Raw genomic sequence first — 71,318 nt, 5'->3', positions numbered from 1 at the left:
AGGAGGGTCTGGAGCTGCTGAGGAGCCAAAGGGGCCACTTGGAGCTGCTTGGTGCCCAGGTAAAGCCCCCACTGCCAGCCAAGGCTCCCCTGTGTCTGCCCCTCATCTCTGGGACCCTGCCCCTGTGCACAGTCCCCCTCACCAGAGCCTACCTGCCCCTGTGCACAGCCCCCCTGCCCAGCCCTCCCCTCACCAGAGCCCCCCGCCCCTGTACACAGCCCCCCTGCCCGGCCCCCCCTCACCAGAGTCCCCCCCGCCCCTGTGCACAGCCCCCCTGCCCCTGTGCACAGTCCCCCTCACCAGAGCCCCCCGCCCCTGTACACAGCCCCCCTGCCCGGCCCCCCCTCACCAGAGTCCCCCGCGCCCCTGTGCACAGTCCCCCTCACCAGAGCCTACCCGCCCCTGTGCACAGCCCCCCTGCCCAGCCCTCCCCTCACCAGAGTCCCCCCCGCCCCTGTGCACAGCCCCCCTGCCCAGCCCTCCCCTCACCAGAGTCCCCCTCACCACAGCCCCCCTGCCCAGCCCTCCCTCACCAGAGTCCCCCCTGCCCCTGTGCACAGCCCCCCCTCACCAGCCCTCCCCTCACCAGAGTCCCCCCCGCCCCTGTATACACACCTCCGCCCCCACAGCTCCCCCCCCAGTCCCTCTGTCCTGGTATGGCCCCTTTACCAGAGCCCTCTGCCCCTGCACACAGCCCCTCCACCAGAGCCCCCTGCCCCTGCACACAGCCCCCCTACCAGAGCCCCCTGCCCCTGTACACACACCTCCTTCCTCCACAGCTCCCACCCCCAGTTCCCCTGCCCTGGTACGCACAGCTCCCCGCCACCAGAACCCCCTGCCCCTGTACAGCCCCCCCCCACCAGTGCCCCCTGCCCCTGTTACACACACCTCCCCTACCAGTCTCCTTTCCGTGTACAGTTCCCTCACCGAGCCCCCTGCTCCTGTATATGACCCTCCATCATGGGAGCTCCCCTGCACATGGACTTGCCCCTGTACACATGCATCCCTCCAGGGCCCCCCCTTCCCATGTACACATCACCAGAGCCCCCCGGGACCTGTACATATGCACCCTATCACTGGAGACTCCCTGCACCTGTGTATGCGCGCACTCTCTCTCTGTACATGGACTGCCCCCGCCGCCCCTCTACACACCCACAAACCCTACCAGAGTGCCCCTGCCCTGGTACGCACACACAAACATACAGTTTGAAAGACAATCATACTAATGGCTGCTTCACTGGGTTTCTTTTTGATGTGCTGTCTAAAAACCTGCTGTGTTTAAAAATGTGCTTTATAATCGACGTCTTAGGTTTTCTTGGGTATTTATATTACTATAGCATCTGGCAATCCCTACATCAAGCCTATTAAGGCCTAAAATAAACGTGCACAAAAAGGAGACATTTGTATTGTGGTACATCAAACATTTTTGTAAGAAGGTGTTATGTGAACCAATAAAGTTTGGAAACCACAGGTGTAATGGATCAGGCTGGGATTCAGGACACCTGGGTTCAAATCCTGCCTCAGCCACAGACTTTCAGTGAGACCTAGGCCAAGTCACTTAATCTGCACTGTCATAGTCCTCATCTGTGAAGTGGGGGTTATACTTTCCCAGCTCACAGGTGTGCTAAGGATAATGGTTCTGAGTTGCTCGGATACTACAGTGATGAGAGCCGTAAAGTACATAGATAGGAATATAGTGTTTGTTTTTATTCATGATTAGGCTTTCAGTCAACCAGTACTCTGATACGCAGGGCAGTAGTGACAGCTCTGTTTCAAATCAACTGTGTTCCTTTCTCCCAGGTAAAGTTCCTGATTTGTGTGTCGTGTCTCCCATAAGTGTTGCAAGATTTGTTTCTTCAGCTGGCTGTCAGTATGTTTTAGAGGCTCACCAATGAAAATAAAGCCCAGGGAAAGAAGGGCGGTTGGGAGAGTTTAGAATAATGTATCTTTTTATGAGACTTGTTAGAACAAGTAAAGGTTTATGCTTCAAAGCTGTAAGGAAGAAAGAAGTCTCACAACTGCAGCCTTAAGGATCCTGAAATGGTGTGGGCTATAAATGGCCAAGAGTAACTCTGGGTGCACCTCATCTGAAACATAACATTGTATTTTAAATAGCTGTCTTGGATACAGTCCAAAACAGAGAGTCTCAAAGAAACGAGAGAGACCTGTCAGGTTAGGGGAAGAGCCACTGGAAAATTGGTTCCATATAACAATAAAGGTGAGGTTTTCATAATCACTTAATGTTAGTCTAACTTTGCCACCAACTTCAGTGGGAGCACGGTTAGGCCAATACTGAGTACTAATGAAAATCTAGCCCTATGTTTCCTTCTGGCTTTGTGCAGTATGGTTTTAAATGTCTCAAGCAATTGTCCTTGCCACATGCCTTGGGTGTAAGTGAGCTCACTAGCAGCACGTTCTTCTCCTTAATGTCCGCCCTTTTCCTCCTGCTATCACCCTAACAAACTCCTCTGAATGTTCTCCCCAGGCTGGTTCCCTGGGGACCGTGGTTCCATCGATTGCTTCGTGAGCTCAAGTCATTTAACTTTGCTGGGCCTCCATTTCCTCATCTATAAAAGGAGGAAGGGTGCTACTTCACCTCCTTTGTTCAAGTGCTTTACAGTCTGCAGAGGGTTAAGTCTGTCTAAGGAATGTGGATGCCCATTATAACTGACTGATTAAAATTAATGGGAATTGAGCTTCAAAAACCCCATATCAATACAACAGCCAGGTACAGAAGAGGCGAGGCAGGGGGCGGCCCAGCTGGGACTCCCTGTCCCAGGCTATGGCTGCGTCAACCCTCTCTCAAGGACACTTACCTTTTGAGGGGTACCAGATTCTAGGTAATCCCGGTAATGGCAACAGTGACAGCTCCAAATGCTAGTGACGGGAGTAGGACTGCCTTGTCCCATTTAACACTGGGCATCATTCCCTGCCTGCTGGCTGGCTGTGACCCGTCTCCCTCTTGCTGCCTTTCTTGCTCCCATCTAAGTGTTTCCTTCATCCCTCTTCCCCTTTCCTGTGCTACTCCCTTGCTCACCCCCGTCGTTACTCGCTGCCTCCTGCCATTCCTGAGCTAACCGCTGCCCACATAAGTTAAATACAAGACCCTAATAAGCCATTAGGCCTTGCCAGCCCCTTCCCCCTTGTGTATTCAGCTTTCTAAGTTCCTCAGAGCGGGGACCGTGTCTGCCTCCGCCCAGGAGCCTTTGGGTGCTGCTGCAATACAAATAACGAAGGGGCAATAGAGGATTATAACGCTCCATGCCCCAATCCTGCAATGAGCTCTGCACTAGCATTCCCCTGCCCGTCCTTGGGAAGCCAGTGGGACTCCACATTGTGAAGCTCATTGATCTAAGTAACAGGTCTGCCTAGGCATAGATAGGAAGATGCGGAGCTTCATGCAGCAGTAGACAGCAAGGGGAGAGTGGTTTCTAAGCTGTCTTGCACAGGGATGTGTATGCAAGGAAAGCCCATGGGAAGAGCTCTGGGGAGTACATGTAAGAGAGACCCACCCACCCTTAGATAAACGTCTATGACGGCACACGGAAAGAAGACGGATCAGGAGCAGCAGTGTTGTGTCAAGAGGAGACTAGTTCACAGTGCTCTGTAGCAATAAAAAAAAAAATGAATAGCCCCAAAAGTCATCTCTGTACAGAAGGTAGCCAAAATGCTGTCTGCATAGAGCTAGGCCCCTGAAAGGAGTAGGAGCATATCCGCAAAATTGGGACAGAAAATTAAAACACATGCGTTGGAGTGACTGGGAGAAACTTAATTTCTAAGACTCCAATTCTGCAAGTGCACCTGCCTGGTTGGACCCCTGCAACCACAGAGAAAACACACTGCAGAATCAAGGCCCAATAAGGTAACGTAGTCCCTATTTAACCATATGCACATCCTAGAGGTTGCATGTTCTCCCCAACAGTGGGGAGAAGCGTGCTTTGGCAGGAGGGAGCGAGCAATTGCAGGAAAGAAGGATTAAGTAGGACGAGCAAGAAGGGTACTGGACACTAGGACTGTTAGGATCTATACTTAATTTTGCCACCAGCGGAACCCACATGCGCGACATTTTCAAAAGTATCTACTAACTTTGAGCGTGTGACTTGAGACAGCTAGATGTTGCTTTTGGGAGGCGCTGAGCACCTGTGACTCCATCTGAAGCCCCAGGGGGCACTCAGACCCTCTGCAAAGCAGCCACTTGGGAGATCCCCAAATTAGAGATCACATTGAAAAATGTGGGCCCTAGTGCTTTGGTGCCTCAGTCTCTCTCTCTCTCTCTCTCTCAAAGAGGGGAACTTTTTCCTCTCTAGAGGGAGGTTGAATTGTTCTATGCGCAGTGCCCTGTGGAAAGCCATAGGGACTCGAGAGCAGATCTCCTTGGAAAAGGTGCAAACAGTGTTCACAGAAGGCTGTCTCTTTTTTCAGTATCATGTTTGGTGCCGTTTTGTGACCATCTCTGCTCTGCACAGGAGAATTTGTTTGCCCACTATGTGCAAGCAGAGCTGTGACCCCTGCTGCCAGGGGCTAGCTGTCCTGCGCAGCGTGTAGGTATGCTCAGTATGTGTGTTCTGAGGGTTAGCGCAGCTGCCCCCAGGTGTTCTCAGATGCTAAAAAGCACCAGTTCTCAGACTTTTTTGTCGTGGGTACCGTATCTTAGCAGATGGCTCATCTCATGGGTCATCTCCCCAGCCGTTTGATGTCACTTACATCCCTGGGCCAACCTCAGCTTCAGTGAAGTGTATTTAACGTGTCGACCAAATGGTGGACTCCTTTTTTACGCTACTGAGCAGTTACTCATACAAGTAAATTGATTGGATTGCTCCTGTGAGCAACTGCTCACCAGTGTGAGTAAAGGGGCCACAGTCTGACACTGTGTCCTTTTGGAAAAGTCATTCACACCTCTTCTTTGCTCTCCCTTCCCCTCTCTGCCACATGGTCTCCTTTGCTTCCTGAAACAAGGAGAGCCAGCACCATGTGATCTGCCAGCTCTCCTGCAATCGCAGCACACACAGAACTGTGCAGCTATAAGGAAAATCCTCCCAGCTGCAGATACAGCTGTTGGAAGTGACACAATCATCCCATCTGATCTCAATCCAGCCATGGCTATTCCCTAGGTACCAGTAAGTATTCTGAGACAGGAGCCCTTGCTGAAGTTAGAAGATATTGTTCAGCATTCTAAGTAATGACCTGCCCAGACCCATCTGAAAAGCAGCAGAGAGCGGTACCTGCAGGCAAATGAAACTAATCTCAGACTGAAAGAAGGGAACTTGCTGTGTCAACTCCAGCTTGGAATCATGTGCTCTGCAAGGCAACTCAGGAAATTATTGCTCTGATGCTTCTGAGATGTTAATAGAGAAATCGGTGCTTTATACAAAGACTTGTGAAAAATCAATAATTAATTGGTCTCAAGGGTACCGACGTGAGTTAATCTATCACTTTATTTGTTTTCGATTATCCCATTCTTTAGTTCCATGCTGGCTTGTTTTACCCAGGAATCTGGGCTTGTTTTTTTAAATCATTACTATAATTGAACTAGCAATCAGAGGCCCTTTTTCCTCACTCACACAAGATCTCAGAGGCATGCATTAGTTTTGTCAGGGATGCAGTTATTCACTTTATTCGCATGATTTGATTTGATTTGAGGAAAGCAATAAAAATGATAAAAAGGTTTAGAAAACCTGATCTGTGAGGGAAGGTTAAAAAAACTGGGCATGTTTAGTCTTGAGAAAAGACTGAGGGGAAACCTGACAAGTTTTCAAATAGGTCAAGGGCTGTTGTAAAGCGGACAGTGACCAATTGTTCTCTATGTCCACTGAAGGTAGGACAGGAAGTAATTGACTTAATCTGCAGCATGGGAGATTTAGGTTAGACATTAGGAACTTTCTAACTCTAAGGATAGTGAAGTACTAGAATAGGCATCCAAGGGAGGTTGTGGAATCCCAATCACTGGAGGTTTCAAAGAACACAAGATGTTACAGCTGGAGTATTGGCAGGTTTGCTTAATGCTTTTTAAAGCTCTCTGAGATCTTCACATGAAAGATGCTGGAACGGGAAAGTATTAGCATTGTTGTATTTCCTAGTATACGCAGTGTAAATTTGTGTGTTTCGTAGCTTTAAAATATGAAAGAAATGTGATCCAGTTGCCTGAATTCTCACTATGCATCTCTGGGTACTGTGGGCAAAACACCAGGACTGAGACAAAACTGCGCATTTTGAATCCTGCCCCTTTTTACTCACATTAACAAAAAAATAGAAAAATACTGAAGCAAGTGAGCAAAATAAATCCAGTCTGGCTGACCTAATATGAGTGTAAGCTTCCAGTGTCCCACTAGGTATCAGAGTAACAGCCGTGTTAGTCTGTATCCGCAAAAAGAAGAACAAGAGTACTTGTGGCACCTTCCTACTCGGACACTGTATTGTGAATCTTCCATGCTACTCATTGTCATTGACACACATGATTTGGGTTTGCTATGTTACAGCAATACAAATGTGTTACTTAAAAAATAGGTGCATAGTTATAAACCTCAATAACCAAATTTTGAATTAGATCTAACATCTAACATATGGTATTGTCGTTACAATGAAACATTTCTTATGGCCTTGAATAGGACTATGCCTTTAAGAGTTGGGCAGACTAGGAATTCTCTCTCAGGTAGGGGTTCTCGCAACAAATTTTTGGTGGCCTCAGGGTGCAGCTACCAGCTCTTTGTGGCCGCTCTGACAATTTTTCCTAAAATACTTAATTAACTTTAGGAGAAACAAGGGAATATGCACATAGACATGTCCAAATCATAGTAATTTATTGATGTAGGATTTTTTTTTTGCAGACTCAATAATAAAAATAATGTACAGTTGTCTATTCTTTACTGGACCTAAACAGAATAGAAACACAAATACGGTGCTTTGTACATTCTTGTCTTTTTTCTTATTGTTTCTTTTGCTTTTTTCGGTTGCTTTTTTTTCTTTTTTATTAAGACTTGCTAGCTACTAATAAACACACACATATCACTTTTCACAGCAGACTTACTCAGCCCTGGCAATCCTGGGACAAATTGAGCTCTGGATGGGGTGGTGGGTAGGGAGGCAGTGGGAGCCAGGGGCAATGGGGCACTAGAAGAGGCAGCAGGGGCCAGAGGTGATAAAAGGGGTGGTGAGCTCAGGCAACAGAGCCCAAAGTCCCATGGCTAGAGCCTGCCCTCTGCCACCTCAGAGCTAACGCCCAACCCCACAGCCCCTGAGAAGGTGGGGAACTCACTGGCTGCCTTTTGTTACTCCAGAGAGTGGCCACTGTTTTCCCCTTCCCCTACACCAATAACCACGCGGGAGGCTGTGCCCCCAAGAAAAGTGGCTGCATTTGAGAAATGCTGCAGGTATAAAAGAACAATTGCCAATCCGAAGGAAGTATAGTGGAGATCCTAGTTGCTAATTAATGGAGATTTGGGCCAGATTTTTAAAGGTAGTTGGATGCCTAAAGATGCAGATCAAGGCCTTGTATAACTTACAGAAGCTGAACTCTTATTGACTTTCAGTGGGAGTTCGGTATCTAACCTGCCTGGACTTTGTTAATCCCACTACTTGTCTATCTGCATTTTTAGATGGCCAATTACTATTGAAAATCTGGCACTTGGTTTAGTATCCCATGAGTGCTTAGGCTCTGGAGTCCATGTTATCCTGCTTCAGGGTACTCTCTTAAAGTATTTCCCCTTAATTGTTTCTTGCAATTCAGCCACCTCGTGGCTAGAGAGTGGTAATCAGCACACAACATGTTGCAGGAGAAGTGAGGGGCAGTGGAAATTTTGACAAGGATACCACCGCAAACAGGCCCCTAATCTTATTAAAAAGTGCTGTAGTCTCTGTAACATCCAGCAGACAAGATCAAGGTGGTTCAGGTCTCAGCTGAAAGAGCCACACAGGGAAAGTGCACTGAACTGATGCTTATCTATCTTGGCAGGATAAAACAACCATGCTGGGATTCAGACCTGTAGCCCCAGCCTACCTAAGCCTGTCAAACCTGATACTGACACTGCTCATCTACTTTAGCTGTGAAGCTCCCTGAAAGTTTCAGGTTTCATTTCTCTCTCTAGGCAAGTCAGTCCTGCTGAGCCTCATGTGCTATCCATGCGCTCTCTCCCATTTTGTGCCCCATTAAACTCTGCCCTCAACTGCAACAGTGCTCCACCCCTGCCCTTCCTAGTTCTTTCCTCCCTCTAGGCATCAGAACAAGCTAGGAGTTGTCTAAGTAGCTTTCTTGGAAAGGCTGCAGCCAATCTCTTTCATCCAGCGGAGCGGCCCAACGACAGGCTACAAGTATTTCCCCGTCCGTTGCTCCCAAAGTAGCAGCAAATGTTGAAACAGAGAAAGCAAAGCAGGACAAGTCTCACTGCAGACACAACTGGAGCTGAGAGGAGGACTAGCTACAATGTCCTCTCTCCCTGTTCAGAGCCTGTTGAGAGGCAACAGGGCAGTTAAAATGCCATCGGTTGCCAAGTGGGCACCTTACACTAGTTCTTCCACAATTGCTGCCCCCCCCCCCCCCCCCCCCCCCGTGAAGCTGCATCAGTGTTTGTGCAATGCTGGGAAACGTGAGGGAAAAAATGCTCGTGTTGACCAGCCCCGTGCTGTCCATTCCCAGCTGGAGACCTTCCGGGTCATAGAATGATTCCATTTGACCAGCTGGCAACTGCATCTCTGCTCCTATTTCAAAAGAGGCCCTTGCGTCACAGGAAGATATTTTACTTTATTGCCTGCTGCTCCATCATTCCCATCGCTCAATTAACTCACATTCCCCCCGTTACTGGTCTTCCTGGCTCCCAGACCTGTGCTCTTGTGCAGTAGTGGAGACTAGATTGCGAGGCTGCACCTTAAACAGATTGTCTCTGAAAGAGTGACTGTCATTAACGTGACTCTTGCCCCTTCCTGTGTTGTTTGGAGAGATGTATGAACACGGGCCATTCCCAACCCGCTCCTCAAACGCAGTCCACACACTGGGTTGAGTCCAAACTCGTCCCCTGCCTGCTATACAGTTTTATCAATAGAGGAATGAACAGCGATCCAACGTTCAGTTCATATGTATGGCTAGGGTAAACAGATGTCCCATTTTTGGGGACTTTTTCTTATATAGGCGCCTATTACCCCCCACCTCCGTCCCGTTTTTTCACAGTTGCTATCTGGTCACCCTATGTATGTCTGTTCCTAGGGTTGCTTAGCTCACACCCTATAGTCTCTTTCCCTGTCGCACCAGCATGCTGTGCAAATTTCTGAACTACTTAGATCTTTACATCTTTTCCCTCTGCTCCTGGCATTTCTGGCTTTGCACTTGTCTGTGTATAAATATGACCCTCAGAGCGGATGCTTCCTGTATTATAAGGCTTGATCCAACATGCTCCTTTAAAATGAAGGCAATCTAAACCGTGGGGCCAGCTTTGCTGTATAAACATTGCTCTGGTTTTCCTGCACTTCTTGACAGCCCTTATGAGTATGACACAACTAAGAGCATAGCTGCAGGCAACATTTGATCAGGCAGTAGTGCTGTTGTGACAGTGCTGACGCTAACAAATAGCTGATTAATCCCCTCAATAACCCATAAGGCATTATTATTATTACTGGTATTATTTCCATTTTATAGATAGGAGAACCGAGATGTGGAGTCAGTGCCTTGGCTGCAGAGGGATTAATAGCTTCATTCATAGTTTTTAAGGCCATAAAGGTTCATTGTGGTCATCTAGTCCAAGGGTTCTCACAAGAAATTTTTTGGTGGCCCCAGAGTGCAGCCACCAACTATTGCTGGTGGCTGCTCTGACAATTTTTCCTAAAATACTTAATTAACTTTAGGAAAAACAAATAAATATACACATATCATTGTAATTTATTTGTCATTTTTTTTCACAAACTCAATAATAAAAATGATGCACAGTTTTCTCTGTTCTTTACTGGACCTAAACAGAAAAGAAAAACAAATAATGTGTTTTGCATGTTCTAGTCCCTTTTTGTTGTAGTGTCTTGTTAATATCACTTTTCACAGCAGCAGACTTGCTAGCTCGCAGGGAGGCAGTGAAAAGTGATATTAACAAACATACAAATATCACTTTTCACAACAGACTTAATCAGCCCTGGCAAGCTGGGGGACAAATTAAGCCCTGGATGGGGAAGTGGGGAGGGAGGCAGCTGGGGACCAGGCGTGATGGGTGTGTGTGTGAGACTGGGGACCGGAACCCTGCAGCTGCGCAGCTGGGAACGGGGGCCGGAGGATGCAGTGGGGTCCAGGGGTGATGTGGCAGGGGAGGTGAGCTTGGGGCTGACAGTCACTGCTGCACGGCTGGGGGCCGGGGCTGGATTGCGTGTCCCAAGGGCAAGAGTCTGAAACCCTGTGGCCAGGGGTCAAAGCTCACTGCTGCACCACTGGAGCCCAGGGCCAGAGGAGGCAGCAAGTGGGGGGTGGGATGTGAGCCTGGGGTCGGAGTCAGGGTCCAAAGCGCATGGTCAGGGGATGGAGCCGCCCGCCACCCCAGTCTGAAGCCCAAGCCCCACCACCTGCCTGCTCCTACAGCGTTTGTGGCTCCAGAAGGGGACAGGGCCCAATCCCTGCTGGCAGCCCTGGGGGAGGGGCCATTGCTTTACTCTCCCCACCCCGGCCCACCCATCACCACCCAGGAGGCTGTGGCCTCATGAAAAGCCCCTGGTGGCAGCATTTGAGAAATGCTGATATTCTAGTCTGACCTCTTGCAGATAGCACACGCCAAAGAACCTCACCCAGGAATAGGTGCATGAAGCCCATAACTTCTGTTTGAACTAGAGCTTGTATTGTAAAAAAAGATCCAGTCTTGACTGAAAGACTTCAAGTGTCAAAGAATTCACCACCGCCGTGGGGTTATTGATGGTGCCATAGGTGCCGACTTCCTCTCTACCTGGGAGGTGCTCGACCTCCCCTCCTCCCCAGGCCCGTCCCAACTCCACCACTTCTTCCAAGCCCCCACCCCGCCCCACCTCTTCCCCAATCACACCCTGTCCCCTCTCTCCTCCTCCCAGCACACTGCTGAACAGCTGTTCCAGGGCGTGCAGGAGGCACTGGGAGGGAGGGGGAGAAGTTGATTGGAAGGGTTACTGGTGGGTGGGAGGCACTGGGGAGAGGGTGCAGGGGCTGGCTGCCAGAGGGTGCTAAGCACCCACTAATTTTTTTCCATGGGTGCTTCAGCCCTATGGATGGTTTAGCCTTCCTGCCTTCCTAGCTCCAAGGTTGTTTTCCTCCCAATGAAAAAGTCTCATAGAGTAAAAGGCCAGTATTTCCCACTTGTTACTGATATGAACCAATGGAAACATACCTTAGATTTACAAAATAAATGCATGTGACAACATTAATACTTAATTCGTATGTAGCACTTTTCAGCTGTAGATCTCAGAGAGTGGGATCTATGTTCTCCTTTTACAATTAAGGAAACTGAAGCACAGACAGGTGAAGTGACTTGCCAAGGTCATGCCACAGGCTAGTGACAGAGCTAAGATAAGAACCCATCTCTCCTGAGTCCCAGTCATGGCCTAGCCATTGGACCACATTGCCTTATACTTACACATTCAAATGCAACCAGCTCTGGGGTGAAACAGGGCACCTGGTTAACAATGCATCATAACACTATCCAACAGTTTAAGAAAGGAAATGAAGTATATCACATCCCATTGAAACTACAGAGGGACTGCCAAACTGGAATTTGACATCCAAACAGTAACTTTGTTTAAAATAGATTTTCCTTTGAGATTTCCCATCCACATACCGATTCTGCCATAGCCTGCCATCTTCAGTGGCTGTAGTTGCTGGCTAACATACTTGTCTGTTAAAGTTTCTTTACTTTTACAGTTCTTGTTGAAAGCTTTGTATAACAGCCTTGATTTGCCACTGATTGCTTGTTTGAAGAGCACAGTAATTGTTTGACTTCTTTAGGTGATTGAGTTGTGCAGTCTGCGTAGATTAGGGTATTAGTTAGAATACAGATAAACAAACAAATAAATTAACATGAAGGGAAACACAAGCAGACAATGACAGAGCCATTTTTAGCTCTTCCAAGGAAGTGATTCAGATACCAGTGGCTGCTAAAGAAGGCGGCAATTGGGGGTTGCACAGAAATTGCTACTATTAGGAGGTGCCTCTGGCATAAAGATCTAAAACAAGCAGCATATGCCCAGTTGTTAAAAGGAGATTAAAATAACCATTGCACCAGCCAAAAAGAAGACATGAAGGGGAGCATTCCCCCCCCCCCCAGCCAAAGAGAGGAGATGGGAACTTCTTTCTTTTCATATCCCTTGAATATTCCTGTTATCCAGGGTGTCAAAAGCATTAGGGTGAAGTGAGTTATCACAGTAACCTCTCCAACGCCACAGTGTCAGAGTGCACACTTAGAGTGTGGCTGGACTTCAAGCTGGGGGTGTAATGCCCAGCTCAAGGAGAGACAGTGGTGCTGTCATCCAGCGAATGCACTAAAAATAGAAGGTAGCCTTGCCCTTGGCAGCGTGAGCTGTGGGACGGTCTAGGGCAGTGGTTCTCAAACTTGTGTACCGGTGACCCCTTTCACATAGCAAGCCTCTAAATGTGACTCCCCCCCCATAAATTAAAAACACTTTTTTATATATTTAACACCATTATAAATGCTGGAGGCAAAGCGGGGTTTGGGGTGGAGGCTGACAGCTCACGACCCCCCATGTGATAACCTTGCAATCCACTGAGGGGTCCCAACCCCCAGTTTGAGAACCTCTGGTCTAGGGTCTCCAATGGGCACATCTTCGAGGCAGGCTAAGGAGCTCAGCCCAGGGGCCCAGGGTGGGCGATGCGGGGGTGTGCATAGGGCCAGGATCCGGAGCTTAGGGTCAGGGCAGGCCAGTGTACAGGGCCAGGATCAGGTGCCCTGGGTGGGGCATTGATGCTTGAACTCAGGGTATTCTTGCACCCCTGGCTTGGTTTCTATCCTATACAGGGTTTACAGTTTGGTTCAATGGCTCTCAGCACCCCCCACTGTACAAATTATTCCATCACCCCTGTGGTGGGGGCAGGGGGTGATCGGGGCCCCAGGGTGGGGGATGCAGAGGGGCAGGATCAGTGGCTGTGGGGGAGGGGAAGGACCAGGGGCTGTTGGGGCTGGAGGGGCAGGATCAGGGGCTGTGGGGAGGGGTTGGGGGGGCAGGATCAGAGGCTGTTGCGGGGGCAGAGAGGCAGGGGCTGTGGGGAGGAGCGGAGGGTGCAGAGGGGCAGGATTAGGGGCTGTTGGGGTGGGGCTGTGGGGGGGCAGGATCAGGGGTTGTGGGGGGCTGTTGGGGAGGGGCTGTGGGGAGGGCTGTTGGGGAGGGGCTGTGGGAGGGCAGGATCAGGGGCTGTGGGGAGGGGCAGGATCTTAGGCTTCCGCCACGTGCTCTCTCCCCTCTGCTGTACCCTTGTGTGGAGGAGGGCGGTGGGTTCGAAAGGCGCATGCGCAGCTGCCTCTCCTGGCCGCGGAGTCGGGGCAGGAGAGGAGCTCGCCGGCGGGCAGGTCTCGCGAGATGTGGCTGTCTCGCGCAGGGGGCGGGGCGTGCGGGCCGTAGTGTATCGGTTGAATGTCTCAGTGTTCGAGAAGGGCCCGGTCGGGCAGCACGTGGGGACAGCGCGGGGAGCGGCCGGGGGGGGGCTGGGCACGGTACGCACTAGGGCTCTGCACCGGGGGCGGCGAGCACCGGACGGATCGTGAGTATCGGGCCGGGCGGCCGCGTTCCCCGGGAGAGGATGGGGTGGGAGTGGGCCGGGCCGGGCCCCCCGTCCCCGGAGAGCCCAGCGGGCCGGGCTCCGAGCTGCGGGGGCCGAGCCGCCGAATTGTTTGGGCTTTCCGCTGAGCGGTGATGGGCAGGCGCCGGCGTGGTAGGCAGCTGTCAGCTCTCGAGAGGGAGCCTCCCCCTCCCCCCCCCGTCTGCTGCCCGGGGTCTCCCCTTCCCCGCTGCCACGTGTGCTGCCAGCCCCTCCCCCCCCGCTCGGGGTCACCCCTTCCCCGCTGCCCACTTGGGGCCCCTCTCCCTGATACACTGTCCGATTCTATTGCATATCTCCCCACTCCTGGGAGTGCAGCCCCCTGGAGCTCCAGGCTCTCTGGCTTGTTGCTAATGTGTCCCCAGCTGCTCCTGGGCTGGGGTGCAATCAGCCCTTATTGGCCAGCATGGTGCTTATAAGGGGGCATTAAATGGCTCTTCTTCCCTATTGTATCCCTGTTCCTAACCTCTCCCCCACATACATCTTGTAAGGGGGGAAATGGGTGTTGCATGGTTGTTCCCATTCCCCTCGGTCTGGGTGTGGCTTGCTTGGCTTTTCCTTTTCTGGACTATTGGTAGCAGGTTTTGGCGTTGCTACTGTAAATGGGGCAGGAGGTAGCCTGATTGCATGGTGTACTGGTGCTGAGAGTTGATTGCATGGTGTAAGTTTCCCACCCAGGCAGCTGGGTTGTCAGTGAGTCTGGCATTGTTGTACCCAGGGTGGCTGAGGGGTGAAAACATTATCTATTAACTGTCTTTATTTCATCCGAAGAGGGTGAGATTGGTGTCAGGTTTGAAACCCCTCCCCCCCCCCTGCCCCAATAACAGGCATGTGTATAGTGACCCCCTGACCCGTGCTATTTATGCACTATCTCTGTGGGATTGCATACCTGTGACAGTGAAAGGGGCTGGCGGTGCTGCTTTACAAGGTTAGGATGAGAGAGCCGCCCCTTACAGACCCCTGCCTTTATCTCTGGGAGCTAGAGGGCATCAGGATGCTTTCTTGACCCCTAGCCTGTTGGGATTTGCAAAGAAATGGCCCGAACTCCTTTTTCCCAAGGTCACTCACCCTCATACAGGTTTACTCTTTCAAAGGTCATGTCTACCCAGACTGAACAGGTAGCGTGCTGCAGGAAGCAACCTGCGCACCACAGCAGGCCTACCTAGCAGAGGGCTCAGGACAGTAGTTTGTTCCCTTGTTCTGAACAACCGGTGTAGGTCACCCCATTCTGCTCCTGAGCAGGGGCTGGTGTTAAATGGTAACTTTAGGAACGTCACTCATCTTCTCGTTGCCAAGTCTGTGCACTTGGCTTGGGCTCCTTTGATCCCAGATCAGCTCCCTGTACTTGTTTCAACCTGAAAAGGAGTGCTTCTGGGTCTCCTGGCACAGCCTTATTTAGGGAAGATGAGTGACGGGGCAGGCATGTACCTGCTGCTGTTGTAGATGTTGCACAGCTTTCTAACCCACGCCGTCTGGCTTGCTGGCGCCTAAATTAGGCGAACAAATCCGTGTGCAATCCCAGTCAGGTCTTGCTTAGCATGGCTTCATCCATGGCTGTTGACCAGTGGCTTTTGGGTTTGCTCCTTTAAGAAAAAGAAGCAAGTCTTCCCTGCTAAGAGTTGCAGTGTGCACAAATCAAAGGAGAAGTGCACTAGCCCAGAGCACATGGAGAGACTTCCCACTGAAAGCCAAAAAGCAACCTCCTTTAAACTGTGGCCAAAAGAAATCGGGGGGTGAAATCCTGATCCCATTGAAGTCGATGGTAAAATTTCCATTGGATTCATTAGTCAGGATTTACCCTCTGGTCTGCTTGAGAACTGATTCATATGTGAGTAAATATAGTGTGGGGTTTTTGTTTTAAATCATTGCAGAGCTATTACGATTTGTTAAAAGGCAGCTGGAATGCTGTGGTGTAAACTACATTAGTCTCTGATCTGTAAAATTGGTGGGTCGGAAGATGAGAATCAGTTGAGGTGCAACATGCCATAGCTGTCTTAGATGCTGGATTCAGAGTTTCCTACCAATATGTAGAGCTGTTTCTGTAATACAAGAGGGAATCTTTCATTTTTCAGTATCTGCATGCGTTAAGCCAGTTAAAGACCGTAGTTAACGCCACTCAAGTCCCAGCTCTCCATGTTTTGTTGAGGAAATAGTAGCTGTAGGCTCTCAGAAACGCATTGTTGTACAGACTGAGAGTCCTGTGAGAGTCAGTGCATGATGTGATTTCATGTCGGTTGGGAGCCCTGTTGCAACAACTTAAAAACGAAAGTGAGGGTTGACAGAAGTGTTAGGTGTGGGTTTACTAGTGCTGACTAGCCTGTCCCTTTTGTTTGTACAGCACCCAGCATAATGGGGCCCTCTAGGCACTACCAGAGAGTAAACAGAAACTATAATTACCTGACTTTTCTCACACTTCTACAACCTTTACCTGCTTATAAGGCCAATATGTAGCTAGAGGATGCAGTGAGCAAGAGAGGAATTATATTGTAGCATAATCCAGCAGTATTTTATTAGCCTGCTTGCCGTGTTTCTTTCAACTCACAAGTAAAAATATGAACTGGAGTGTTTTCCAGTGGCGTCATGAGCTTTGAACAAGTAGATTTGTACCTGGCATGGTAAACGTTCATGGCAGTTCTGCAAAGTGTAGGAAGCAGCTCCCCTTCTCAGTAGAGAAGACAGGGTATCTGTAGGGATGTGTAACTGGGGAGTCTCTTCCCTCCACTGGAAAGCTTCACACCAACCAATCCATAGTAATATGAAATAGCACAGGATAAATGTGCGCTGTACCATAGGCTATATTGTTAAGGAAGAGTCAAGGACAGCAGAATTAAAGTAACTTACATGCGTTGACTTTCAATGTTTCTAGGGCTCGGCTGACTTTATGCTGCCTTACTAACACCTGCTAGGTGTTATCAGAATGCTGTGAACTTTGTCTCAGGGGAAAGGAAAGGACTTGCTGCTGAGGAAGGTGGTAGCAAGAGAGCTAACTTCACATTTCTCCTGTTTGTTTTGTGTCTGTGAATGATCTACAGAGTTACTGCCATGCAAGCCTGCAGAGCGAAATGGGAAAGGAAAGCGTATGACCTGCTGGAGCATGGCACGGTTGCTCCAGGACAGTCTGCCTTTTCCTCCGTAGAGAACGGGTCTTGGCAGTTAGAGCAAGGGATTTAGAGCTGGGCGTTCCAGGGACATATCTACATGATGGACGCTGCAGCTATGTCTCTGTAGCGCCCGTAATGTATATGTTTCCTATTGCAAAGGAAAGGGTTTTTCCATCGCTGTAGGTAATCCACCTGAAGCCCTTGGGCTTTGGCCCTGGGTGGTGGGGCTCGGGCATTGGCTCTGGCCCCAGACCCCAGCAATTTGTCAGCCCTGGTGACCCCATTAAAATGGGGTCGCAACTCACTTTGGGGTCCTGACCCACAGTTTGAGAACCATTGGTCTACATCATCTGGGTTGAGGTTGGCATAGCTTTTAAGTGTAGACCAGGCCTTCGTTCTGTTTGTGGCTCTGTAACTGGGTTACTATGATCCTTGTCACCCCCGTTCCAGCCTTGGGCTCTGGCAGGCATTGATTCTTCCAATCCTTCCCTGCGGATGGGGGGGGGCACCCCAAAGAAGGTTCTCCTTGTTGGCTGGATCAGAAGAGAGGCCCTGAAGCAGATTAAATTTAGGCTATTTATCAAGAGTCCTGTCTCTGGAGAATCTAATTGGACCCTAGTGTATGTGAGCCTTTCCAGTGAGTGGTGCTTCTCTGGAGGTGTTACAACCCTGAGTGAATTTGTCTAATCAACCCCCAATTTTCTTAATTCCTGGAGGGCTCTGGTCACCCTCCCCCAGGGAATTCCATACAGGCCCTGGCCCACAATTATACCTAAATGTATTACAGCGAGAGCTTCCAAAGATATTGCAGGAAATTGCTGCATCTGTCTCATTATCCTCTACTCCAGGTACCACTTCCTATCCCGGTACCAACCCTCTCAGACTCTAGATAGGTGAAGAGCAGTTTCCATTTCCTGTGTTGTGTTATTGAGCACTGTTGATGCTTTTCTTCGTCATGCTTTTAAAAATCCTCACATGATTCTGAAGCTTGTGAATGGGTCAAGATGACAGCCCTAGAGACTGAAATCTGTAATCTCAGCACAGGCAGCCTCAGGGCTGGCTTCCTCCTAACCAATCACCATTGCCAATGCTATGCCTCTCCTTTGGCTTTTACGAGTTGAAGGAGATCTCAGACTCCATGTCCATTCAGTTTCTGGTGTTTGCTCCAGATGGCCAGTTTGATTGGATAAGCTTCTGGGGGCTGGGAAATATTGACTGTGTTTGTACAGAACCTAGCACAGTAAGTCTGTGGCCTGTTGGCTCTACTACAATACAGTAACTCCTCCCTTAATGTTATCCCAGTTAAAGGTGTTTCCTTGTTATGTTGCTGATCAATTAGGGAACATGCTCGTTTAAAGTTGCGCAATGCTCCCTTATAACGCTGTTTGGCAGCCGCCTGCTTTGTCGACTACTTGCAGGAAGAGCAGCCTGTTGGAGCTAGCTGGTGGGGGCTTGGAACCAGGGTGGACCATCAGCTCCCTGCTCCCCTAAGTTTCCTGTGCGGCAGTCGCCCAGCAGGCTATCAATTGCCGGCAGTTCAGCTGTCCCTCCCCCCACTGCCATGTGCTGCTCCTGCTGTCTTCCTTGGAGCTGCTCCCGGGAGCGTCCTGCTTCTTGCTGGGGGGGGTAATGTCAGGGTGTCCCCCTGCTCCTGCCCCCTGCTTACCCCATTTCCATAGAGTGGGGGGGTGGGGGGGGGGAGACGAACATAACAGGGCTCAGGACAGAGGAAGCTTCCTAGCAGCAGCTGCTGTCTCAACTTGCTGATCTATTTAAAAAGGCAATGTACTTAGAATGGGGTCAGCGTACTTAAAGGGGCAATGTGCATCTCTCTCTCTCTCTCTCTCACACACACACACACAAAGGGTGCGTGTCTCTGTCTGCCATGCTGTCTCCCCTCCCTCCATTCTGCCTTGTAGAGTGTGAGACTACATTAACAACAATGTGTTAATCCTTGAGTGCTCAGCCGAGTGCTACTTCATCATTTAGCAGTAAGGCATTCCCTGGGAAATATCCCACCCTCTGACTTCACCTCAACCAAGCTTCGCAATCACCATTGCTGTGTACAGTATTAAATTTTGTTTAAAACTTATACTGTCTGTGTGTTTGTGTATAGACACACACACATTATATATAAATATAAAATCTTTGGTGAAAAAAATTTCCCTGGAACCTAACACCCCCCCCCCCCCCCCCCCGTTTACATTAATTCTTTCGGGAAATTAGATTCACTTAAAGTTGCATTTTTCAGGAACATAATTACCCTGTTAAGTGAGGAGTTACTGTGTAGCTATTGTCCCAGGGAAAACCAGAGCTCTATTGTGCTGGGTTCTGAGCAAGCATATAAAGGAATCAGTCCCAAACCTTTCTGGACACCCTTTTTTCTTCAGCATTTTGATTCTGTAGTTATTTGGTGCATCACAAAGATTTCAACTCTGAAATGGTTTCTTCTTATGGAATCATAGGACTGGAAGGGACCTCGATAGGTGGTCTAGTCCAGTCTCCTGCGCTCAAGGCAGGATTAAGTATTATCTAGACCAGTGCTTCTCAACCTGCAGGCCATGTGTGGTCCAATTAGCGCACAGATGTGGTCCAGCTGTGTACTTTAAAAAACATAAAAATCCGGGTCCTGGTGCCTGGCCCTGCGCGTGGCAGGATGCCGGGCCCGGGGCTTCGCTCCTGGCCCCTCTCTCTGAACGTGTCTCTTGGCAGGGATTACTGGACATAGGGGTTTGTCACAGGGTTTAGCGAGGCGTTGTGATTCACGACCTGTGGCCCACAATGATAAACAGATTTAGAACCACTGATCTAGATGATGCCTGGCAGGTGTTTGTCTAACCTGTTCTTAAAAATCTCCAATGACGGAGATTCTGCAACCTGCCTAGGCAATTTATTCCACTGTTTAACCACCCTGACAGTTAGGAAAACTTTCACTCTATGCATCCGAAGTGAGGTTTTTACTCACGAAAGCTTATGCCCAAATAAATCTGTTAGTCTTTAAGGTGCCACCAGACTCCTTGTTGTTTTTGTAGATACAGACTAACACGGCTACCCCCTGATACTTGACAGTTAGGAAGTTTCTACTAATGTCCAACTTAAGCCTCCCTTGCTGCAATTTAACCCCATTGCTTCTTGTCCTATCCTCAGAGGTTAAGGAGAACAATTTTTCTCCCTTCTCCTTGTAAAAACTTTTATGTACTTGAAAACTGTTATCATGTCTCCCCTCAGTCTTCTCTTCTCCAAAGTAAAACCCAGTTTTTTTCAATCTTCCCTCGTAGGTCATGTTTTCTAGACCTTTAATCATTTTTGTTGCTTTTCTCTGGACTTTCTCCAATTTGTCCACGTCTTTCCTGAAATGTGGTGCCCAGAACTGGACACCGTACTCGAGTTAAGTATCAGAGGGGTAGCCGTGTTAGTCTGGATCTGTAAAAAGTGACAGAGTCCCGTGGCACCTTATAGACTAACAGACGTATTGGAGCATAAGCTTTCGTGGGTGAATACCTGCAATGTTGAGGCCTAACCAGCACAGAGTAGACCAGAAGAATTACTTCTCATGTCTTGCTTATAACACTCTTAAAACATCCCGGAATGATGTTCTAGTGTGTAGGGTTTTTTTTTTTTTTTTGGCAACCGTGTTACACTGACTCATATTTAGCTTGTGGTCCACTATGACCCCCAGATCCCTTTCCTCAGTACTCCTTCTTGGGCAGTCATTTCCCATTTTTAGGTTTGCAACTGATTGGTCCTTCCTAAGTGGAGTACTTCGCATTTGTCTTTATTGAATTTCATCCTATTTACTTCAGACCATTTCTCCAGTTTATTTAGGATAAAACTTTCAGAAGTGCCTAAGTGGCTGTTACTTTTGAAAACGTTACCCCTAAGGTGCTTCTTTCATGTGAAAAGTGATTTCAATGGACTTTTGTCTTAAAAACATTATTTTTAAATAACACATCTGAATTTATCTGCAGCTCTCATCCTTGTGTTTTTCTCTAGCATGACCCATTTACTTATCAAGGTATTTTTGACATCTCTAAAACTCATGGATAAATAGGCTTGTAGTGTGTACCATGAAGGACTCTTAACAATCTCCACTAGTAATGAAATAATTAGACTTGAAGCACTACCTTTTAGACTTGCTATTAATAACTGCTGGTCTAATTGTAAGCATTCTATGACACTTCTCAGTAATACAGCCAATTACAATTTCAAAAGTGACTAGTGATGTTAGATGCCCATTTTGAGACACCTTACAGGATCCGGATTTTTAGTGTGGGTGCTCGGCACTTACTACGAATGAAGCCCTTTTAACTTGTCTCATGTGGGGAGCCTGGAAATTGAGAAGCCCCAAATCACTAGTTGCTTCTGAAAACGTTTATGCTCTTTTTCATATATGTTTTTGACAATGATTAAAAAAAACAACCCCTAGGCCTTATTACGTTCCATTATGTAGGTTCTGTTTAATTTTTCACTGCCACAGCAAAATTTCCTGCTATGCATAGAAGATGGGTACTCCTTTATGGGGCCATGCATCACCATTAGCAAGGTTAGAACTTGCCTTTTGGTGACTGATCCGAATAGTTCCTCAAAGAACAGATCTGAACAGGTGAGACATGAGACTACCTTTAACCTCTGCTACCACCACTCCTTCCTGGCTGTACGGCTGAGAAACATAACATCTAGTAGAACTGAATAGGTGATTTCTAGTGTATAAATAGCAGTAGTCTTGTGATCCACATGGGTTGCTTGTGCGTGTCCCTAGCGTTCCATAGGTGCTGTTTGTAAATTAGCAACTTGGCATGTCCCTGGAACCCCTTAAAAATGGTTGAAAACGTATTCCCATCAGTACCGTGTCTGTGAAACCTTCTCTTAAAGGGATGACGTTTTTAATGTGGTATACTTGCTTTGGAATTCTGGATCCCATTGACGTAAATGGAAGTTCTGCTATGGACTTCACTGGGGCTTTCAATCCTCTTTAGCACCTTGTCCTCAACATCTGAGATGCAGGTGTTTTGTTGGAACGTAACCAGTGATCTTTCACAGGAGGTGAGGCTGTCCAGCACTCTGCAGGGTGAAAGCATGGCCTTATGGTTAACACGCGGGCCTGGGATTCAAGAGATCTGGTGCTGCCACAAACTTCCTGTGTGACCGTAGGCAATTGCATAATTGCTTCATGCCTCCATTTCTCTATTTGTAAAATGGGTCTGATAATACTTTTTCTCCTTGCCTTCATCTTACCCATGTAGATTGCAAGCTTCTCAAAGTAGGCAGTGTCTTACTCTGTGTCTGTACAGCATCTAGGACAGCGGGACCCCAATCTGGGGCGGGGCCTGTACATGCTACCATAATACAAGTAATAAGGGCAGAGCCCTTCCCCTGCTGATTAAATCTCTGAAGCATGGAATGTGACTTCTTGCAAGGAACCCGTTCCCTCTATAAGTTATCATCCTCTCCATTGTTCAGTCTCTTTGTTAGATACTGTGACGTTTTGCTTCCTCTTCCTGGCCTGCACGAATAGGCTCGCTTTCCTTTCCACAAGCACTTGACATCGTTGATGTCCTCTTCACACTTCCCTGCAGTGCAGCTTTCAGAGAGCGAAGTGCTGCTTTTAGTCTTTTCTCTTCTGAAGGGGCTTAGTTGAGTGCTTGTTTCAAATAGCTGTTTGTCAAAGACTTGTTGCTGTGCAGTGCTGTATGCTAAGTAGCTCTTGATGTTGCTCTTTGCAGATACCTGTTCACCTGGCAAGGTTGCCACTTGTGATCAAGGCCTGTAACATCCTTTCCCAACATTTGAGTGCATGGAGTGGGGGGGAGGGGGACATCTTCTGCTGGTGCTCTACTCCCTAAATGTTGTGCTGTATGCTTTCCTCTTCCTATTTTGCTTTTATTCTTCGGGCTTTATTTGCACAGTAGGTGCAAAGTGCACTGCAGAGACGGTGTGGTCTCCACGTTTAGGTGTAGCGTGTATGTACCCATGCGGACCCACATTCTATTTGTGGAAGCTGAGAAGTTATTTGTTGAAACCATTCTCCTGTTTGTAAACGAAACCTCTTGAGTGCCTGCCTGAACCAGCATCCATCACAGTCCATGGTAGAGCTTAGGTGGGGCAAGCCAAGTGTATCAGTCCTGGAAACTGACTCTTCTCCAAGCTGAATGGAAGCGCCAGAAAGAAACGCCGTGAGTGGTGGGTTTTAGAAATAGTTTCGGTCTTAAAGAGTTGTTAGCAATACTGGTAAAGCAACTATTTTTAACCTGTGTAAGCTGCTAGCGCCAAGCACAATGCGCCTTCTTAATCTCTTGCAAAGCACTTTAACATGGAGTTAAATTATGATATGTAGGCCAGGCCTATGCTTGTCTCGGTCTAACTCCATGGCTCTGGGGTGTGGAAAATCCGTGTAGGCCGCGCTATGTCGACGGGACGCAAGTACTGCCTCTCAGGGAGATGGATTAACTACGCCAACAGGAGAAGCTACCGTGGCGCAGCTGCAGCGCTGTGCGTGAAGACACGCCCCTAATTACAGCCTTATCTGTTAGTGGCTGTTGCTGGAGACGGACCTTAAAAGAGAACTGCAGTTACAAAACAAACGAGCCAGGAAATTCTGTCTTGCTGTGATTTGGTTGGGTTCTTTTAAAACCTTGTCAAGTATGGAAATGTGTATTTAATGTCACTCAGACAATCTTCGTCTTTCTCATTGCCCTCACACCAGCTCAGCATCGGGAGTTGGCTTTGCGTAAATCCTCTGCAGTGTCCACTCGGCCGTAACCGTTTAGGTCTGTGCCCCCAAACGTGGGACATCTAACGTCTCTCTTCGTTGGTCATGGACTGCGGAGGTCATGGCATCCAGTCCCAAGCAGGGGATCTCTTACCAAACTAGCTAGCTGAACACCAGACTGCGTCACAGCACTGACATCACCACAAAGAAACCCGAGGCCTTTCAGGCAGCAGAAGGCCCGCAATAGTCTTGTGTAGGGACACAGGTGGAACAGCCATGTCTGAAGCCTCTGCGATGGCTTCATTCCAAAGCTAGGCTGGTACAGAAGAGTGGCTGGGGAGGGAGCCCTTTTGACTTGGATCCAGTGGTCAGGAATCCGAGCAGAGGGGTGGGAACCGGCTCACAGGCGGAGTAAGGCCGTTGGAGGATGAAGTGCTGGGCTGGGGGTGACTTTCATTCCCTAGTCAAGGCACCTGCCTAAAACTGGAGTACTCTGGATTCAAGAGTTTCCCCGAGTTTTTCCCCCAATGAAGTTGCAGGAAATGCATAACTCCAAAGATAAGATGGTTTGCGTTTGTCTGGGCTCAGCTTTCTTAAGGCAGGTCTACGCTACAAATGCAGCATCTGCACCGCTGTAGTGCTTTGATGAAGATGTTCTAAGCCAGGGGTAGGCAACTTACGGCGCGCGTGCCAAAGGCGGCACGTGAGCTGATTTTCAGTGGCACTCACACTGCCCAGGTCCTGGCCACCGGTCCGGGCGCTTCGTTTTAATTTAATTTTTAAATGAAGCATCTTAAACATTTTAAAAACCTTATTTACTTTACATACAACAATAGTTTAGTTATATATTATAGACTTCTAGAAAGAGACCTTCTAAAAACGTTAAAATGTATTACTGGTACATGAACCCTTAAATGAGAGTGAATCAATGAAGACTCGGCACCCCAATTCTGAAAGGTTGCCAACCCCTGCTCTAAGCTGATGGACCCATGGGCTTAGTTACTCCATGAAAGGCGGTAGCTTCTGTCAATATAGCTCTCCTGCAGACATAGCACTGTCTACATGGGGTTTAAGGTCAGTATAACTGTCGCTTAGGGATGTGGATTTTTCACATCCCTGAGCGACCTAGTTATATCAAAGTAAGTGTGCATTGTAGACCTGGGCTTCACCAACTGGAAACAGTGGAGAAAATTCTGGCTAACCCACTGCAAGGCTTTTGTTTTAGGTATGCTCTGCATAGTTTCTGAACAAAGTAGCTGGCAAATTAATGCCCACATGTGTTGGGAGTAGTGGAGGGGTGTGTGTCTTTCAGATTCACTTCTGTTAAAGGAGCTCATGATCCTAAAAAAACAGCCCCAATAGTTCTGGCTAAAGCATTGAAGAATTATCTGTACTGCCCTCTCATGTGACTACCAGAGTGGCTCTGAGTCACCAGCTGAGTTGAGGGAATGAGGGAGTTGTAAATAATGAAGCAATCTGTTGAGATCGGATGAAATAGGGACCTCGATATAGGGGGTCGGAAGGTAATACGATCGGTAGAGCAGGAGGGAGCCTGGCAGTATGATGGGGTTAATGTTAACGAGCATGGGAACTATGAAGTTATTGCATAGTGGGAGGAGTCCACTCATTGATGTGGTTACATCCACACACTAGCAGGGCGTGCTGTAGCAAGTAAGTGGTGAAAGGGTTAATGTTTGTGGGGTGCCATTTGCATATGTGTAAGCTTTGCGGCTGGTAAAGACACTTGCAGCAAAGCTGCAGTTGGGCTACGCTGACACTTCACTTTAAACCATCACTTCTTTCAGATGTCTATAAAGTAACTGCTCTGAGCCCATCTGCTCTGGTCTGAAAGTGGTGCACGCAGTCCTAATTCAGAAGTGCCACTGCTCTGAGACCTAGGGCCATGTCTACACTATGGGTGCTATAACAGCACTGTGACGCCTTGCAGCTATGCTGCTGTAGCGTAGACACTGCCTACACGATAAAGGCTGTGAAATTAAATTTTAATACAGCCGGATATACCCGTGTAGCGGATTTAAATGCAGATGAAGGGAGTGGGGAGTAGTATGATCAGCCCGTGGAGCATGTGGCATCAAATGAGATAAGAAGGGCTTTCAGCTGGATCAGTTTTATTGCTAAACACAGGACTGCACTGGTACCTGTAGGGTCCAATTCCAGCCCTGGGATGCTTCTCTGTGCCTCAGTTTCTTCCACTGAAAAATAGGTCTGCTAATTCTTACTGACTTCAAGAGCTTGGGGGTTTCTTCTTCGCAGAGCATGCTGATTGTTGGATGAAAGGTGCTGTGATGTGTTGATTATTCTTCACGTGCTGAACGCTCTGTTCTATAGCAAGCCACGCGCTTCATGTTAACGAGGTTTTGGCAAAGGAATGGTGAGGGAATGTCTCTTGCAGCCCTCTTCTGCTAGTACTTAGATTTGGGGATTCAAGTGTATGTGAAGCAGGCATCCTTGGTGCTTTACAGAGATTTGAATTCTGATTCTAACTCTCTTATATTCAGGTAATTGAGAGGTTTATCTGATTGCAATTTAATTTCTTTTTTAAATCCCCCAGTCTGAGGTTTTGTCTGACCAGACCTTTCCTCCCCCTGAATTTTGATAGCTTGATAGTCAACTTGTGTTTTGAGCTCACAACCATGACCATGTGGGTGTCTTTTCACTTTAAGTGTACGTAGGAGGATATACTTGAACAACAGGGACAGGCAGGATGGGAAGAGAAGTCCTGACAGGGATGGGCATTCCGCAACTGATTCTGTAGTTTGGGTTCAGAGGGAAGACTTGGATTCAGGTTGCAACAGCACCTTGAATTAAGGATGCTACAGATCCCTGTGTTAGCGCCTCCTCCTTCCCTTGGTTGTCCTCTGGCCAGTTTCTTGTGCTGCCTGCCTTTGTGGGACTGCTTGCCCCTCAGTGTTTAGCCTGCCTTAGCAATGCTGTGGTTATGTGCCTCTGAAAGCAGAAGTTAGGCAGTACTTCCTGTGAGAATTTGAATATACAGGTGGTCCCTGTAAGCCAGGGGTAATCACTTAATTTTTCGTCAAGGTCCAGACTCCAGAGAAAATAATACAAAAATAACAATAATGATAATTAAATAAAAAGACTTCACGGTCCATTCAAAAGCATCTGGAGATCCAGATTTGGCCTGTGATCCGCCCATTGATTACCCCTGCTGTAAGTCATACGTCTATCCTTGGTACCCAGCGAAAGGGTTGGTACAAATGCCTAACTCCATCTCATGCGTTGATCTTCCAGGGGAACTGTAACTGGCTGACACTGAAGTGGGGCTGGGCTGAAGTTTTTATGATGACTACTGCTTTGTACTAGTCAATCTTGTTGTCTTAATTTACTCTTAGCAACTGTGAGGACTGAAGGCCCCTCCATCCGATTTTGTCATCTGCTGTTCCTGTGTGGCTTATAAGGCAGAGCATGTGCTATTGGCTATTTTTAGCGTGGAAAATTTCAAGAGTCCATGTGAGCCAGTTTAGCGTATCTGTGCCAGTCCTGTCCAGCACTCCTTCACCCGGGCAGTACTGTTTCTTCAGTGCTGTATTCCACATCTCCAACGCTGCAGTACTAGGCCATAGCATTTTATAGGGAGGAGTGTCACCTTGCCAGTGAAACATGGGACTCAGTCAGGAGATTTGGATTCTGTTTCCAGCCCTGTGGCTGACTTGCTTTGTGACCTAGCCCAGTCGCTTAATCTGTCTGTGCCTCAGTTTCCTTGCCCCCCGTGTTATGGAACATTAATGTCCATAAAATGCTGTGACGGAAAGAGCTCCAAGTACAACGTCTTGTGAGGCAGAGAATGACCACAGTAGCAGATCTCCAGAATCTTATTCTGAAGTCTGCAGCTATTGAGTCTCTTGAGTGACACGTTTAAAAACAAACCGTGATTTGTAAAGTTGAAGGAGGCTAGTTAAGGGAAGCTTTGAAAATCAGTTGGAGTAAACTTTTGCTGGGTTTTTCCTTCTGAAACCTTAAGACTGAATTCTCTGGCCTGCCTGTAAACCTCATACTGTTAACATTTCAAGCCATATAAGGATGTGTATATGGAGGATTGTTTGTTCTGGCTAGGGAGCAGCGCAACTTAAAACATTAATCATGTCTGAGACCCTGACATAAGCAAGTGGAATGAGTTTGTGGTCATCTACTTGTTCTTTAAGATAGGACAATGTTTGTTTGCAAATGCCATGCCCAGCCCCCATGGTCCAGCAAACCCACTTTTCTGCTGAGCGGTTAAAAGTGGATTGCTTGTGGATCACAGTTGGTATACAAAACTCAGGGCAGCAAATTCTTCCTTCACTGTCTATTTAAGGTGACATCTGTTGGTGTTATACTGTAACCTGGCCAACTTGGTGTTTAAATGCCTGTTTCTATTTTGTGTCGAGCCAGTGGCTTTTGTATAATTCTCTAGACTAGGAAAACTCAGGTCCATCGTTACTGTGGTTTAACCCTAGTGCCAGCCGACGGCTCTCACTGAAACTAAAGGCATAACAACGAAACCGCACATCTTCACAGGGAACATTTGCTAAAGCAGTAGTCCCACTGTGAATGAAAAATCACTGATGAGTTAAGTTCCCAAGTCACTGAAATGATGAAAATACCAATGTTCTGTACCCACAACACTTACATTTTTAGGGGTCTTATTTACCAAGCTGTGGGCTCAGGGTGTTTTCCCTGCAGCTGTTGCTGCTGTCACAAAGCCGTGCAGAATTGCAGAGCACTGTTTTGTGCTTGTGCAGTTGGTGCCACTTCACAGGGAATGGGCTAATAGGGCAGTCAGTTTAATCAGGAAGGCTCACTGGGGATGTACTTATGCAAGCATATGTAACAGCGCTTTAATTTAGGCTCGTGGTACACCCAGGAGGCAGCTTGTGTGGTGGTTCTGCATTAATTATAATGCAAAATTTCAGCATACAGCGAATGAACTTCAGGCACTGATTACAATGCACTATTGTGCTGTACAGAGGAGGCTTGAACTTTTCTTCTTAAGGGTATGGAGGCTTTATCCTTTCCACTTAAAAAGTGCATGGAAAAACTAAAAGCCTTAAACTTTATTTTTTTTAGCGAGTTGAGGTTATTTGAGCCTGCAGAACGTGAGTCTATAGCTTGAAAAGATGTGATGTTCGTTAGTTGGAACATCTTATCTTCAGCAGGGTAAGTCCTGCTAATCAAGCTGTGCTGGGCAACCCGGAAGCCACTGTGGTTTCTCCGCCCCCCCCCCCCCCCCCCATCTCCCATGAGGTTTGTAGCTTAAATTAGGCAGGCACAGTGCGTGCAGCTAGTCCTACGAAAGAATCCCTTATGTCATTGAAGGAAGCACTTACCACAGCGGCTTGATAGAGTGGAGATGTTACTGTGCTACTTAATTGATGGCTATGGTCACTTGTGCTTCAGTGGTTTGGAATAAAAAAAGGCATTGTAGACTTCATTGTCCTTGTCTCCTGAGTGTCACTTAGTCCTGATTATAGTGTCCTAACTGTGGAGGCAAAGGCAGGGATTGTACAGTAGGAAAATCCAACTGAAATCCTAACCAGTCTCCAGTTGTGAGTTGAGATAAAGAAGTTCTCGGTATAACTTCAGGGATGGAAAGTGTTTTGGAAATCCTGGTTCAGATATTTTTTTGAAGTGACTGGTGATTTTTTTGCCTGACTTGCCACTTCAAAGGGGCCTGATTATCAGAGTATCTGAGGACCTCACAACTTACCTTCTTAGCCCCCCTTTGAGGCGCTCTGTGGTTTTTTTGTTTGTTTGTTTGTTTTTTAAAACGGGCCCCTTTAAATCACTAGTCGCTTTTGACAAATCTGTTCCTTGTGCTTACATTAACACCCAACTCTTTTCCAGTTCAGAGTGAGAATGAGCATGGCCGGTAGAGACTGCCACGGTGTTTTCTTCTTCTCTAGTTCAAGAAAGTATGTGCCTTGAAGTATAACACCAGCTATTAAGCAACACCAAACTCTTCTCCAGCGAGTCATTCCCACTGTAGTGAAGTTTACAGTCCCTGTAAAAACAGTGTTTACTTCTGTCACTCATTGGCAGAGACTTCTGGGGTCTGGCTAGATAAAAGTTGTAGCCAAAGACGCCCTGTCGGGCTTTAATCCTGCTCAGTGCAAAGGTAAAGTGTGAGAATGTGCTGCAGCTAGGCAGTATTGTTGTAATGGACAATGGTTTAGCCAGCCCCACCTTCCAGCTGTGTAGATTTTTGTCAGTTAAGGAAAGGCATGTCCCCCCTGCCTTTTTATAACTCAAACAACATTGGCAAAGGAACAGCGTGACCGCCTAAAGCATGTGGCAGGAGTCTCTCTTTGGATTGTAAGTGTCTGGCATGAAGTCACGAGGCCTCGAATCAGAAAGTGGAGGCTCAGCTTTCCGAAAAGTCAGAGGAATAAGAGGCAGCACGATCTCCATGGGCTGAAAGCTTTTTAAAGAGATCTTAGGGAATATGAAGATCATTGTACCCTAAGGTTTTATAGGGACAGTGCAAGACTGCGGTTATGTAGTCTGAGTTTGAAACACTAAAGCCCTGACTTCACTGGGAATGGGGGAAAGGTGTTCACTAGGGTTTTATCCTGTTAGCTAAGTAAAGGCAGTTGGTAACTTTCACTTGATGAGCAAACACTGTGGTCTTTAACTTGACTCGCTAACTTGTGTGAGAACTGCAAGCCGCCTTGTCTTCATTGACTTGAGTTAAGCACACACCTCCAGTAATAGAACTGCATTACAGAGGGGTGTTTGGAAGGAGGGGTTAGGAAGCATCATGGGCTTCACGTTCAAGTCAAGGTCTGGCTCGCCAGACCCTGGCAGTGTAAAGTAGCTAGAAAGGGAGCAGATTGTCTGAATCGTTATCCAGTGTCCCCGGTTGGCAGGCTACCCAGCAGTATTACAGGGGGAGGAAACTGTCTCCCTGTCCAAGCTGCTAAAGGAATTGAAGAAAGAAGGGATCATTTTAAAACAAACAAACAAACTGCACCCTGCTCAGGTCAGAAAGAATTGCCCTGATCTCTGTCGTATCCTTTTATAACTGAGCAACCTGTCGGGAGAGGGCAGGGCATACATGTTGCTTGTGGGGGGGTTGGGTTTTTTTTTGCAGGCCTAATGCGGTGAGTGGCTTGGAATGTCAAAGCTGCTTGTGTCAACTTAAATTGGCTGCACCGATTAAGGTAAATAATGGCGCTGCAGGGAGCGGTTCAGTCTAGAACTTGCAAGGAAGGGAACTCCTTTAGCGAGCATATCTGACGGGGCTCTGCAGCGCCGCAGCTGAGGGACTGACTAGCTGAAAGGGCTGTTCAGTGTCTCCCTAGATACCCAGGTTGTGATTCCAGTTCAGCCGCCTCTCTGCCTTAACAGCCGGCGGGGAGGGGAACGCCATGCTGTGAATGCAGCAGAGTGGATTAGTAACTCACATGACCTTGAAATTTGTTAATGTGCTGAAATGAATCCAGAGCGGAGTCTGCCTTTCTCCAAGGAGCATTCTGATGCAGGGAATAGGAGGCAACCCTCCACGTGCCTTCTTGCTTACTGGTTTCTCTTTATAGACGTGGAAGCGCACGCCTAAGCTGCTCCTACTCTCAAAAGTAACTCTTTAATAAAAAAACAAACTGCAATTAACGGATGCTGTATCTATCTCATGTCCTGGATTCCAGCCCTGGTGTCTGTGCACCACATCCAAACAATGCGCTCTGGAAATGCGGTGCTGGTGAAAGACTGTAGCCCGGGAGGCTGATGTCCTGGGTCCTTCCTCAGAAAGAGCAGAGTGACTTTCACTCCTGCCCACATTGTGCTTTAAACTTGACCTGGAGGCACTATACCTCTATGGCTAAAGGGGTGCTGCTTTCCCAGGTACTGGCCTTGTTGCTGATGCTTCCAATGAGGATGCTGCCTCAGTCAGTAACCGGGGTGTCTCTCTGTTGGTGGGGTGGATGCTTGTGTTCTGGAAGCAGGCCGAGACCACCAATTCATGACACTTGGGGCTACCAAACAGCTACCAGCTAGCAACTGCTCTTGGCTACTACTGGTTTAAACCAGTGACCCAGAGGCAAGAGACTGTGTATCCCATTGCCAAAACTCAGAGCCAGCCGCTTTGCAGAGTGGAGGTCTTGGGGGTGTCTCTTGCTGGAGACATCCCAACTAAATTTTTCTCCTTCCCAGCCCCCTTGTTAATGATAGAAAGGCTGTAACTTACACACAAACCAGGAAGCATGGAGATTGTACTACTGTTTGGCCTCAGCACACTTCTCTGTGGCAAGAAATCCATGCTTCCAGGAGGTGGCTTGTGCCTGCTCTGAGGCTCAGGGGGTGAATTAGGGACTCTTGGAGTTGCCTTGATTTTTGTCCCTTTAAATCAGTCTCATGACACTAATGTAACTAAATATAGCCGGTAATTTAAAAAAAGAAAAAGCTCACAGTACTGTCCCCAACCTAATCTCAGTCCCTGTTGAGACAAGATGATGAAACTTTTACACTCCCCTGTTCCCCCCATTCAGTGTCTTCAAATGTTAACCTCCAAAGCATCTATTCTCCTTCAGGGGCACGGAGTGATACTATATTTCCTGCTAATTTATTCATAAACCATGCTGTAACCAGACTTGCAGAGGAGCGTTTCCTAGTGACGCCAAGGAAATCTCCTTTGTCTTTTTCAGTAGGCCCTTTCGCTGTAGTATCCGAGCGCTGACTCATCACCAAGCAGGCCAGCCTCACGGGAGCCCTAGGGCATCTTGTTTGGGGTTGTTGTTTTTTTTTAAAGATGTCAGCAAGGAGAACCCAGTCTGAGAGAGATTCAGATTCCTGCTGTACATTTATTCCTAAAGTGATATATTCCTACATCTGATGGGAGGTGGGGGGTGGGGGAATACGTATAGCTAAAATAAAGCTATTCTAGGATGTAAGGGTTTTTTCCTTCTCTAGTTAAATAACTTGCTTTGTGTTTGAATGTCAATGAACTACCAGTCTGAAAATGTTAAGTAGATGTTAACTTCCTGGGAAAAATACATAGGGATTTCCATGCTGGATCAGACCAATGCTCCAGTTAGCTATCCTGTCTCTGATAGTGCCCAGTACCCAATGCTCCAGACAAAGGTGCATGAAACCCAGGTTAGGAAATAACCTGCCCTGAACTCCATTAGAGATTGGTTTGAATCCTAAAGCATGAGAGTTTATATCTGTTGTGGAACTCTTGTTTTTAAACTGTGGCTTTAATCCTTGCTCACATACCTCTGGCGGTTCCTGTTAGCCATGCTGATCTTCTGGTAGGACCAAGCTCTTGGGCTCAGTGATAAAGCAGGGCTTCTCCTCTTACAGCATGGACTTTGTTAATGGCCTTTGCCACATTTTGAAATCCAGTGGTTAGAAAGGCTTGTTGACTGAATATCTACAATATGGCAGTGTTAAATTATCCAGCCGGGGAATCTGGATGACTCCATCTCCTTCAAGAAGCCCTATATTCCTGAAACCCTTTGCTTCCAGGGGGCTGCCTGAATACCAATTGCTATAATTGACTGGCATTCTGGAAACTGGTTTCTAGAACCAGTAAAACTATTTCCAATATTCCTCCCTCCCCCAGGGCATGCTGTAACACAGATCTCTTGGGGGGTTATCTGCAGGCTGTTGTAATCCTTTAGTGCACGTATCCGCAAAACTTAAAACTGTTCTTTCCGACTGTCTAAGTCAGTCAAACATTAAGGTTGGGTTTCTAAGCCCAAATGACTCTTACATGTTTGGAGCCAATCCCATGCAGCCTATAACTGAACGATGTCAGAGATATCATTAGCTACAAGGCAGTGTAACGTACCCTGGTCCATTTAGACTACTCCGCTATCCTCCCATAGTCATGCTCATCTAATATTGTAGGTCCTACTCATTCTCTTGTGGGTGGGTTTCTCTAAAACTAATTTGCCATAATTAAAACTGTGAGCTGATTGACTTGTTTCAGTACTTGCATTACGTAGCTGCATCCTTCAGGCAAAGACTCTTCTATAGACAGAGAAGAGTAGGGAAGAGGGGGGTGTCCACATGTGTCTTTATCTTGCAAATCAGCTGATTAGCACAAGGGGTAGAAGGACTGGTAGGTTTCTGGCAGTGCTTGGTGTGCGGAATGCCAGATGTCTGTATCCCATGTGTTGTGATATCCCACGTACGGTGGCAGGTTGGGGAGTTGGGTGTCTTAGAGCAGTGTTTCTCAAACTGGGGTCGCCGGTTGTGTAGGGAAAGCCCCTGGCGGGCCGGGCCAGTTTGTTTACCTGCCCCGTCCGCAGGTCCGGCCGATCGCAGCTCCCACTGGCCGCGGTTCGCTGCTCCAGGCCAATGGGAGCCGCTGGAAGCAGCAGCCAGTACAGCTCTTGGCCCGTGCCGCCTCCAGCAGCTCCCATTGGCCCGTAGCAGCGAGCCGCGGCCAGTGGGAGCCGCGATCGGCCGGACCTGTGGACGGGGCAGGTAAACAGCTCGGCCTGCCAGGGGCTTTCCCTACACAACCAGCGACCCCACTTTGAGAAACACTCTCTTAAAGCATTTGTAGCTTTGGGTACATGAGCAAGTGTAGTACTTCCACCTCCAATGAATCTAACTGTATCATAAGTAATGGCAGTAAAGTCCTAGATGAGGGGCTGGGGTCCCTGCTCTTGGTGGCTGTGTTGTGTTTTTTCGACCACCTGGCTTTCGCTTCAGAGAGCTAAGCTTTTCAGAGGAATGTTTAGATGTGACTTCTGGTTGGGCCGCACTCTTGAGATCCGTTAAGCGCACACACTTTCTGCCGTTTTTAATTTAGAGATAAACAGTTTTCTTAAATGTCCCGTTTTCTTCTTGCTGAGCTGCAGAACTAAATCTTGTGCATCAAAGCAGCTGAGTGTTTTGATGGTACATTTGTGTACCCAGGTTTCCTTGAAATAATATTGCAGTGGTATATTTATGGATGGGCATCTTCGTTGTGAACCTACTCGGACATTGTGGCTTCAAAATTTCAGCACTCTGCTCCTTTTTGACAACAGCTCCTAAGCAGATGGCAAACCCCAGATGTGCTTGCGGGGGAGCGGGAAATGGATCCAAGAGAAGCCAGAGTGGGAAAACGTACTAGACTAGGCAGGGCAGAGTCTAGTACATACTGGCTTTTAGTATTAAATAGCTGGCACCCACTTGAGCTGTCCTGCTTTCTCATTTTTATTTGCATTACAGCTGTTCCTGGAGTCCCGGTCTGAGGTTACGGACCCCGTTGTGCTAAGTGCAGTGGATGCTCATAGCAAGACAGTCCCTGCCCTGACGGGCTTGTGGTTTAATTAGACAAGCCAGGCGAAGGAGGGGAGGGGAGGCAGAGGCACAAAGGTGTGAAGTGATTTGTTCGAGGTAATGAAGCCAGCCAGTGGTCGAAGCTGAAATAGAGCCCGGATTTCCTGACTGCCAGTCCAGGGCCCTCTGCGCTGGACCATGCTGACGTAGCAGAGGTGTTCCTTTTAGCCAGACAGAAGTGCTTTGCTTTTAATCAACGTAGCCAGTGATTTGGGAAAAGAGAGAGGTTTAAGCTACACTGAAAGCAGTCAGTACAACTAGCTAGATTTGGCCAAAAAAAATAAATTATTCGAGGAATCTGTGAAACCTTGATCCCTTCCGAGCCCCATGCAAGTCCCCAATATAACTTTTCTCTCTTTCTTAGGAAGCATATTATTATTTTTTTAATGCTAGTTACATCTCTTTCTCCCCTCTCCAGGTATAATTGCTGAGGCTCCTTAAAATGGCTTTACGCTTCCGCACTTTCTTCCCGTACGCCTTACCTGGAGTGCTGGCACTTATTGGTTGGTGGTGGTTTTTTTCTCGTAAAAAGGAGCGTACAAGCAATCACGACAGGCAAGCATTAGCAGGCGTGGAAGATCAGAGGATTGAACCTCCCATAAAGGAACCTCTGTCCAGAGAAGAAGTAAATGCTACTAAAGAACTGCCTGTGCCCTCAGAAGAGGACTGCCCAGAGAATGAAACCTTAACTTCCCAGCTGTCCGTGGGGTTAATGACACCCTCTCTGGCATGTGACGCTCAACAGAGATTAGATTCCTCCAGGGACCATCCTGCCACCGCAGTAACGACCGTCGAATTGGGCACGTTTGAGGACGACAGTGAAAAACTGGAAAGAGCAGCGTCTCGAGATGAAACCGGGTCCCTTGCACAAGTGTCTCCCCCTTCAGCCCCGAAGAGTGTCGAGTGCAGTGACAATGGTGTGCTTGTTACCAGGCAGGAGTCAGTTTTCAGTGGAATCCCAGCGCAGCAGCCATTGGCATGTTCCGTGGTAGAGTCACTACAAGAGTCTTTGGGAAAGACTGGGGAAAGTGGTGAAGCAGAAAAGACGCACGATTCTTTGGAGAATCCATCTAAGGAAATCCAGTGCCTAGCGGCTACGTCCTCAGACACTGGCTGCCTGCCGGCCCTGGGCTCTGAACCAGAGGATTCAGCCACCGCCCAACCTGCCATTTTAGATGAAAATGATAGTAAGGAAGTTGAGGGCACTGTCTCCGGGCAGAGAGAGTCTGTAGTTGGGAAGTTACTGAATAATTGTGTAGAGTCTGCTGGCTTGGACCTGTCCAGGGAAGAGGAGATGTCTGAGATGACCGTCAGTACTGTGCTTAAATGTCATGGAAGGGAAGAGAAGTGCTACAGGGATACGCAGTCGAAAGAAGATAGTTTGGAAAGAGAGAGAATTGGAGGAGTGAGTTTGGACAAAGAGGAAGTTGAGAAAATTGAGCAAGCAGCCATACAGATTATTTCCAAAGTCATCTTAGCAGCTACCGAGGAAGTGCTGTCTAGTTCAGTAAGCGATGTGTCCAGTAGGATCTGTGAAGTCGCAGTCAGCCGGGTTGATAGACCGCTGGAGAGAGTGAGCATTTCATCCGATGAGATGCTTGCAGTGGAATCTAGCAGAGGGAATGAAGCAGTTTCCACAGAGAACGTCGCAACGATACCTGTTTCTCTATCGGAAGAGAAACTCCATCGTTACGTGTCGTATTCCAGCTGTTTGAAATACGGGCGCTTATCTAACCCAGTGCAGGTAGATCCAAAAGACCATCGGCCAAAGAAATCTGTGCACAGTGAAACACAAGGAGATAACCGGACTTTGATTACGAACAATGGAGAGTCGTTTGAAGAGTCGCATGCAGTAATGGAGGATTCTGGGTGCAGCGCATGTACGTCTGAAGATGGGACAAACGTCGAGGATCCCTTGCAAAGCACGTCACTGTCTCTCCTATCAGGCCAGCGTTCAGACTTGCTGAGCATGTCTGTGATCCAGGACGCTTCCACAGAGCAAAACGTGGCACAGAGTGAGAAACCTCAGACCCCTATATTAGGGGAAGACAAAGTGCCATACAGCAATGGAGTGCTGAAAGGGGACAGTGCAGATCTGAGACATGAGAAGCACTGGACAGCGGAGACAGATGCAGATCACTCAGGAGGTAAGGGTTCACATCTCTTTGAGAGCCTCACATAAGACACACGAGGGAAGGTGCATTAGTACAGCACTGAAAAGTCCTCAGTCCCCAACCCTCATCACCATTCAGAGGGCCTGCTTGTTGGTAAAAATCCTACCAAGTTATAAATAGATGTCTTATGCTCAGATGGACAGAATGAACCCACCCTAGGCTGCCAGCTCCTACATCCCACAGTGATGGGGAAAAACCGTAGCTAGCTATGTGGTGTCCAGGAAACTCAGCAAGACACTGAGCATGCTGGCCTCCATCCAGCAAAGCATTTAAGCGCATGATTAACTTAAAGCACGTGAGCCACCCCAATGAAATCAGTGTGTGTTGGATATGGGCCAGGGAGCTCAGCACCTTGCAAGCATGAGCCCCAAAAGCACAAGCTTGTTACCGCTTGAGCTCAGGCGGCATCCACTCAGCTGTAAGCATTAGGCTCTTGCCTTTGGTGTGGACCGTTCACTGAAGGGCGGACGTGGACTGTACATGCGAACAGATGGAGCAGGGCAGTTGCTTGATGTCCTAAGACAGCGTCATCTGTGTCCGCACTAACATGGTCTGTTTGCTTGGAAAGTGGGTGCGAGATGAGAAATCTCAGCCGCCTGTGGCCCACGTGTAATGTGTTTGGCTTGTCAGGGTTCCTCCATCTCTTTGCTGTAGCATCTCTCTCTCTCTCTCTCTCTCTAGCTAGTGGGTGGGTAGTGTTAAAGCCGGGGGTTCTTTTCCTAACTGCTTTATATTAGGCTAACCGTGTGTGGACAAACACAAACTTCAGCCTTAAAAGCTGTATGTAAACACTCTTCATACAACCCTCCAGCGCAAACAGCTCCTGAAGACAGGCTGCATTCGATAGTCACTACAGAGTAACAGGAGTGCTGCCTGCTGCTAGATAGCAGGGTCTGCAGCTTTTAATAGGAGACCAGGATTAACCATTTTCTAGATGTCCGCTCTATAAGAAACACTTCTTACTAAAGGAAGAAACTACTCTTACCCTGTCGCATACACTTCTCGGAATGACTAGCGAAGAGAACAAACGCTCTAATACAGGGGCTGAACTGAGACCACACAGTAAAGCGACAAAACTCTCACGCCAGGACAAACTCCAAGGTGATGTAGAGCAGGGATTCTGAACCTTTTTCTGTTGGGGAGGCCTCCCCAACATGCTATAAAAACGCCACGGCCTGCCTGTGCCACCACAACGGCTTTTCTGCATATAAAAGCCAGGGCCGGCATCAGGGGGTAGCAAGCAGGGGACTTGCCTGGGGCCTGATGCCATAGGGGCCCCCACAAAACTACATTGCTCAGGGTCCCAGGCTTCAACCCCATGTGGCAGGGCTTTAGCTTTCTGCCCTGGACCCCCCTGAAACCTGCTCGTGGCCCCCGAGGGGGCCTTGGACCCCTGGTGGAAAACCACTGATGTAGAGGGTTACTTTGCATGTGCGAGTTGAATGCTGAAAGGGAAGAAAGGGGGTGTAACAGGAAAAGCCGCCTTCTTCTCCCTTGTCACCTCCCTGAAATCCCCACTTGTCACTGCGGCATCTTGATCAGCAAGTCTAAATAGAGACCCGCCAGGCAGATAGTGGACCCAATTGTATCAGAGCTGTGGCCTGACTTGGGAAGTAGCAAAAACAGAGCAGGTCGTATGCTCCCTTGGGTTTTTGGTGTATTGGAGCCAGGTGGCCAGAATACAGAAGAGCAAGCGAGGACTGTTGGATCCTCATCCCAGTAATGTACTAACAAGCAGATTGCTGGAAGCTCATCACTTTTATCATCCTTTTATCCCCCAACCATATTTGAAATGTTCAGATGCTATTTAAGAAACCGGTGGCTCCCCATAACTGGGGCTAACAGATTCTCACCCCTCCATTGCCTGATCTACTGATTATGTATTATACTGATTACTTGAGAATTCCCTGTTAACCCTCTGAGGTTTGGTAAATTCTAGTCTTCAGATCAGGCCCAGAGTTGTTAGAAGTACTGTTAATTTGGGAACTCCCATGTGCAGGGTTGCAACACTCAGACTTTGGGAAGAAGCTTCTGAATTTGCAATGGTTTTGCTAACACAATTAGTAAACACATAAACAATCCAATCCAACCCAACCAAGGAGGCAGCCGTAATACAGTATTAACTTCCTGTCTGGTGTCGTGTCATACCTATAGTCACACCATCCTTGTGGAGACCTAGGACTGATGAGACAGGAGGTGATCCACGAGAGTCTTACCCTGTCTCTGGTGTGTCAAAACGTTCCAATGGTCAAGGTCTCAACAGTCTAGGCCGTGGTTAGCCCTGCTATAGGGTCTGGTGGCTGCTGTGAATATTCATAAGAATGTTCGGCCTCCTTTGTCCATAACTAAATTCCTCACCCTAATAACATTGGGGTGTCCTTATGCTATAGGTTAGTATATTAATTATCTCAGACTTGCAAACATATACATCAGTTGGTTGCAGTAACAATTGTGCAGTTGAACATCTGCTGATGTTCCTATCCTAAAATATCCAAACTGGCATCAACTGCGTTCTCGTGGTTGCATGTCGGTGTATTTGTTCACCCGAACAAAGTCTTATGATATCGTGTGACTTAAGTTAGACAGCAGCGACCTCACTTAGCCTAAAGCTTGTAGGCCGCATAGCTCATGCAAAGTGCTTAAGCTAATATCTTACAGACTTGGGCCTGTAGGTCTCTTACATTACTGCTTGATATACCTTGTATCTCTCATACCCTTCCCAAGTAGAAGATGCTGTCTTAGCTTTGGGCCTTTGGGAAGCAAGGCTACCTGACCAGGGGGAATCATAACCCCCAATCTCAACTGAGGAGTAACGGGAAGCTCTGCTCACTCACACTCCAGCGGCATGAATCTGATTCCCATTCAAGGAACGGCTCCGCTGAACTTCAGCACGCTTGAAGTGATCCCCTTCCAGGTTTCAGTGAAACTAAACGGAATTCCGTAACGAAGGGCCTCTGTTTCTCACTCTTGGAAACTTGATTGGATCAAATCCCATGTGTCAAGATGCCACTCTTGCCAAGAGCCTGATCTTTGACTTGCCACGTGTCTCTAAGTTCCTTGAGCTTTCCCACACCCCATCCCAAAATGACTAAGATCTTTAATATCACCTTGACCCTCAGAGGCTTCTTCAAGCCTAATGGCTGGAATGGGGAGCAGTGTACATTAGCTTCAGCAGGTCTCTGCCTCATTGAGTTGCTTGGGGGATGTCTGGTTCATGGCATCCTGAAGTCCTTTAAGGTGGGTTGTTGGTTTTTTTGCAGCTGGAATGTTGCAGGAGTCTTTGAAGGAGGTCCCCTCGATTGCTCCCCCTTCCAGCCACGGGTGGGAGCACTTAGGAGCACTTTCCAATCAAATTGTGGGAAGGGTCTGTGCTTTGCACTGAAGCAGCCATGACCTTCCATAAAGAGCTTTTGATCTATCTTCTATTGATGTTTGCAGGGCCTCTCATTGAAGTACCAGGGCCTCTCCTGCTGACCGGAGAGGCTGATGATGTGCAAATGCTTCTCAGTATGGCACATGTGGCCTGCTGCAAAGCCGTAGATCTTCAGTGGTGGCTTATCCCTCCCACTGCTTTTACCTTGGTCCAGGGCAGTGGTAATGTGATGACAGGAGGCTTCCAATGGAAAAGACTCCATCTCCCTTTTCCCCAATAACCCATAGCTAGGTTTGGAGTCTCAAAGATGAAGAAGCTGTCTCACGGCTAGTATTCCGCTGCTAGTCCTATTTAATCCAAGGGGACATAATTCCGATACTGCGACTGTACGGCGTTTGCATTCCGCTAGTAATAGCACCTGGCTTCTGTATTTGACCTGCACAAACTCTTGATGTCTTACACTCTGCCCATTGCATTACAGAGGGTGCTTGTGAACATGGCGGTTCCTAATTAGATTCAGATTTTTATCATCAGACATGTGGAATTCTTCAGGCAGTTTTAGGGGACAAAAGTCTGTTTCTAGTGGCCTGTTTCCATAAGTAGCGCAGAGCAGCCCCGACACATGGTTTTTCTTGGAGGAGCTGAGAATTGAATAACAGACTCACAATCTAGAGTGTAAAGTGTGTATGTGCAGTAGGGCCCACAATCACAATGTATGTGAAATGGGAGTTTTGTCAGACTTCATGCAGAGTCTAAGAGCTTGGATTATGCAGACTGTCTGAATGCCGTGGTGTGGGGGGTTTTTTGTTTGTTTTTTGTAGGTTCAGATGTAAATAGCATGGATTCTGTGGACAGTGGCTGTGCCCTTGGGAAGACGGAGAGTTGCCAGAACTCCAAGCCAGGAGTAGAATCCAATAAGTCTGAGCTCACTATCTGGGAGATAGAGGTGCCAAAGGTAATGAGCCAAATACTCGGCATCCGTAACTCCCTGCACTGACCTTGGGGAGCATTGGCCAGTGGTTAGCGGGGGACTGGGAGTCAACTTCTGGGTTCTAGTCCTGGCTCTGCCACAGTGTGACCTTGAGCGAAGCACATGGCCCTTCTGTATCTCCCTCTGTCTATAAAACGGGTGCTGTGCCTTCTTACCCTTCAGGGTGTTGGGGCTTAACACTCCTTGAAATACCTGCTGAAGGACTCCAAATGCAAAGAATCCTTGTAGGGCTGCTGATTTTCGGTTTTAAGCGATAAACATCCATGGCACAAAAAACCCTGAAATTGATGTTTATCCAGGAAACCCCGGAAATGGTGACTTGCATCTCAGCACAGAAATGCAGACTACACGGGTGTGATTTCTAAAGCGCACTGATGTGTTGCACATCTGTTGGTCTGTGTAGACCATGCTGGGGCACGTTAAACGTTCCCTAGTGCAATTGAATGTGGTGGTGTTTCAAACAGTATCACGTTCCAGCACACTAGGGAGCATTCTAAAGATTAGTTATCAGTGTATATATAGAGCCCCCCAAACCCTTGATTTTCAACCTCCTGAACCCTGATGTACATAAAACTAAAAATTGCTAAAAACACACACACACACACACAATTAGTAAACCCCAAAAAACAGATACCATGATTCTTGGTAGAGGGGGTGCTTTGGCTTTTCTTGCATATGGGGGACAGAGGATGTTCAAGGGGCTTTCTATATTCTCTGCTGAAATTCTGAATGTCTCTAAGGGGCTAATGCCCATTAATGTGCTGAGAACTCCTCTCCAGAAAGAGCAACTGTCTCTGGGTCTAGGAAGGATGTACCATGTTCCCTCCAGAGCCTCCCCCACCCCATCCCCGTTCTACACTTGCCCCATTGCCCAGGCTTTGCTTCATAACATTCATCCTTGCACCTTGGAGCCCTGGATGACTCCACAAGATCCCTTCCAGAACTGGTCCTTGTTGCTCCTGAGTTCACAGGTTCACAGTTCAGCAATATAAGGCATCACTTTCCCAAATGGGTTGAGCATGCTGCCTCCTATAGCGATGCAGTGGGCTCGGTGACACTACATGAGAAGTTTCTTTTTATGGGATAGTATAACCTAGGCACAGGGAATCGGCCCCGCAGTAGCAGAATCCGTATCCTTGTCCAATGAGGACAAGCTGTTAGTATTTCTCCAAAGAAACTTGTAATTGGTTTTAGTTAAAGAGCTAGAACTTAGGGTTTTTTTAAATGAAAAGCACAATGGCATAATAAGAAATGGGGGCAGTTCCATTGATTTCAGGAGTTATGCCAACCTACACCAGGCCTTTGTGTCTTTGCTGCACTTGCTGTTTCTGCTGACTAGAAAGATGGACTTAACAAAATGTGGGTAAATCAGAAACTGCCTTGGGCTACTAAACAAAATCTCCCTAAACTCTGCTGGGCCAATGTCATTTTACATTTGGTAGAAGCCCAATCTGCGCTGAGTTCCGATTGATCCTCACGGCCCAGTCAGACCTGTGGCATTTCTTGTAGGTGAAATTAAGCATTTAAAAATTAAAGATCCCAGGTGCTGTTCTCACTCCTAACTGTGAATTCTCCATCTTTCCATCAAGCACTTGGTTGGCCGGCTGATTGGCAAGCAGGGGAGGTATGTGAGTTTTCTGAAGCAAACTTCTGGTGCCAAAATTTATATTTCAACGCTACCTTACACCCAAGATGTCCAGATTTGTCACATAGAAGGTGAGTGAGATGATTCCTGGTTGTGGGTTTTTTAAGACTGTGTCTAAAATCTGACCTCTGGGCGCTTAGATAAAGGTGTGAAGAACTGACTGCAGCTTGGATACTTAACTTTGAGTCCTGTGCTCGAAATGCTACCACCTGTGCTTCAAATAGCATCAATGCTAGGCCTTGTCTATGCTGGGAAGGAAGGTGAATTTTTAATGCATTAAAATCGTGAGCGAGAGCATATGGCTTACCTCAACCAGCTAATGGATGTTAACACACAACTGCCTTGTCTACACTAGGATTTTAAAATGTCCATCTTTCCCTAGTGCAGACAAGTTTTATGGGGTACCATTTTCCCAAACCCTTCTTCCAGAGATGTGTGTGAGAGAGGTTGTTCTAGATCTGTTTCCCTAACCATATGTCTGCACATAGTGACATGGAGCTGGGGTGATTTGCAGCGCCCATAGGCATGCCCACGCAAGCTGTAAGCCAGCTAGTTTGCTAAGAAATAGCAGTGAGGACACCGAGAGGTGGGCTTCAGCGCTGGCTGCATGAGCCTGCCTGACTCTCTGCTCCCCCCCCCCCCCCCTCCGCTGGATACATGCCGTCTTGTGCTGCCCATGCCACCACGGTCTCACTGCTGTTTTCAGCAAGATAGCTAGAGCATGGCTAGCGCAGGTATGTCGCCTATAATGTGTTAGCATCTAGCTAATCCCCTGCTAACAACCCCGCTGACAGGATTTAGGTAAAAACAAAAAAAAGTGGAACTAACGTGTTTGCAGCCATTGGATTGTTCACGTCACCTGTATTTTAGATCCCTTTTGCCTTGTAGGTTTAGGCTGTAAGCTCCGTAGGGCAGGGACTCTCTCAGGCTTGGCATAGCTGCGTCAGTCAGGCATGTATTTAAAAACAAAAATCACCACGCCCCTGACGGACGGACGCAGCCATTCTGACCAAACCCCCAGTGTAGGTGTTGGTGGAAGAGGGCTTCTGCTGACATAGTTAACTTCATTCCGGGATGTGGTGTTCCTGTGTCTACTCTCCAGGGCCCTGCTCTGCTGGCATAGGCTCCATAGTTGAGGCATACCCTTATGCTGTGCCTGACCATTGACCAGCACAATGGGACCCATTCTTGGTTGTAACCTCATCACCACAGTAATAAACGAATCAGTTGTTGTAGATTTTGACAAGAGAAGTCACTGAAAATAAACTTGTACTAAAATATTTTTGTAAATGATTAGGGGAGCTGGGAAAATATTCCATTTGCCAGAATCTTTAAAGGGCCACTGTACAAAGAAATATCACTTAAAAAAATATTTATCTTGGTTACTCAGACACTATAGACGCTGTATTAAAACTGAATTGTTTTAAAGGTACTTGTTGCCCTTTATGCTTCACACAACGCACAGCCAACCTGTGGAACTCCTTGCCAGAGGATGTTGTGAAGGCCAAGAGCATTGGCCTGCTAAACCCAGGGTTGTGAGTTCAATCCTTGAGGGGGCCATTTAGGGATTTGGGGCAAAAATCTGTCTGGGGATTGGTCCTGCTTTGAGCAGGGGCTTGGACTAGATGACCTCCTGAGGTCCCTTCCAACCCTGATATTCTATGATTCTGTAACAGCGTCCAAAAAAGAACTAGATAAATTCATGGAGGATAGGTCCTTCAGTCCATCAATGGCTATTAGCCAGGATGGGCAGGGATGATGTCCCTAGCCTCTGTTTGCTAGAAGCAGGGAATGGGCAATGGGATGGATCACTGGATGATTACCTGTTCTGTTCATTCCCTCTGGAGCACCTGGCATTGGCCGCTGTTGGAAGACAGGACACTGGGCTAGATGGACCTTTGGTCTGACCCAGTGTGGCCGTTATCTAAAGTTAATAGCAGGGATGTAGCTGCCTGGCTTTGAAAATATCAGCTGTCAAGACTCTATCACTGAAACTTAAACAACCACGCCACACTGGGGATTTTGTTTTAGCTTTCTAATGTGGGGCTTAGCATGCATTGAATAGCCCTCTTCGGTGAAGCTGAAACTAGCGCACAGTGATTCCATGGCAGGAGACCTCTTGGCTCAGTTTTATTTACAGCTGTGTATCCAGGCTTTTACCCACATCAAAAAAGATATTTGCTGGTATAGACAGGAAAGGTCTGTATGTAATCGTATCATTCAGGAGGAGTTATAAGGTACTGCCAGTCAGGAGTGCTGGGACAATTTGTATAGTGGGGGTGCCGAGAGTCATTGAACCAAACTGTAAACTCTGTCTATGCTAGAAACCACTTCAAGCTGGGGGGAGAGCGGCAGCACCCCTAGTTCTAGCACTTGTGCTGCCGGTGTGTGCCCAACACATCCACGTGATTTAACTCCGTCTTTTTGTCTTCCAGGCTCTCAGCATCATGTAGACAAAGCGCTGAGTCTGATTGGTAAGAAGTTCAAGGAGCTGAGCCTCACCAACATTTACGCTCCTCCAGCCCCATCACTGATGCTGCATTCCCTCCCTATGACTTCCTGGGTAAGCCCCAAGGTAGCACGCTAGCCGTGTGTATATAGTTAGACTGTATGGACGTGCCTAGGAGATGTATCCATAGAGCCACATTGCATTCTCCCTTCATTTTGACTGTCCTATTTCCGATAGGTTTTTCCATTAAGCAAATATCAAGGATGGCCTATCCTTCAATGACTCTGCACCATAATCCGTTCCATAGATGGGTGTGCTGGAAAGACCGGGCGTGTACTGAGTAATTGTGCTCCTTGTCTCGGAACAAAGAACACTTCTTTGATCCATTGCAGCCACTGTACAAGCGGGCAGTCCCACAAAGATTCCTTCGAGACTGTCCTTTGCTTTTCTTGATCAGCACAGATGCAGTTGTTGCATGTCGGACTGTTTCCATCTGTCGTCATGACACCCTGTGTTTAATTTCCTGGATAGACTGCAGAAAATGTACCCAGACCTTCAACCCAAACTTGCTTAATCTCTGGCAGTTACACGTCTGACATAATGGGCTTTTGCCTACAGACTAGACATGTTTGCTCAAGAAAATAACTCTTTGGGTTTTTGGTTTGTGCGTGAGGAGATATTCTGGTTCTGTTCTCTACAATCCATTTGCCACATGGTCAAAGACAATCTGTTTCTGTATATATTGGTTGTCATGTGACTGGTAGAATCATGCTGAATTGTTACTTTCCAGTAGCATCACATTCCCTTTAAGTGTCTATTGCAATTATTCAGATCTGGCATCCTAATCAACCTCTGCGCTTTCTACACAATATTTCACATCTGTTTCCCTTTCCAGATGTTGTCTATAAATGACAGTCTATTTGGTAATAGATCTTACTGGGTACACCATGGACTCCAACATCTGTTAAATAGCTAAATATAGCTTCGGAAGATATACTTATATCTGCCTCCACGGGTAGCAAGGAGGCTGCATGTTTCTAATTCATTGAGCCTTCTCCTTTAGATTTCTGTTTATAACCTTAAAGGGAAACTCCAATACAGCTCAGGTTGTGGTAGGTGCCTTTAGGTTCTGCTAAGTTACAGCATACCCTCAAAAGCCTGATGGCTGCGCAATGGCTTATGTGAAATGACTTGGCAGGGAAATCCGTGAAAGTGTTTTCATCTCAGAAACCGCCATCACAAACTGTGACTTATTTGGCAGCCTCAGCAGAGAGGCCAGGAGCTCAGATGAGCTTGGAATTAAACTATTTTCTCCAACAAGTGATTCTACCAGATCAGTGTTGGGGTATTTTGTCAGGATGGCACAAAATGAGCTTGCATCGTTGTTGCCTATACTAGTCTCCCTGCCCTATTGATAAACAGCATCCTTTAGCGTTGTCTGCATGCTTGCTGGTGCACAACATGCACAATTGCTGCCCCAAAGAATTTACACTAATCTGACACACACACACCCCCCTTCATGAGAACACACGTCAACAATGACTCTCCGTCAGCTGGTCCTAGGTTCAAACTAGTCTCCTAGAGGTGAAGATCTAAAGAGCCCACTTCTGAACTCCTGAACTACTAAGGCCCCTCATTTTTGTGTGTGTAGTAGAGTAGATAAGGTATCAGTGAAACTGAGTTTATTACTAACCTTTGGAATGAGTGAAGCTCACGTTGCAAGAGTACGTTAATGGAAACCTAACACTTTCTCTTTGTGGCAGCTCATGCTACCGGATGGAGTCACCGTAGAAGTAATTGTCGTTAACCAAATCGACGCAGGACACATGTTTGTACAGCAGCACACGCACCCCACGTTCCATGTGCTGCGCAGTCTGGACCAGCAGATGTATGTCTGCTATTCTCAGCCTGGAATTCCAACTCTGCCCACTCCAGTAGAAGGCAAGTCATTTTGTTCCTCATGAATTGTCAAGCAGAACGTCTCCTCCTGGGATCTGTCCCTGGTCTTTCCTAGTAGCATCTAGCAGACTTTCTCCTCTGCGCTTCAGAGTAACTTGAGTCTAGAGTTCACTGAAAGGTATTTTTTCAGTGCCTCTGCCCTGCGCTCCCTGATAAATCAAAGTACAAGCTTTCCATTTTCTCAAGTTTGCTCCGCCCTCCAGAGATGAGGGTCTATGACAGAATTTGCCATGGGTCAGACAATAGAGAACCTGTATAAAAATGGGACACAATCATTCTTCACATAACATTATTTACAAATTAATTAAGCTATGTGAGTTTCCTCTAAGGAGACTTACTTGGGAAAATAAGGTGCGAAATAAGTGGGTGTTTGCAGCTCCTAAACAATGGAAGACGAGTGTAAAAGCTGTGTTTAAAACTATTAGCAAGACCGGTATAATAGACTTTGTGGAAGGGGTATTAAAGCTCACGCTTCAGGTCTTCAGCAAAGGTCAAAGCATTAGAGGTCAGGATGAGCCCTAATGTGGGCGGCAGACTACTCCACATCTGGCTGTTGCAGAGTTCTTCCATTTTCCTTTGAAGCCTCTGCTGCAGGCCAGTGTCAGAGATGGGATATTGAACTAGACGGGGCTTGGTTCTGATCCAGTCTGGCAATTCCTATCTTCCTACCAAGGTAAATTCAAACCAGAACTACTCTGGCCAATTATAAACTACTCTGAAAGCTTTGAGTGTAAATCTTGCCACAGTGTGAGCTAGCATGAATATAAACATGAACTTGAGTATTTTTTCACACAACGCACAGTCAACCTGTGGAACTCCTTGCCAGAGGATGCTGTGAAGACCAAGACTAACAGGGTCAAAAAAGAACTAGATGAGTTCACGGAGGATAGGTTCATCAATGGTTATTAGCCAGGATGGACAGGGATGGTGTCCCTGGCCTCTGTTTGCCAGAAGCTGGGAATGGGCAACAGGATGGATCACTTGATGATTAACTGTTCTGTTCATTCCCTCTGGGACACCTGGCATTGGCCACTGTCAGTAGACAGGATACTGGGCTAGATGGACCTTTGGTCTGACCTAGTATGGCCACTCTTATGTTCTCCTGAGCAGCATTACTACAAGAAGCATGTGTTACCAGTTTCTCGGTGGGGGCGGAGAGGCGTTTTTTATTTACCTTTCCCATAGCTGGTGTTTTCATCTCCTCTCTCGAGCCTTGTCAGTCAGGGAGCAGCATTGCTGCGCGTTCCTGAAGATGTTTGCTGCCGGCACCCTAATTATAACATCAGGATTATTTTCTTTGCTATCAAACCCTGTCATTTTCTCCTTTATAGAGGTATAATTTCTGGCAATGCCTCCAGATTGCTGGCGTGTGCTGTGGTGGGGGGGAAGCATTCCCGACATGGCTGTTTCTGCTGTATGTGTGTGTCTCACTGAAGCAGTTCAGCATGGTGTATGGTTCCAGCATGATGTACCCGTCTTTAAACAGGGGGGTGGGTCTGTGTGTGGCTGTTTCTTGGTGGTTCAGAAAGGTGGCAGCTCAACGGAATCTTTTCTTTTCAAGGCACCTTCCGGAGGAGGTCCACTGCATACAGCGTCACTCAGACGTGCCACGCCCCCGGAGAGGACTATTCAGTGGTTCACGAACGCTCTGAATACTTCTCTTGCTCAAGTTACTCGTGTTGAGCAGCTACTTTAAAACAAACAAAAGTGCAAAATTGAGCATGCTAAGTACATTTAGAGAGAGTTTAAAAGCCTCTTATTGCTTCAGGCAGGGTTAGTCCCACGTCTGCTTAATATCACTGGACAGGGCAAGGCGGAGAGAGAAGTGTATTACTGCAGCTGCTAGTGGCACTGGCCATGCTTGTGCTAGGCACTGTACGTTCATACGGTGAGAAACAGCTCTTCCCTGATCAGAATAAACAAGACAGAAAGTGGGAGGGGAAACCGAGGCACAAAGCGGTGCCTTGACTTGTCATCCAGCAGGTTGTTGGCAGAGCCAGCAATAGAACCCGGGACTCCTAAATCCTGGTCCAGTGCTCTGGGTCATGCTGCCTCCATGCTGCGGGGCACCAGGCGTCTCGTCTGAAAGCAGCGTGGGCGGGTAGCAGCGTGTCCTCCCCGACGCTGCGCTTCTTCCTCAGCAGACACAGGAGCCTGGTGTCTCTGTCTCTGGTGTCTCCAATGGTTCTTCTAGAAACAGGCACTAATGCTGAGTCTTCTCACTCCTCCCTCTTCTGCTTTGCAGTCGGTGTGATCTGTGCTGCTCCGGGCTTGGATGGCGCTTGGTGGCGGGCTCAGGTTGTCGACTACTTCAAAGATAACAACGAAGTGGAGATCAGATACGTGGACTACGGAGGATACGAGAGAGTTAAAATCGACACACTCAGGCAGATCAGGTCAGGAACTACGTTTTTTCCTTCCTTGACCAGAACAAAAATGGTTGAACGTCCATAACTAAGTGTAATGGCTTGATAGGTATAGGTGTCTCCGCAGTATAATGAAAGCATTAAGGGGGAGTGGTTCTCTCAGCAACTTACAACCGTGTGGGACCCCTGGCTTCCTCACTGAGGCCCCTACCTCTTACATCCATAGGTGTCTAAGCGCTCCGCAGAGGAGAGCAAATGTAATCCTCACTTAAGTAGTGGATAAACTGAGGAACAAAAAGGTGACTTACCTAAGGGTATCCAGCAGCAAAACCAGGAATAGACCTTTGGTCTACATGCCCCATCCGCTGGGCTGGGCTGCCTCATGAAAACTCTGTCCCTGGGTAGTGACGTGCTGAGTGTGTTTGGGGAACGACGCACTCGTTGTTCTCTTCCTGGTGGGAAGCGATGAGGCACAGATACATCGCACCAGCTGGACCAGGGAGAGACATTGCCCTTTCAGAGAGGGTTCCCCCCAGTCCCAGTGGTGCACCATTTGCACGGCTGCATTTGTGGCATGGAAAATGAGATTTTGCAGAGCCAGGGCAGGGGAAGACAACTTGGGAGGAGAACAAATGGAGCAGCACGCGTAATCCCTGCACATGGGTCTAACTTCCAGCTTCCTACCTTGGCAAGCTGTAGGTTCTTCTAAAATTTCCTGCCGTTGCTTTGCTGCTGGTAGACAAGGTACCGGTGACTGTTAACACTTACAGTGCTTAAACCATGGGTGCCTGCCACTGGCCTGGTCTGTGCTCCTGCTCCCAGCGGAGGAGCTTGAATGGGTGGTAGAAGCACGAGGGATCTCTGGTGTTGTACACCCGGCTGGAGCGGTGGGCGAGATGAGGAAGCAATCTCATTATTATAGCTGTGCCTAGAGGACCCGGGTGAGGTCAGGGCCACAGTGTGCTAGGCACTCAGCGTTACAAGCACATAGTAAGCGCTGTCCCTTCGTCAGAGCTGACGAAGAACGAGAGAAAAGGAGCACTCCATCTTCATTTTGTACGTGGAGAACTGAGACTAAGTGGAGGAGCTCAGAGCTTGAACCCCAATCTCTCATTCCCATGCCTTAGCCACAAGATGCTCGCTCCTCGCATATGAATTTTGCTCAAACCCTTGTTACGCATACCGTGTCTATTCTTTCGTCTGTAACTAATCTGAAGCAAATGAATTCCTGCTCTATCAGCCATCATCTGTTTAGAGAGTAATAAGGAATTAGGGCAGAGGTGTGTTCTTCTATTCAAGTTAATTCTCTTCTCTTTTAAGGTCTGATTTTGTAACTCTACCCTTCCAAGGAGCAGAAGTTTTATTAGACAATGTGGTGCCGCTTTCAGGTAACATAAATCACTGGAGAGAAACTAATGATCGGCGCTCATGGTGCTTGGTTAAACAGGATGCCATCCGTTTAGAAGCCAGAGTTGTCAAGACTTTCTCCATACCATTTTGAGTCCAATATCTGAAGTTACTAGAAAGTGGATTAGAAAATTATTATTTTTTCTTGCTTGGTTTTTGCTTTTGCCAGCACTGTGGAATTAGTTTCACTATCTTTCCTGTCTAGTCAGTGTGCAGGTTTTTCACGCGGCTGTGGATGGAAAGAGAAACAGTTAGGGGAAAAAATACGAGAATGTAACTTAAAACCACAAATTGGCAGAACTACCAGAGGGCAGCAGGAGGACCTAGAACTACTCTTTAAACCCCTCTTTCCCAATGGACTAGACAGCAAGTGTACTGTCCCTTTAAGGTAACTAAATAAACACATGCAGATTAATTCCTTAATCTACTAGACAAACCTCTGACATTCCCATACTGAAATTGATGGTATGTACAGTTTTGAGTGTTCTTAAAAATGGCCCCAGTGCTGGAAGAGGAGGGGAAATTCGTGATGTCCGTGAACGTCTCCTATGTTGTTGCCGATAGAAATCCAGCCATGTTTTGCTAGTGCCTAAAAGGCTTTCCAATTCTCAATATTTAAGGATGTTAACCCGACCTCACTGTTTGCACGCGCTCTGCAATAAGGGACCTCTTGCAGCAGCATAGGGACTGTCGCAGCTGATGATGCTGGAGATGTCTCACGAGGGTGGACCAAGAACAAAGTTTATTTTGAAACATCTTGATCTTTAAGTGTAAAGGGCCCAGGTAGTCTAAGCCCAGAAGGTAGATTTTTGTTTTCATTTCCTGAAAGCTCAGTGCATTTGCCACATGGTGCGTGGGAACCAGAGATCAACACCTCAGTGTAGATACATCCCTCAACTTGGACAATGAAAAGTACACAGACAGTATTAACGAAGAGTGCAGCTTGCAATGTTAAAATTCCACCCATCCTTCAAGGGATTGTTCACTCTGTCAGTTAAATTCCATTGAATAGCACTGAGTTCCTGTTCACATATTAAACTTCCTGCAGGACAAGTGAAGTCCTGAGCTTCCTAGGCTCAAGAATGCCTCATTAAAAACTGAAACGTTAATGTAAACTACCATATGTGAAGACACCCAGGGTCCTCAATAATTACTTTGAATCCATTTATGCACCTGTAGCTACTGAGCTAGGATCCTGTTAAAGAGAACTGTTCATCTCCTCTCTGCGACACACATTTCAGTGTGATCTTGTTCGGCTTCGTAGACTGTAGATGCCTGTAGCAATGATGAGAGAGATTCTTTGGTCTGTGTTATTCAGGAGATTATTGTAATAGTCTCTTCTGGACTTAAAACCTATGAGCCTGTGAATGTCTGACTTGTTTTCTCCTTTTCTTTCCAAAGACGAGGATCACTTTTCATCAGAAGCTGACTCATCTGTTAGTGAAATGACCAGAGGTACACCTCTGCTTGCACAGGTATGTATATTATTCTGCATTTGGCATTAGTGCGACGGCTACTGGAATATTGTGTCCAGTGCTGGTGTCAGTAATTCAGGAAGGATGTTGATAAATTGGAGAGGGTTCAGAGAAGAGCCATGAGAATTGGAAACTATGCCTTAGAGTGACAGACTCAAGGAAAAAGAACAGGAGTACTTGTGGCACCTTAGAGACTAACAAATAATTTGTTAGTCTCTAAGGTGCCACAAGTACTCCTGTTCTTTTTGCGGATACAGACTAACACGGCTGCTACTCTGAGACTCAAGGAACTCAATCTATTTCGCTCATCAAAGAGCTGGGTAAGGGGTGACTTGATCATGGTCTGTAAGTACCTAGATGAGGGAACAGAGATTTGATAGCAGGCTCTTCGATCTAGCAGACAAAGGTATAACAAGATCCAATGGCTGGAAGTTGAAGCTAGACAAATTCAGCCTAGAAACAAGGCTTACATTTTTAATAGTGAGGGTAGCAAAGCATTGGACCAGTTTACTAACGGTTGTGGTAGATTCTCCATCACTGGCAATTGTTAGATCAGGGTTGGCCGTTTTTCTATCAGATGTGCTCCAGTTCAAATTGGAATGAATTCAGGGAAGTTCTAGGCTCTGTGTTATACATGAGGACTGACTAGATGAGCACAATAGTCCCTTCATGTATTTCATAGATTATAATGCTGGCATATGAGAGATGTCTAGAAAACTGCCAGTGCTGCTTATGCTTGGGCAAGAGTCTTTTTATCCTAAAGTATTCCGTAGTACTCTGATGAATCAAAAGTTAAATGAAACCCCTCTGGAGACGTGAAACACTCAGCTCTTACCTGGTAATAGGACTCATGCTAGTGAAATCTCATCTCCCAAGAATGGACCAAGTGTTCTTGAGTAATAATACCTAGCTCTCTTATGCTGCTTTTGAGCTGTAGTTCTTAAAGCAAGGGTCAAAGGAGACAAGGATCTTTATTTTATAGCTGGGGAGACTGTGTGCCACTGTTCTCCCTCTCAGCCTCAAAGTGAAAGCTTAACAGCAAAGCTGTGTCTCAGCTCACTGACACACCAGCTTGTCTGCTGTGCTCTATGCTAACGTGTCTGTCTGTTTCCAGGTCACAAACTATGACAGTGCAACAGGCCTGCCTCTTATCCAGCTGTGGAGTATGATGGGAGATGAGGTGCGTACACTTGCGGAAATGTAGTGCTCTGGTTTGTATAGACAGAGACGTGGGTTTAAAAACTCTACTTGAGTTATGGGGATTTCTTTTAATGTTGTTTTCAGGCTGGTATTTCCTTCATCTGTCTCTCTTTTTCCTTAGGTGGTGTCAATAAACAGAGCTCTGGTGGAAAGAGGATTTGCTCAGTGGATTGACAGTTACTAGTAAACTCTGAGAGGCCCCAAACAACCCTTTTTTCTAAAAAAAAATAAAAATAAAATTTAAAAAATCCCTTTTTTTGCACTGTATTAGAATTGGGTTTGGCAATCCTGTAGGGAAGACCTGTTTGTTTACACCACTGCGCAAAACTCTGTGGTCCATTGAGACTTGTTTGCTTGACTGTTACCATTTCACTTGAAATACATACCTCATTTCAGTGAAAGGCAGGGAGTTACTAAAAGCCATAAAAAAGATACTGTAGCTTTAAAACAAAGCCTGTCCCTGACCTAGTTCTAAGAGTTATTTAAAAAGAAAAAAAAGTGGGGTTTGCTTGAAGCTAACAGAACACCCCTACCATGTGTTAACTGGCTGCAGGTCTATAGCACAGATGCCCCAGAGGTTCAGTGGCTGCTTTTTCTGAAAGTGATGTTGGCTGTTCCTTAGAAATAGGTTTGCTGCCTAGAAAGTCAACACAAAATACGTAAAGGATTTAAAGTTCAGTTGTCTATTGACTTTTCCATGTTGTGCCACCAACTTGCACAAGTTTTGTTAGTCTGATCCGTGACTGATGCTGGGAGACAAATGAATTGCATTCATGGCACTTAGCCTGGCACACATCTCATGGTAGAAATGTTTTAGGCTGGAGCTGCATGGGAAGAAAACTTCATCTGTGCAGACCTTTGAAATGTAGGATGAATTACCACTACAACCATAGATTGTAAATCTGCTATGTTCCAGATCGTGTATTTAAAAAAAATAGATTGCCAAACCCGATTGTAATTTGTAACCATTTTCTAGCTGTGCAAGTCTGTGTAAATATATATAAAATCATTGTAATATTTTGTATAAGAGAAACACTGGAAATCACAAAGGGAACTTAAAAAGATTTTTTTTTTCCCACACCAAAATATCCTCTGTAAGTAGAAACGGTTTGGAGTCCATCAGTACAGCTGACGTACTCGGAGCATCCGAATGTGGGAGTGTTTCTGCTCTGCTGTGTACAGGATTAGCGTTGCTCTAGATTGCTGTATGGTCTGATTTGTGATCACTGACTCCTTTGCTGTACAGATCTGTTTAAAAAAAAAAAAGTAACAATTTGGAATTGATATTGCAGTGGTGTTCTTTCTCTCTTGATTTATGTTGGTCCCTTTTAGATTGATATCAAATGTGGAATTTAAAATTTTGTTCAAATAATTTAAGATAACTTAATACTATTAAAAAAATATTGTAATGTACCTGCATTTAGACATGTGTATTGAGTTGAGATTTGTTGCTGACCGGGAAGACACTTGACAGGAAAGCACTGGTATAATCAAGCCTTGGAAAATGAGAATCTTTCAGACCAATCCAGAGACTCCTTTTTTTTACTTTCGGTGAGCTGATGTGCTGGTCCACCATGCAGACATGAATGTAGCTGCCTACACCAGGATTTGATCAGATTGTATTCTCTTTTTTATGAATTCTCTCTATTCGGGGGCGTACGGTTTAATGTTAGCAATAATGTCCAATGAAAACGAAATTGATAGCTTGGTTAAATCTAAAAAAACAAAAAATCCTCTTGGAATGTGTTTCCCATTTCAATTAAAGCTCAAATTTTAAGCCATCTTAATCAAAATGTGATGAGTAAGAGCCTTCATTTCCAGCCTCTTGTGGTATAGGTGTGGGTGGGAAGGGATCTTTACTTGATAGAGTGGCAGGTGAGACCAAATAGTGATGGATTTAAAATGGGTCACAAAAAGGGTGAACCTTCAAAACCCCTGTTCATTGAATTCTCTGATCACTACATCAAGTTTTGTGAAAGACCTTGGACACAACATTTATTCTCTCCTTTTTCAAAAATAAATTCTTTACAAAAACCTTGCCGTGCAGTCTAGTAAGCACTGGTGCATTGGGGGAAGAGTATATGACGTGCAGATGAAATATGAGCTACGCCGCAGTTTGAAAGAGGTGACCTCATGTCACGGCAAAGGAGTTCCTTACCTTCCGTTTTGTGAGGATTCAAGTCTCAAGCATACTGATTCTAGTTTTGCAGGCTATGTGGTTTCTTCTGAAATTAGCAGGTGTACTCTTGTGTTTCTGAGCAGTACGATAATGTGCATTGGCACCTGCCTGTTACTGTCTAGGTGTTTGCGTGGCCCTCATAGTGTCTGAGCATTGTACACTCATTAGTAGATTTTATCCTTGCAATGCCCCAGTGAGTATGGCAATGCTGTTAGCTCCATGTTACAGATGTGCAACTGAAGCACAGAGTAAATAAGTGACTTGTCTGTGGCTAAGCTGGGAGTTGAACTCTGATCTCTTGAGTCATGGTGTCCTATCCTCTAAGCCAGCCTTTCCTTCTCCAAGACAGATCTTTGTCCTGTGGAGAGCTTTCCAATCTTCTGCATCTCAGCAGGGCAAGGGTGTGTGGTCCTTGCTGAGCAACTGACCGTCCGTCCCAGTGAGCATGCAGCCTGGTGGTATTTTTACAGCACCTGAAGTTATGGTTGCTGCCCTCACGATCACATACACTGTTTCTCTTCAAAGTGCCGTCAGCGCTTTGAGTTACAAGGCCGTGTGAGGGTTTATGCAGCTTGTCCATTCGTAGGATCCTCATCAACTTTCAGTGAGTCTGCCCAGGGTAGCAGGTTTTAATTTAATAAATATCTTTGATGTACAAGAAGGAATCCTGCTCGCTTTCTCAGGTCTGCAAATTTCCCTTTGCTTTGTACTCAAGCTAGGTTTAAAAACCTAGTAGCTGAAAGCAGCTGCCCTACAGCCTTAATCTTCCCGGGTACAGACCCACTGAGTGAGGGTATGTCTACATTTGAAGTGCGGCAGGGGCCCAGCCGTAGTGTAGACACTTACTACAGCGAGGGAGGGGCTCTTCCATCACGGTAGTAAATCCATCTCTGCAAGAGGCAGTAGCTAGGTCAAGGGAAGAAATCTTCCATTGCCCTCACCATGTCTACCCTGGGGCTGAGGTCCGCTTAAGGACGTTGTACAGGGCATGACATTTTTCACAGCCCTGCGCAATGTAGTTAAGCCGACCTAACTTTGTAGTGTAGAGAAGGTGCCAGTTCTCCTTAGTTACACTCAAGACCCCTTCAGAATAGACACACAATGCAACCTCCTGCTCTACAAGTTACTCTTTCCATAGCAGTTAGTGTGCATGTCTACTCTGACTCCCAACAGCAATTTGCACCTTACGCTGCACTGAAACAATCCGTGGCTGGCTTGGTATTTCTCTGTAAGTAGTTTAATTGTCCGCATGTTCCATTGTGTCTGTGCGCGGTGAAACCTTTCTACTGTCTCCCCATGGGCTGATTCTTTAAACAAGCTGGATGCTTAATTATTTAAAATAATAACTTGGCTCCTGGGGGGGAGGGGGGTAGACTTTTTTCTCCTCTTTCCCAAAATCTAGTTAATAGTCGTCAGAGCCTCGTCAAACAAGCCAGTCAGTGATTTTTAGTTCCAAAAGCTCAGGGTAGATCCCGGAGTTCCTAGCACGCGTCTCTGGGGAGGAACTCTTTCTACTCTGTAATTGTTCATTATGAAGCTTAGCCATTCATCTTAATGCCTGTGTTTTCCCTGGCTGCTGCAATAATGTGCTAAAAGTTTGCAGCCCCCCACAGCTATTGGCAGCTTAATGGGGGGGGGGGGGGGGAGAGAGTTCCTATATTGTTTTGTGCCCCTCATTCTCTGGGGGAGAGAACTGTAAGGGGAATCCTCCTTTGCCTTCATTGGAACTTGGGCAGGGGGAATTTCCACCGTTTCAATCTGTAGTAACCAGGACACTGAGGACAAAACTAGACATCTCAATGTCATTGGAGCACAGAGGGGAAGATGGGGAAATATTTTGCTTTTAACCTCATATGGGCCCAGTGAAGGCTTCTGCAGCACGAATACCGATTAGAAATTGCTTTCTGAGCTGTTTGCGTGCCAGCTGATTAGCACGCAGCCCTTTTTTCTGTGCAGTGACACCTGCCTGAGCAACCCGCATTCCAGTACCATGCCCCAAATACAATACATGTACTGGCAGCCTGCTCAATATTGCCTAAGAGAAACATTGGGTCCCCTGCAGTGAGCCTGTTCAGGAGCGTTACTAGATGGAAAGCGCTGCTTGAGCCCAGCACTGATACAATTGAGTAGCAATGTCCTCTCCCCTTGCTGTGGGGGGAAGTAGGGGCAGCTGTGAAGTGTGTCAGTAAGCAGGGGCAGCTGTCTGCAATCAGTGGGAGATGTGGCAAACAGGAGGAGGTTGAGACCAGGAGAGCTCAAGCCCAAGCCAGAAAGGCGACTTGAGAAGGGAAGAGGGAAAGACTAAAGGACAGGGAGGGGAGATGGAGAGGGAGCAGTTACTAAATATTGTGGACCATTTAGGTTGAGAGAGACACTGCAAACGAATGAATGAACAGGCCAAGATCTGCCCTGGAAGGAAGGAGCCTGGGAGGAAAAGAACAGTAAAGGAGCACCATTCAGGGACCTAGAGCTGAGTAAGTTGGTTGGTTTTCTTTACAGGAGTGCATGGCTGCATATTCCAGTAATGGGTTTCCTGCTGTGCAGACATCCTGCTAAGCCTTGAGCGGTAAGTGAATAGGGGCCCAACTAATGGCTTTGTGAAGGATCCCATCTTTTGGCTACTAAAGAGGGCATTCAAGCGACTGTCTAGTTCTTGGCTTATGCACCTGGGTCTGAGTGTTATGTGTGCCTTAGCTGAGGCTTCGACTGCTGAGCCGTCCCAATAGGGTTACTTTGACTGTCCCTTCAAAGGGCTTCCCCTTTAAAGAGAAGCAGTGTTTTTATTATGGGTAAAATGAGGCCTCTGGAGAGCCCTAATTTTATAACTTCCGTCTGGATAGCTTCATACTCGCAGCAAGTGAAACAGGGCAGGCACTGGCTTTTCTCTGCAGACTGCGACCGCTGGCGTGCAAGGAGACCAGAATACAGTGCTCTTTAAGAGGGGGCAGTTTTTCTGCCAGGCCTCCTGTCGGACTCGCTTGCTGCAAGTTGTGACAGACTTAGGCCCCAGAGTTCTTTGTTTCCATTCATTCTGCCCAGGTGTAACTCATGACTCCTGTGAAGTTACAAAAAGGAGGAATTTGGCTCTTTCCAACAAATCCTCAGTGTAATGGAGCCAGTTCTCAGCCAAAGGGGCAGGGACGGTAGAGTCAGACTCCTGGAGCAGGAAAAAATCAAGTAAAATCTTGAGTGTTAATGTAATGGGTGGCGCACAATAGACCCCTGTCTAATATTGGCTTCCTGGGATGTGACCCCTTGGCTTGCCGTGGCTGCATTCACAGCAGTCTCACAAAGCAGCAAGAAACTGAACCGTTGGTTGAAGATGGAAACTTTATTGGCAGTGTTTGCCTTTTAAAAAAAAAAATTCCATTCCGCCCCCAGGAGGCACAATACAAGCACGTCGTGTCCTGCCACTGTCACCAAAACATCTGCCCAACAGCCAGCCCTGGTGAGGCTCTTGGAGTGTTCACCTACGCACCAGTTGGGAGTGAGGCCATTTCAAACAATCATGTTGAAAAGAACATAAGTAAAGCCCTGTCCTGTCCTTATCTCCACAAGTACTGTGTTCCACTTCCATCGCCTCTACTCTAAGAAGCAGAAAAGGGCAAAAGTGGAACGGGTTTTGAAAGCTGGGATTGTTTGGCTGGGGAAGAGGGAGAATAAAAGGAAGACTGAGAGGTATTTGGAATGAGCAGTACAGGGAAGGCAGTTGTAATATGGGAGTGCTTGATGGCCCAATGAACACGCTATTTTACAGAACACTGAAAACAAAGAGCCATACGCTTTAACTCAGACACATCCTGCTACGTGCCCCAGTGATTCAAATACAAGGGGGACTCAGCGATGTTTTTGCAGACTGACACAGGTTAAAAGGAAACAAAGTTAAAATGCCTAATGACGCTTCCTCCTTTTGTTGAGTGTAGAATCTGTGGGTGGAACTCACTCGTCCAGGTGTTGGTTGAGGCAAATATCTTGGTGTCAAAAATAAGGATCAGATGTTTATTGAAAAGCAATAGTCTCTCCAATCACACAGACTTGGGTGAAAGGACAAGGGTTGTTACGCCTCATGTTTCTAGCCATCTAGTGCTTTTGCAGGAGACTTAAGATTTCCCCTGAATCGTCCATCAGGGGAGAGGAGGTTGCACTAAATGGATTGTTGGTCGGTTCAGTTATGGCAATTTTTATGTCCTAAGTACAAAACTGTATTTGTCATACTGCTCATTTTTGATACTCAGCTCAACTGTCTCCTTGATTTAAGGACTTTGAACTACTGTCTCATGCTGTTCCGATTTTGAGGTCCTCTCATTTCTGGAAAAAACATGCTTTCAACGTAATTTGTAGATCCTGAAGTGTTTTTTCCCATGTGCTGTTTGCTGTTTGAGTCTGGATGCAGGAGGCTGCTAGAAATCCAACCTCTTTCTGAAGTGTACCCTTAGGTATAGTTTGACTTCTATATTTGGGGGGGATGGTGTGGGAGGGGCAGCTCCTATCAGGTCAATGGGGCTGCATGTGTGGGTGGGGGCAAATTCCACACCTGCCTGAGGCTTGCGGTTTGGGGGGGAAATGCCCCTGCTACCCCTCCCCCCTAAACTACACCCATGGGGGCACCTAAATCCTTCCCCACAACCACTTACTGTCCTGCTCCTATCAAAATGTCCTCTTTCATCCCAGGTGCAGGCACAGCCGGTTGTGTAAACGTGGGCGGTAATTATGCTGGTGCTCTGGCTTGTACTGGTGTAGGTGAAGGTAGAGTTCAGTGCAGGCCTCTCACACTTTGTTGGAAACAGTCACCCAGGGAACCAGATTAGAAAAAACATGTCAGAGGAAAGGAGTGAAATGATCTCTTCCCCCCGCCCCCCCCCCCCCCCCCCAACACTGGCCACTTCCTGTGGGTTAGTGTCAAACAGATCTCTGTGCATCTACTAAGAGCAGATGCAGTATAGGCCAGGGTACCACCAGGTGGGTGGGTTCTCGTCCCAGTTCTGCCATGGAGCTGTGGGGTGAATTTGGTCCAATGGCTGCACTTCTCTGTACCTCTTTCCCCTCTATTTAGGCCTTTCCTAAAGCGCTTACAGTTGCCCTATGGCTGACTCCACACCCACACACCACTGTCCTGCAGGCATGGATTACGAAGGAGAAATTGGGTTTTTTATTTTTTATTTTAAAGGGGAAATGTTCTCTTCCCCCTTTGCTTAATAATCCCCAGGGCTGGGGGCTCAGCATTCTGAGCAAAAAAAACTTCAACTCTGAGACTTGCTTCACCTGCTTTGCTGACCTTTCGGCCACATTGCAAATTCCATTTCTTTACTCGGGTGTTTCCTGAGGGCTTGATTTTCATGGTATTACGGTAGCATCTATAGGCTCCTGGCCTCTTCGTGCCAGATGCACAATACCAAGGCAATCCCTGTCCCAAAGGCCTGCGTCTCTTAGTGGGAGGATTATTTCCTTGGAGGGTGGGGAGAGATGTTGTTCAGGGAGCTGATTTGTCTCTAATTCTCACTGTAAGTACCTTGATGATATTTAAAAAACTACAGCCATTTCAGTGTAGACTGTTACACTAGCAACTCAGTCAGCACAAATGAGAGGTAACTAAGTAAGTCATGCACTGATGCACAGGCGATGAGAAATAGCTGTAGTGTGAGCAACAAGGATTTCAGATAACAGGGATGTAGGGGTGAGTTTTCAGCTTATGTAACGGATGTTGATCGGTTTGGTGCAGTGGACGGGAAGGTTTTCTGCTCACAAACCCATCTGAACACCTGGCTACTTCCATATCTGTATCTCCTCAAGTACTTGGAACCGCTGTCCTGTGCTTCCTGCTTTTAGACACGGGTGATTCTGGGGTTTAAAATGCTGCAGCAGCCAGTTGACCTCTGTGTCAACACAGCATCTTCCCTAAAAGCACTGGGGCAATGTTAGGGCAACAGCCCCACAATGACTGGAGAAAGAGGCATGGTTAATAAACCAAGTCTGCTAAGTCTTCCACCCCCAGCATCCTTTTCCTCTTTAACACACCCTTCTCCTACAACAGCTACACCCTATTCCATTCCTATCTCAAAGGATGGGGTGGAAAGAAGAGACCCTGTATAGTTTTAAAAGTCTACACAAAACTCTTGGAACTAACCAGGTGTATTCCCCATCACTGTGCAATGGGCTTGCTGTTCTAACCCCTCCCTTATGTGGGTTGTCATCTTCAACTGAAGGGGTAAGGACTTTTGTCTTCTTACAGCCTGCAAAAGGCTGTGCCTACCAATTGCGCTCAGCTCAATAATACAAACTAAAAGTTGCGGTGTTTTGCCTGAAGGACTGGACTCACGCGCTTGCTTTCAACAGCTGACGCTTCCTTATCTTGAAACGGCCAGATAGTTTCAGTAGATGGCGCTGTAGAACAAGCTACCAAGCCGCTCCACTGCTGTCGTTTCAGCGAGATGGTAGCAAGTTGGCATCATTTTAGCTTGCAGAGTATAACGGCAGCTCAGCGATTCAAGTTGCCTGGACTTGAGTGAAGAAATACAATCATGAACTATAAGAGCCCAGTAATTTCCATCTGTGGGACTGGATCAGATACCTTGACTGGCAGAGTTCTTTGCGGGGATTAAAATTGCATTACCACTCTAAGATTCAGATTCTGCTTTAAAGGTGCAAGGTCTCATACCCTTGATTTGTTTTTTTAGGATCTGACACAGGTTCGTTTGACTTGTTTTTGTCAGGTCGGAAGGGGAAAGAAAAACTTAAAAGTTTAATATTAATATCAATTACATAAAGAAAAGGGGGAAACAATATGAGTACATAGTTTATAATGTCACCAAACCTGTCACTTAGAGACAGATTCTGCCACTTTGAATCATGACGAGGAATGTAATGCCTCGCTCTCCGAGTAGCCCCACTGAAATCCATGGACCTCCTTTCAGAGTAAGGTACTCAAGATGAGCAGCAAAGGGACAATCTAGCCTGAGGTAAAGCTAGGAAAACTGTCCATAGGGTTTTGCCGGACTATGGGCCAGATCCTCAGTTACCCTTGAGACGGTCATGTCTGTGTTCAGAAACACGTTATAAAACCTCTGAAAACTGTTAGTTCTCAAGGCCAGATCTTCTGGTGTAAAGGGGCATCACTCTACTGCAGCCAATGCAGCTACGCTCATTTTCCGGCTCACCAGCTGAAGACCAGGCCTTTAATGTTATGTTAACAGTTTACTGCAGTGGTACCCTGTGAGTACATGCAATCATGTGAGTAATGAAAATAATGATCCTCCTAGTAGGGGGGTGGGGAGGGGTTGGGACTAGAAATATAAAGGGGAATCTCAGCTTTTGTTACCAAAAAAAGGAGGGGGGCCTGATTCCCAATTGCTTTAATGCCCAGGGCCAGCGGGTATAATAGGCCAGGGGAGGCTAAGCTTCCCGTGGTGCAGCTGCCACGGACCTGCAGCCAGATACCTGGTCCGTGGTGGCCCCCCCTCTTCCCTTCCCTTCTCTGCGGCCCCCACGGCCTGCCACTGCTGCCTGGTGAGTCTTCCTCCTCTCCTTCACTCCACCCCGCCCTTCTCCGGAGGTCCCCGTCTCTCGCTATATCCCTTCTCCTCAGCCCCTCTCACCCGTGGGGGTGAGGAGGGGTGTGGTGAGCGGCAGGTGAGGCGGCGAGCGAGGGTGGGTCTCGGTCTCGCGGTGGACAGGTGGGGGAGGGAGGAGGGACACGGTGAGCGGTGGTGGGGTGGAGTGTGGGCGGGGCTATGGGCGGAAGAGGCGGGACAGGGAGCTAGCCTCCCCCAGGGGGAGCTTCACCCGCTGTCCATGGTAATGCTCCTTTACATGGCTCTGACTCTAGGTTTCTAACCCCTAGAAAGCTTTTGCCTTTTACCTCATGTAAACCCATCGCTAGGGCTGTCATCTCATCACTCAGGACTGAGCTGTGGGGGGCTGGAGTTTTGGAAAGTCCCCAGCTCATGTCACGTTTGTAGAGGACAGTGCTGCTAACCTACTGCTGTTGGCACAAGCGCCTGACCAGCCAGCCGCCTTGCTGCTAAGCCAGCTTCTCTGCTGAGCTGCCAGCGTGACCTCTGCCCACCAGGGCAGCTACTCGGGTGTGAGAGGCAGCTCGATCTAATTAACGATGCAAAGGAATGAGAACAAGGGACTAACCCCAGCTCTGACATTTACTCCCTCTACGGCCTGGGTCGGGTCACGTAGGCCATAATTTTCAAACCCAGGTACCTAACGTTAAGCACCTGAATCTAGAAATGCCCAGAATACCCACCCCGATGTCAATCAGGCACTATTGTTTAAGTCCCTAGATTTAGGCACATAACGTCACACACGCAGGTTTGGAAATGTTTGCCTGACCAGCCCTGTGCCTCAGTTTCCACATGTGTGAAATGAGGATGAGCAGAGCTGCCTCGCAGCAGGCTTGTGCCGGCTCAGGTTTGAAAAATACGCTGTAAATCGTAAAGCTGACAAGAATGTGCAAAAAACCCTGCAGCGGCCAAGTGCCTTCCCGCTCTTTATTGGGACAGCGGGGTGGGGGCAATTGCACCCTGGGAAACCTCTTGTCAATATTGACAACTAGGCAGAGACCCAGCAGGAGCTCTTAGGCCTGGTCTGCACACGTTATGTAACTATTTAACTACAGTATTTTGCTTACGAGTGTAACTTTTTTTTTTTTAATTCAGAAAAAAAAAATTGCAACTTCCATTCTGGCCTATTCTATTCCTTACTTTGAGTATGTCTACACTCCCCGCTGGATCGGCGGGCAGCAATCAATCTAGCGGGGATCGATTTATCGCGTCTAGTCTAGACGCGATAAATCGACACCCGAGCGCTCTCCTGTTGACTCCTGTACTCCATCTCGGCGAGAGGCTCAGGCGGAGTCGATGGGGGAGCGGCAGCAGTCGACTCACCGCAGTGAAGACACCATGGTAAGTCAATCTAAGTACGTCGACTTCAGCTACGTTATTCACATAGCTGAAGGTGCGTGACTTAGATCGATTTCCCCCCCCCCCCCCCCCCACAGTGTAGACCAGGCCTTAGTCTTTGATTTTACAATGTTGAGGTTTTTGTTTTGGGGGCTCTTCTTCCGTTTTGATATAAATAGAAATGTGGAAAACATTATCCATTCAAACAACCCAAAATTCAGACCACTAGCCATACCCTTATGATGTACAGCAGTTTTCAAGGTCATACGGATTTTAGATTACTTACAAAAAAGCCTACAATTCAACAGTAAGGAATTTTATGTTTACACTGCAAAAATAGGTGTGTTCTTAACTCAGCTTAGTTAACCCATGTTGGCTAACTTGGGTTAAAATTGTAGTGAAGACACAGCAACTCAGCTTTTAACTTGGGTTAGCAGGTTGAGTTCAAGCCCATAGATCTTCACTGTTACTGTAACTCAAGTGGGTTAACGCTGCTATGATAACAATGGGGAAACTTTCTGAAACTTTCAGCATCACCAGTGTTAGCGTAGCTAGGATGCCAGATGCGTTTGAAACATCAAGCTGATTAGACTTCCTTTGAATAGGTAAAGGGAGACCGTGTTAAACATGCTTCTGGTAGCTGGCAGCCAACTTATACCAGGCGTCCCAATGTTGCTAACACCAGCTGAGCTGAAAATTTCCCTAATGCGATCAGGGCCACAGAGGGGTTATATGATTGTTCTACTCCTGGTTCTGCCACAAACTCATTGTGTGACCTGGGACAAGTCCTTTAAGGCGGGGTTTTGCGAATCTGAAAATCCATTTTAATCTCTCTGCGCTTCAGATCACCCACTTGGAACTGCCTTTGCAGGGCTGCTGTGAGGCACCATTTGTATTTTGTGGGAAAGGTGGCGTATAAATGCATGTTTTTATTAGTAATATGACCTCTTGGTTAGTATTTCCTCTTCCCTTATAAAAAGGTGCCCTCATCTCTCGGCTTGCCCATCTTCTGTGTAATAGAAGGGATAAGTGCTTATTGCTATATTTATATCCTTTTACAGCTGTCAATCAAACATGTCTGGGCTTAGGGGGTTTGTTTTGTTTATGTTGGTATGTTTGTGTTTTGCTGTCACTGTTCAGGAGGTCCTGTCTGTCTGTAATTACTGGTCTATCATTGTCTTGGCATGAAAACATCTGCTGTCTCCCAGCGATGCCCACTTCTCCCCAAAGCTCCAATTTCTTTTGAGAGTTTCATGGATCATGTTGACCTTCTGTTTTCCATAGCATCTCATGCATCTCCGTGTACACAGCTGTTTCTCTCGCATTCCCATCTCACGCCATCCACCTCTTTTTCCATCAGCAGCTCCAATGCATTCAAAATTCCGCTCATCTGCTTATCAAATCAATATCTTGCCTGCCACCTCCTCTGTGTCACTAATCACTGTAAACATACTCGCTTTGCATCTAGCTGCCAAGCCTGTTTTCTCTTGTCGCCGGAATTCATTTTCCAGCTCACGACTGAAGTCTTTGTTCTTCTAATTTAACATTTTTAAGTTAATTTTCTGAGGCTTTTTATTTTGATTATGTTGCACTCTTTGCTAGCCTTCGATTTAGATCTCTCCAGCCTGTGACTCTTTCTATATTCTGCTGGCAATACAGCGTTTTGGGGCAAGTGTAGAAAGGTAGCATTCAAGGTGAAATCGCTTCTGTTTGCTTTGCCGTTTGGCTCCTTCATTTCTAGCGTTTTCCTGGAATCAACCGTCAAGATTTTTAGCCTCTGATTGATATCAACAACCCCAGTATAGTCGAATTAAAAAAGTACAGTTTCCAAAATGAAAGATGGGCTTACAGCTCGGGCACTGGATGGAAACTACTGGAAGGTGCTCAGAGAAATACGGGTTCAAATCCCGGATGTGCCACAGATTTCCTTTGTGGTCTTGGGTAAGTCACTTAGGGCTCGTCTACGCACACTAACTCTACTGCTTTAACTATAGCAATGTAATCCCCCTAGTATGGAAACAGTTATACCAGTACTAAAAGTGCTTATTCCCATACGGCACCTTTATACTGGTATAACTACACCCAGCCTCTAGGGCTTTCATTCATTTTAAAAAAAAAAATCACACCCCCACCCCCACGAAAATAATTATATCAATTAAACTTCCAAATGTAGAGTAGGCCTCACACCTGTGTCTTACTTCCCCAGCTGCAAAACACGGATAACGATACTGCCATTCTCCTACCCTTTGTCTGTCTTGTCTATTTAGACTGTAAGCTCTCCGTGACAGGGGTCGTCTTTCACTCTACGTTTATACAATGTCTAGCGCAATGCGCCTGTGATCTGGTTGAGACCTCTAGATGCTACTGAAATAAAACTGATAAACAAAGTAAAAGACTTTTATTCACACTAAATCCATGGTCTTCGTACAGCTGAAAATGTCTGGTGTGCCCATACCTTGAATATTACATGCCATTCTGGTCTCCCCATCTCAAAAAAGAATGGGAAGAAGTACAGAGAAGGGCAATAAAAATGATTAGGGGTACAGAACAACTGTTCAGCTCAGAAAAGTGACAACAGGGGCTTGGAGGAGGATATGATACACGTCTATAAAATCATGACTGGTGTGGAGAAAGTGAATAGAGAAGTGTTATTTATTCCTTCACATAACACAAGAACTAGGGGTCGCCAAATGAAATTAATAGGCAGCAGGTTTAAAACAAGCATAAGGAAGTACTTCTTCACACACGCCAGAGTCAGGGAATATTGTTAAGGCCAAAAATATAACTGGATTCAAAAAAATAATTGGATAAGTTCATGGAGGATGGGTCCACCGGTGGCTATTAGCCAAGATGGTCAGGGATGCAGCCCCGTGCTCTGGGTGTCCCTAAATCTATGACTGCCAGAAGCTGGGACTGGACGACGGCATAGATCACTCAATCGTCGCTCTGTTCTGTTCACTCACTCTGAAGCCTCTGGCACCAGCTACTGTCAGAGACAGGATTCTGGGCTAGATGGTCCATTGGTCTGACCCAGTATGGCCGTTTTTATGTTTTGATATTAATGTCCTGTTCTTGAATGACTTTGCAGAAGTTTGGCAGCTGAAGCGTGTGACTGAGAAATGGCTATTTATATGTTGACAAGACAGAGGGGTGGCTGTTGGTAGGGAATAGAGGTGGGGATTAATGAATCATGCAATAATTTTTTAGATGGGAGAAAAGGCCCCCCACATATATTATATTTTTCCCTCTCAAGAGTATAATATTTATGCAGAAATGGCTCAGGTATTTTTATACAGATATATGCTGTATGTGGATACATGTGACATACACACACACACACACATGGCTGTAAAATCATAGATTAAGGGACCTATTCATCCAAAAAACAGTTGTGTCTGTCAGAGTGCATAATGACTGCCTGATTCAGAGGCACAAAACACCCTTATGCACAAAGCAACACGGGGCTAAGGATTTAGCACTCACATCCCGACGTCCTCATGCAGGCAAAGCTCCCACTGAAGTTACCATAGGCCTGGAAACCCCCTGTTGAGCTGACCAGCTCCTCTTTTGACTTGCACCTGCATGGGGAACAAAATAACAAAGGCAGCATGTTGTGCATTATGGGAATGTGCGCTGAGTCACTGAAAGCTCTGAGAGACCGATGAAGGAGATTGCCCCACGTCTGCTTACAGAGGCAGGTATTAAAACCCCACAGAAGTACCTGGGCAGGCATGATACTGGAGTAGATGGATCTTGGTTCTGAGCAGTCTGGCAGCTCCTGTGTTCCTAAGCCAGCGAGAGTTTTGCCTGAATGATGACTGAGACTAGTGGGGGAAAGGCCAGGTGGGAATGGGGTTTGCTGTGTTCTGTGGATAGGGAGAGAATGAGCGTTGGGGAGGGGACACTAATATTTAAACACAGGGTTGCCCCCAGTGCAGAAAAATATACCAGAGAGGTCCAGTGGGGGGAAGAAAACGCCAGAAGGTTCCCTTCCCAGATTGTTCCCTAGTGGGCAGAGGGTTTGCCCAGCTGCACCCTCCCCACCCTGTGGAACACACATGGTGGAGGTGGATTGCCCCAATCTCTGGTGGAAGCAAGGGTCATCTGCACAAAGGCCCTGCATGTATCCCCAGTGCCCCTGTCAGCTCAGCTCAGATGGAGACATGCTGACTGACTGTCTCCCTCCAGCTGCTCTCCTGAATCTCTGACGTAGAGAAGTAAATACAGGCTCAGCTGTATTAACTTGGAACCAGACTGGCCGTCGGGTGAGCGAGGGAGGATGTAGCTCCCTTTTCTCAGTTGCGTGCAGGGCTCTCCCAGTGGAGGACTCGTGGTATGGAGACAGGACCGTTGTAGAGAAAGGATGGATGACTATCCAGCCGCAGTGAGGACTATCAGACGGCTGTATGGATGTGTGTGTGTGTTGGAACGTTCATAGGCATCTTTCTTAACTAGATTGACAAGAATAGACGAGCTATCACGCAAAACAAGCCAGTGACTCATCTAGTTCTCCATCCTGATGCTAATAGTGGTCACGGCAGGAGGCTTCTAAAGAAGGCATAAAAACCCGTGGGCAGCCCCTGCAGCACAGTCCAATGGACTAGGCACTGGGCAGGGAGTCAGGAGATCTTGGGTTCTAGTCTCCGTTCTGGCACTGACCTGCTGTGTGACTTTGGACAAGTCATTTTACCTCTGTGTGTTTCAGTTGCTCAACTCTAAAATGGGGCTAATGATACTGACCTTGTTGTTTTTTTGGTGAAGCGCTTTGAGATCCATGGATGACATGTGTGATATAAAAGCACAGCATCGTTATCATTATTATTATTATTATGGCATGCAGTCGTGGGGGGAGAGGGTGAATTCTTCCATTTAACTAGCGATGGGGCTTGGGTTGTCTTCAGTCTGTTCTTTGGTTAATGATGTCTGTCTGGACAGGTCCAGCGTGAGCCAAGAAAATGGAAACACATGGGGAAAAATATTGTTATGAATATTTTCCCTTGCAATTATTTCAAAATCATTGGAATTTATTGAAGTGTTTCTGAAAGTATCCAGTCCAACAAAACAACATTCTCTCCTGGTTGCGTTTTATAGCTCTGATAGTGCGGAGACCAGTTCTTCCTTTCTCCTGGCTTCTCAATCCTACCCCCTCCTCCCCTCCCCCCCAATATCCATTTGAGTTCACATTTTCCCCCAACAATGTCTCCAAAGAATCACAAATATGTAATATGTGTCCCGACGCTTGTATTTTAATAGCGCGGAGCAAAACCACATCAGCACAGTCAATTTCACATTCAACACATTATTGCTATTTAAAGCACAGAGGTATAAAAATGATTGGCAATCCAGCTCTTCCAGAAATCACAGGCTGCTGCTGCTTGCCAGATTGTGATTTTTTAATATTGGCTGCTTTGTGCAGTCATTCCCTCACCTTTGACTTGTAGATTTCCCGACGTCAAAATAGCAAAAATTTTTTTGGTCATAACGGACACATCGCTCGCTGCTGAAAAGAAGTAATTACCATTTGAAAAACATAAATCTGCTGAGTAGTTGGTCAGTTTGCTCCAGCCTGAGCAGCCGTTTGCATTTCCCCAGCCTTGCAAAATCCTTTTCACCTGGGGCGAGCTACTTTTTTTGATGGGCAAATAAAATATCATTTGTTTTCTTCCCCCCGTTATCATTGTGGTAAAGGGACAAGAAGTTGATTTTTGGCCCTGGGCTGCTAGCTTACGAACACGATGAAAGATTTTGCTTCCTCTTTGGTATAGCAGAGATCCACATCTGAGCGCTCAGCTGAGCTGAAAGGTTAGGAGTGTGTCATGAGAAAGTTGCACTGGTCTAATGCAAGGCCCCATGTGGACACGCTTATTTCTATTTAAACCAGGCTTATTTTGGTTTAGTTCAAGTTGATTAGGAATCAGTTTGAGATGAACAGAAACATCCACTTTCCCACCAAATAAGGCATTGTCTTCTCTGCAGAAGAGGTGTGTTTATACTCTGAGACAGCCAAATCCTAGTGGAGACAAGGCACAGATCACTTTTACCACAATGCCTCTAGTCGAGGTAACGCCATACCCCCCGGCACCTGGGGGTTGCAAGGACTAGCTATATCAAGGTAAAAACTACAGAGCCTGCTGTCTTAGTGTAAAAAAACACACCTATTTCTGCAGTGAAGATCCAGACGAGGAACGTTCACACAGGAGTTTGCACTTGTTTTATTAAATCAGTTGAAAATGACACCTTTGTGAAACCAAGGCAACTTTCCCAGTTAGACAAGGCCTCCCTGCTTTCAGCTTCCTGTGAGAAGAAAAAAGTGTGAGTTGTTTCAACAGCGACGCCTGT

General features: G+C 47.0%; 1 protein-coding gene across 1 annotated transcript; it reads left to right on the top strand.

The window, feature by feature from the left end:
- Positions 1 to 13,587: 13,587 nt before the first annotated feature.
- On the top strand, positions 13,588 to 55,307 carry AKAP1 (A-kinase anchoring protein 1). Its single transcript, XM_054008079.1, has 11 exons — positions 13,588 to 13,696; positions 35,274 to 37,002; positions 41,224 to 41,357; positions 42,983 to 43,109; positions 45,474 to 45,601; positions 47,251 to 47,428; positions 49,692 to 49,842; positions 51,133 to 51,200; positions 52,621 to 52,694; positions 53,809 to 53,874; positions 54,016 to 55,307. The coding sequence occupies exons 2-11, from the start codon at positions 35,298 to 35,300 to the stop codon at positions 54,076 to 54,078; spliced, it is 2,694 nt and encodes an 897-aa protein (XP_053864054.1). The 5' UTR covers positions 13,588 to 13,696; positions 35,274 to 35,297; the 3' UTR covers positions 54,079 to 55,307.
- The last annotated feature ends 16,011 nt before the right edge of the window (positions 55,308 to 71,318 follow it).

The sequence above is a fragment of the Malaclemys terrapin genome, chromosome 18, assembly GCF_027887155.1.
Source record: "Malaclemys terrapin pileata isolate rMalTer1 chromosome 18, rMalTer1.hap1, whole genome shotgun sequence".
Lineage (NCBI taxonomy): Eukaryota > Metazoa > Chordata > Testudines > Emydidae > Malaclemys > Malaclemys terrapin.
The sequence above is the reverse complement of the archived record's forward strand: the minus strand, read 5'-3'. Positions and strand labels throughout refer to the sequence as shown.

Coding starts and splice junctions, on each gene's coding strand:
- AKAP1 (XM_054008079.1), top strand. CDS start 35,298: ATGGCTTTACGCTTCCGCACTTTCTTCCCGTACGCCTTACCTGGAGTG. Junction 47,429..49,691: donor TCTGCCCACTCCAGTAGAAG/GCAAGTCATTTT, acceptor TCTGCTTTGCAG/TCGGTGTGATCTGTGCTGCT. Junction 53,875..54,015: donor GGAGTATGATGGGAGATGAG/GTGCGTACACTT, acceptor CTTTTTCCTTAG/GTGGTGTCAATAAACAGAGC.